The sequence below is a fragment of the Notolepis coatsorum genome (assembly GCF_963971535.1).
Source record: "Notolepis coatsorum genome assembly, chromosome: 7".
NCBI lineage: Eukaryota > Metazoa > Chordata > Actinopteri > Aulopiformes > Paralepididae > Notolepis > Notolepis coatsorum.
The window spans coordinates 167,928,302-168,000,390 of NC_140171.1; positions in this window are offsets into that span (position 1 = coordinate 167,928,302).

Consider the following 72,089-nt stretch of genomic DNA (forward strand, 5'->3'; position numbering starts at 1 on the left):
TCTGTACAAAACGCTAAAACAAAAGGCCGGCTGTCACAAAATAGTCACATCTAGGGACCTCAAAACCTACTCTAGAGAGGCCTTTAACCTAGAACTGGAGAGCCTGGACTGGTCAGAAGAGCTCAGTGGTACATAAGTTGAAGAAACATGGCTTGGATTCAAAACCAAATTCACAACAATACTTAACAACATGGCCCCCCTAAGAACCACCAGGGTTAAAAACCGTGCTGAACCATAATGGATGCACTCTGAAATACTGACCGCTATGAAAACCAGAGACAAAAAATGCTCTGAACTTCATAAGTTATACTCCAGAACCCCTCCAGCTATGTTTGCCCACCATCGTAGCATCTTAACACGACAGAGATGCATTCACCGCGGATCTGTACGAAATCTTGAACACACACAGTACAGTAACAAAAGAATCCGTTCCTTCTGGTCCACTGAATCATGTCCCCCACGCAATACCCGTGCTGTCAATCACAGTGTATTATCCCCTCTGCTTAAAGCAGCCACATACACACCACTCAACTGTCTGAAACTATGTCTCTTCAACGTGAGATCACTCACTAATAAGGCCTTGCTGGTCTCTGATTTTATTGCTGACAGAAAGCTAGATTTTGTATGTCTCACTGAGACCTGGCAACTGCCTAATGATTTCTCCCAGCTCAATGCAGCCGTCCCTCCAGGCTATGCCTATATTAGTCAACCCCGTGGCACTGGAAGGGGGGGGGGGGCTTGCTGTGCTGTACTGTGAGAACATTAAAGTCACTGCTGTCACTCACTGTCCCCCACCACTCCTCTTTTGAATGTTTACCTGTAAAACTCACAGGCCGCAAACCCACTATCATTGTTACCATCTACAGACCACCAAAGCCCTCTGCTGTTTTTCTCACAAAACCACAGGACGTCGACAGGAGCGGCTGTGCAAAAAAAACTGTCTCTCAGTCCACACCCAAATGTATTCTGACCACCTCCACCATTACAAGAACGCTCTCTACACTGCCAAATCCTCCTACTACTCCAACCTCATCAGCACTGGTAAAGGGAACAACAGAGTCCTCTTCTCCACAGTCAGCCACCTACTCCACGCCCCTCAAACCCTCCCTCCAGAAATCTCCACTGAGCAGTGCACTGCATTACAGCAATTTTTTTATTCCAAAATCAATAACATTCACCTACAGCTGGCCTCATCATGCACCTCCCCATGTGACCTGGTGCTGACCCAGCCGACTTAAATAATTATAGGCCCATCTCCAACCTCCCCTTCATTTCAAAAACCCTTGAGAGGGTGGTTGCCGCACAGCTGCAATCCCACCTCGACACAAACAATCTCCACGAACCCCGATACCGATATATGCAGGGTTTCCCCCCCCAAAAAATGGAATAATTTCAGGTAATTAACATTACATATCTCTTGTTGTGGAATTAACACAACATTATGCATACTTTTGACAATAAATAAAATCAGAATTTGTTCTTACTTGCTTGCCTGGGTAAATAAAGGTTATAGAAATGTATTAAAAAGTAAAAAAATAAATAAAAAATTGGAAAACCGATACCGATATTTTCCGATATCACATTTCAATGCCGATATCGGCCGATAATATCGGTAGGCTGATAATATCGGACATCCCTAATAATTATAGATTAGTATTATTCCATTAGCCATAGATAATTATAGATTAGTATTATATTCCATTAGCCAGACAATGAAGTGAAGCACAAACAGCGCAGCATTGACGTAATTTCCACTGGGTCGGGACTGCGGTAAACAGGCTTCAAGGAAAGAAGAGCAACTCTTGAATTTGCCAACAGAGGGACTCGAAGCGCAGTAAGTGTAAAATAATGAGTTACGGTCAATGGGATGTTTTTAAGGTAAGCTATTTAGAAATCCCCTTATGGAAATCAAATGCAGGGGTCATAGCAGATAAAGATAGTGGTCTGATCTGCCGGACATGGGAGACATACAGTCAGGACCATAAATATTTGGACATCAACGTCATTTTCATTATTTTGGCTCTACACACCACCAGAATGGATTCTAAATGAAACAATATGTGTTTTAAGTGCAGAGAAGAACGCTCTCTACACTGCCAAATCCTCCTACTACTCCAACCTCATCAGCACTGGTAAAGGGAACAACAGAGTCCTCTTCTCCACAGTCAGCCACCTACTCCACGCCCCTCAAACCCTCCCTCCAGAAATCTCCACTGAGCAGTGCACTGCATTACAGCAATTTTTTTATTCCAAAATCAATAACATTCACCTACAGCTGGCCTCATCATGCACCTCCCCATGTGACCTGGTGCTGACCCAGCCGACTTAAATAATTATAGGCCCATCTCCAACCTCCCCTTCATTTCAAAAACCCTTGAGAGGGTGGTTGCCGCACAGCTGCAATCCCACCTCGACACAAACAATCTCCACGAACCCCGATACCGATATATGCAGGGTTTCCCCCCCCAAAAAATGGAATAATTTCAGGTAATTAACATTACATATCTCTTGTTGTGGAATTAACACAACATTATGCATACTTTTGACAATAAATAAAATCAGAATTTGTTCTTACTTGCTTGCCTGGGTAAATAAAGGTTATAGAAATGTATTAAAAAGTAAAAAAATAAATAAAAAATTGGAAAACCGATACCGATATTTTCCGATATCACATTTCAATGCCGATATCGGCCGATAATATCGGTAGGCTGATAATATCGGACATCCCTAATAATTATAGATTAGTATTATTCCATTAGCCATAGATAATTATAGATTAGTATTATATTCCATTAGCCAGACAATGAAGTGAAGCACAAACAGCGCAGCATTGACGTAATTTCCACTGGGTCGGGACTGCGGTAAACAGGCTTCAAGGAAAGAAGAGCAACTCTTGAATTTGCCAACAGAGGGACTCGAAGCGCAGTAAGTGTAAAATAATGAGTTACGGTCAATGGGATGTTTTTAAGGTAAGCTATTTAGAAATCCCCTTATGGAAATCAAATGCAGGGGTCATAGCAGATAAAGATAGTGGTCTGATCTGCCGGACATGGGAGACATACAGTCAGGACCATAAATATTTGGACATCAACGTCATTTTCATTATTTTGGCTCTACACACCACCAGAATGGATTCTAAATGAAACAATATGTGTTTTAAGTGCAGAGAGAGAAGAGACAGAGAGAGGGATATAATAATACAAACGGGGAGAGAGAAGACACATACAGACAGAAGACACATACACTTGTGTGGGGTGTGCAGAAGGTGTTAAGCTCCTCTGGGAGGGAAGCAGACACCTCTACAGAACTGTTAATTTTCCCTTTGTAGTCCGTGATTGTTTTAGTCTAGACCACATGTGTGCAGAACATTCAATGTAATTTTGTAATTTCTATATGCAAACCTTAGACATTCGATTGAATGGCCAGATGTGGAGGCCTTTGGACAATCTGAAAGCACACGCCCAAATGTTTTCCAGCAACAAGCACAGTCACATTATGAGGGGTCTATTTGTTTCCTAACAAAAGGGTGGAGTGGCCATACAAGTGACAAACATATAACACAGAACAGTGGTTCTCTTGACAATTTGTTGCCAGGGGACATTTTGTCTTAGCTGATACAGGTTTTGACATACAGGAAAGTCGTCTGCAGAGTTTTAATTTCCAGCCTTTACAAAAGGCAACAGTCAGTTAGCTGCAAAATATATAGAGATGGGTGTACCTGACGAGGTATGTGTTTTTCTGAGTGATCTGTGATGTTTTCTTTTCTAAGCCTGCTAGAGACTACCCCTACATAATATGAAACGCTAGAGCTTGACATATAAAAAATCAACAGTAAAACCAGTTACAATTGAAACAGGTAAAGATTACAATATAAAACACATTCTCTCAAAGATTAGGTTAAAACATTTAGGCCTACCTTTATTGGCTGTAAGTACAATAATTAAATAATATATACCTTCATCGAAGATTATGAACCTACACAATACGGTTTGGCTGTAATACTTGTTTTGATCTTCAATGGGGCAACATCGGTGGTGGAACCTCCCTCCTCAGGTCTAATGAACCAAATGATTTTCATTATGATTTCATTTTAAATCTTTAAGGCCTTAGCTATTGACCACTTGCACAATGTGGGGGCATCATATCCGTCTCTAGCCCCGCAGAATTATTCCGGTCCCATCACGATACATTGAGTTTAGCAACTTTTCACCCATCAATTAAACAACTTTATCATAACTTTTTTCTTTTTTAATGACTTTTAAAAATTATTTTTTGTTTGAGTTAATCAGTTCACCATTCGTTTTTATCGTTAGTATTGTCAATGTGTTGTTTTACAAAAGGAAATGTTTGTGGACTGTGTAGTTGTGGACATGCTTAATTAATTAAATAAAAATTAAACAATGAAAACATATTTGTTAATACGTGGAGTTCTATTTATCCAACTATCCATGATAGTTTTGGTGTGATTTGCCTAGATTTGGAGATATCTGCTGAGTTGAATGGCACTCGGTTTGTGGCTCAAAGCAAAATAAAAAATGTTTAAAGTAACATTGAAAAACTTCACATTTGTTTTTTTGTGAAGAGTTTAATTTAGGAACTATTTTCCACCAAAGTACTGTACACCCACCAGATTATTATGGGCGGTGTACTGTACTTCTTCCACCAGTGATTAATAAAATAAACCTTAGAAAATAAGTCAAATCCACTCAAATCTGAGGTATCCACACATAATCATTGGAAAAAAGCATTAAAATCGACTAATTGACAGTTTTGGTCGATTAATACAAAACCAACCGAATAATGAACTGAGGGGACAGGCCTAATGAATGAATGATCTTTATTGTCATTGTCACAGGTACAACGAAATCTAAAAATGTGGCCCTAGGTGCTAACAGTAAACACAGTCCTAAATAATAACACGGTTCTAAAAATAATAGTCCTAAAATAATAAAACAAGAGTGAGACATAAATAGACATAAATAGGGGGGATATAAAAAAAAATTGCACTATTCCCTTGGTGGTGTGTGTGTGTTGCCCCGTAGTTTATTGTATTGTACAGGGGGGGGGTTGCAGAGGAGATTGTTTTGCTTTAAATCTTAGCCGAGTTTAGTGCACTTATGGCCCTGGGGTAGAAACTGAACTTGAGTGTGTTAGTCCGGGTGGGCATGACACTGAAACGCCTGCCCGAGTGTAGCCGTATGAGGTGTTTGTTGCCAGGGTGGTGTGGGTCCTTGAGTATTTTGACTGCCTTCTTAAGACAGTGGGAGTTGTAAAGTTCTTCCAGGGAGGGGAGAGGGCAGGGCATCCGATGATTTTCTGGGCTGAGTTGACGACCCTCTGGAGCTGAGGAACCACACGTTGATACAGTACGTGAGGATGCTTTCCACGGAGCAGCGGTAAAAGGATACAAGCAGGTCTTGTCTGAGGTGGTAGTTTCTGAGTATTCTCAGGAAGTAGAGTCTCTGTTGTGGCTTCTTCACGATCACCATGGTGTTGGTTCTTCCAGGTCAGGTCATCCTCCAGGTGGACGCCCAGGAATCTGGTGACAGACTCTCTCCACGCACCCCCCTTGATGTACAGGGGCTGTATGTCGGTCTTCTTCCTCCTGTGATCATCTCCTGGGTTTTTAGCTTGTTCAGCTGCAGGTTGTTGATTTTGCACAGGGCTGACATCTTCTCCACCTCATGGCGGTACGTGGTCTCATCACCTTTTGAGATACAGCCCACAATGGCTCATAATGAAAGAGTCAAGAAAAGCATATAATCAAAGATAATTGATTGATTACATCCAAAAAAGAAACTTAGTATTTTATATGAACGAATATAACGGGAAATCAGTCACAAGACATAAATAAGTCTCAATAATATCAACTGTTCACTATTGGCAAGATGCTATTGCTGAGACATCGGGTAGATATCATTATGTAGATATTAATGAACAAGGATCCAGAATTATACAGTATGTGTCCAAGATGACACAGGGGTTTTCAATGATCCTTCGTGCATGACAGAGCCGTTGAAACTCTGATCAATAACAAGGTGGTAGATATGAAACACAAGTTACCCATTTAGCTTCCATACAGCATATCGGCTTTCTTCCTTCTGCTGCTTTAAAAGCATAATACATATAATAACAGCAGAAAACTACACAAGCTATACATGAGTTATGATGCTGTGAACAGTTTGTTTACATAATGTACTAGATGGTGGACCTCTCCGCCTAAACGGAGCATTTGCAAAATGTAAAGAGCAAACCTCTCCATTCTCCTTCCTCTGATTTAGAGGATGAAAGAAAAACTCATTTGCCTTAATCTTCCTTTATTTGTAGGTAGGGCTGGGCGATATGGCCTAAATATTTTCTGACCTTTCGGCGATACACGATACACATCACGATGTTTTTCTTTTTTTCCCCAAACAATTCATTATGAGGCTTACCAAGACAGTATTTGAGTTTGCAAGCTAACATTAAAGACAAAATAAAATACCCATGCATTTAGCATTTTTATATTATATATTAGATTTAGATTATTGGATTATTAGATTATATATTGCATATATTTAGCAATGAGATATTATATTATTTGGATATGAAATATGATGAATTGAAAATAGGGGACACTGATGTAAACAAGACGAAAGTCTTTCTCTGGTCTGCATCCCCTTAACAATTGTATGTACTGAGCTGTACTGTACTCATTCTGCAATATGTTAATAAAGTTTTTAAATCATTTAATCATTTTTATGAAACTACTGTATATTTGTATGTCTCTAAATGTTTTTGATGAATTGAAGATGGAGGACCCTTATGTAAAAAAGCCGAAAGTCTTTTTCTGGTCTTCATCCTCCAGTCCACTGTTGTTGTATTGAGCTGTACTGTATTGTACCCATTCTGCAATCTGTTAATAAAGTTTTCATTCATTCTGACGGCAACAGAATAATTTTGATTGGCAGTCGAGTCTGCCAATTACGTCACACCGCTTGCACCCGCCCTGCTGTTCTTAGCACCAATCGGCAAGCGCATATTTGTTTTTTACTTCCAGAACCTCCATTGATTTTGACGAGTGCTCACAACAAAGCTACTAACGTTAGCTCCCCGCGGCCGACGAGTAGATTACCAGCGCTCCGCAGGATGACTAAACGAGGCATAATGATTTTACTGCAACGAATGTTATAATAAAAGCCTTTCCATACATCTGTCTGATTGAAAACTTTATTAACAGACCGCAGAATGGGCACAACTCAGCACAGGCTGAGATATGAACGAGTAATGCTTGCTATCTATCTAGGTCGTCCTCGGACGTTGCTATGTTCGGGTAAATACGCTGATGTTATTGAACGTGTAACTATATAACGTTAATGCCACAAAACAAATGCCTTTGTTAATCATAAGTAGTAACTTTGATGCAGTAGTGTGTGTGTGGGGGCGGCGTTGTTCAAAAGTTTGAACGTGTGGACCAGATTGACGCGACACAATCCTCTTGGGCAAAACATCACGATATCCACGATACGTTTAAAAAGTGTATCGTTAATGAACTGTACCCGATATTTATATAATATCGTCATATCGCCCAGCCCTATTTGTAGGGATGCCCCGATCGATCGGCCAGCGATCGGTATCGGCCGATATTCAGTATAAATATGAGATTGGTGAATTCCGATAATGCTTTATTTTTGCCGATCGTGAAAACCGATCGATGACGCGCGGAAAACATGATCCAATTCTCAGCGGAGTTCTCACTCGCTCTTCTCTCACAGCCACACAGCTGCACGTCTTGCCCCTCCCCCTCCTCACAGACCCGTCATGTCAACAAACCCTTACGGCAAGAGTCGAGTGCATGAGCAGCTCAGAGTAGGGCTGGGCGATATGGCCAAAAACGTTATTGCGATAAAATTATTAAATTATTTTCATATAACTCAATATCGATAATTATCGTCGATATAATTTCTGTCAAGTTTAATTAACTTCTTATGCCCGGCGCCGATAGACGGGCTATTAATAGACTTGTTTTGCTGCTGCGAATGTCTCGAGTTGATGTCGTCATCAGTCCGCGCACGTTCTTCTACCCCAGTGCACACTGCATAGATTATTATATTCCACCAGGGGGCAACCTACCGCCACTGGATCATATGCATTATAAGAATGGAACACAGTTAGCCAGAGCAAACAGTGTATCCCACGACAATGTACTAAAATCACCCTAAAATACTCTGTTCCGCCCCAATACATTGCAACGACGTCCACCGCATACCCCACACTACTCTAACCGTGGCCTCAGAATTCACGCCACACACCCACTCGGCACGTAAACTATAAAATAGCGGCGTGCAAGCTAATTATCCTAGCCAGCCTTGTTTCCAATGTACTAACTATCACCCTAAAATACTCCATTCCGCCCCAATACATTGCAACGACGTCCACCGCATACCCCACACTACTCTAACCGTGGCCTCAGAATTCACGCGACACACCCACTCGGCACGTAAACTATAAAATAGCGGCGTGCAAGCTAATGATCCTAGCCAGCCTTGTTTACTACCCAGAGGTGCACCGCGGGTCTCCTTCACTGTCGCCATCTCCTTCACTGATTGGTTGTTAGTGCGTGTGCTCATATCCAAGCTTGGAAAATCGATATATCGAAACTTTGCGACCACGTTTCATGTTTATTTCGAGGAAATAATTTATCGCGATAGTTATCGTTTTATCGCCCAGCCCTAGCTCAGAGCTCCTCTTTCAACATAACAAGCATTAAACAAAATGGCCCAGTCATCTATTCACTTTAGTTTAATACATGAGGGGTTGTCTAATGTTATCTAGCTACTGATAGCACCTGATATCAACGTCTGATATCATCAGTTTGGCATTCATTTTCGCAGGTGCTGGCTAGCGTTGGCTAACTAGCTATCGCTCCGTGAGCTAACGTTAGTTACCTAGATAACGTTACTGTTTAAACAAAATGACCCAGTCAACTATTCACTTTTAGTTTAATACATGAGGCATTGTCTAACGTTATCTAGCTGGCTAGCTACTGATAGCTCCTGATATCAACAAATGCTCCGGCAATAGTCGAGTGCATGAGACCTCCGCTAGCTAGGTAGCTAACGTTAGCTCACTGTTTAAACGAAATGACCCAGTAAACTAAATAGGTCACTTTAGTTTAATACATGTTGAACTATCGCTCTGACTGGGGATGCTGAGGGCATGTTTGCAGATAGCGAGCATTTTGACTTGTTGCGTGGTGGCGATGTCTCGCAGATAATACAACTACAAGTATAATTATATATATTTTATAAAACAAAAAATATTATATATAATTTTTTTTTTTTTATCAAATATTTTATTTTATTTTCTTTTTTCCAACATGAAACAAAACATATCACAATACAACAACAATACATAAAGAGACTTCCCAAGACAATAACTAAACACCACATGACAAGACAACAACTGATACAACTGTACAGTGATCATCCTACATGGACACTCGCTCGTTCTCTCCCCCCCCCCCCTCTCCCCAGGACCTCAACATGAGTCACACTCACAATACATCACAATACATCACTCAGCAAAAAACAAGAATCAAAACAAACATTTCCAAACTTATATGCGTTCCCTCAACTTTGCCACTGTAGCCAACCAAATTGCGATATCAGATTCCCTAACCCCTATAACACGTGCCGTGGATATCTCCAAATAGATCACGTCAAGGTAGGTGAGAAACCATACCTTTGGACAGAGTCTGTCTGGGTGAAGCCAACGTGAGGCAATAAATTTTTTTGCGGCTGTGAGGCCGGCCAAAATGAGTTTTTTCACCTGTATAGAGGTCGGTAATTTAGAGAGATCATTCAATAATAATACAGAAGGAGATACAGGTATGGTTAGAGAGAAAATGTCTGAGAGCTGATATGTAACATTTTCCCAAAAAATCACAACAGGAGGGCATTCCCAGTACATATGCATAAATGTACCTGTGGCGCCATTTGGACACAAGGTACATAGAGAGTCAGGTCTGAGACCCATTGAATTCAATCGTCTAGGGGTTAAATAAGTCCTGTGAATACAATTTTGATGAATCTGTTGGTGATCTGGGTTGTGTGAGGATAACCGAACATTTTCCCAGACTGCATCCCAATCAAAATCTACATCCAACTCCGGAACATCCTTTCTCCAAATCGTATCCAGGGGGAGCTCTTTATACGAGGTCATGAGTAAATGGCGATAAAAGTCAGAAACGAAGGCTATCGATGTCTCTTTGTCATAAAAGAATTTGTGAAAGCGGTGATGCACTAGTGGAGCATCCCATGGCACGCCATGAGCCTTCAGAGCTGCTCTTATTTGTAAAAAAAGAAAAAGGAGGTTCCGGGGAGATCATATCCGTTGGATATATCCTGGAAAGAGCGGAGACCAGAGTTATCGAAGATATCCCCCAATGTGTGGATGCCTTTCTTTTCCCATCTAGGGTACCTAATAGGTTGTTGTCCAATAAGGAGAAGATTGTTATTAAATAGAGGGGAATGCGTGTGCCATTGATGGCGGTTTGTACCCACTTTCTGAGTGTCACGCCAAGTTTGGATCACATGTGTGATTAAAGGGCCAAATCGTAATTTACATTGTTTAATTGATATGTTGGTATACACAATATCCTGAAGTCTATATGGGGACACCAACTTCTCCTCCAATGGTCGCCAAGATACAGCTGCTTGAGCGTCAAACCAAGTGATCAAAGGTCTCAGAGAGAAAGCTTGAAAATAATATTTAAAGTCTGGAAATGCTAAGCCCCCATCGAGTTTACTCCTTTGGGCAGTTGATCTCTTCAAGCGCGGGCGTTTATTGTTCCAAACGAATTTATACGAGGCAGCGTGCAATTTCTGCCAGTAACCAACAGGAGGAGGTAACGGGAGCATGGAGCTGATAGTTAATTCTGGGTAAAATATTCATTTTAATTATTGACGCATGGGCCTGTAATGAATTTTTTAATTTGGACCATCTGTTAAAGTCATTCGTAATCCTGTCACCCAAGCTGGAGTAATTATACCTTACCGTCTGGCTAATAGTGGGGAGTATTTCAATCCCGAGACATTTAAAGTGCTCCACCATAAGTATGTTTGCCGGTAGGATGGTAGCCTTCGCAGGCTCATTAAGTGGAAGAAAAGCAGATGTTGGCCAGTTGATCTTAAAGCCGGACAGGCTGCCGAATTCATCTATCACGCCGAGCAGATGAGGTAGAGAGACGGAAGGATTTTGCATAAACAGGAGTACATCATCTGCGTATAAGCTAATATGGTGATGTGTGCCCTGAATTGAAATAGGAGACATAATTTGGGATTGTCTTATGTATTGAGCTAGGGGTTCGAGGGATAAAGCGAAGAGTCCGGGACTAAGAGGACAACCCTGTCTAGAAGAGCACGAGACAGAGAAGAGTGGCAAACAGAACTTTAAGATCATGGCCGAAGGCTCAGTGTATAGAACTTTGATCATATGAATGAAACCCTCACCCAACCCCATCCTTCTGAGAACTGCCCATAAGTAAGACCACTCCAATCTGTCAAATGCCTTCATTGCGTCCAAGGACATGACCGCTGTAGGGGCTGCAATATCCTTGCTGGCATTAATCACGTGCAGTAACCGTCTGATGTTGTCAGTAACCAGGCGGCCTCTTATGAAGCCGGTCTGATCAGGGTGAACTAGAGATGTCATGTGCTTTTGAAGTCTGGTGGCTAGAACCTTGGCATATAGCTTAAGATCGGCTCCGAGATCATTGAGAGTAATAAGGGGCCGAGTACATCCCAGAATGCAAGATAGAGTTCCGGTGGAATGCCGTCCCATATCCGCAATCGCCTCTCTAAGTTCAACCAGCGTGATAGGTGCAGCTAACAACCTAGCACTATCTTCTGAGATCTGTGGTAGGTTGATTTGATCAAGAAAATACCAAATCAAAGACCACCTCTGACTTGTACAGGTTGGAATAAAAACAGCGAAATGTATCATTAATCTTTTTTGGGTTGGTGGTTACCTCCCCCTGTTGGTTCTTAATGGAAGGGATATCCGCAAATTGCTCACTGGCACGTATCTTCATAGCTAGTAGGTGACTAGGCCTGGAGGCGTGAAAGTAGTAGTGCTGTCTTGTTCTGTGCATCTGAAATTCAGATTGTTGTCTTAAAAATGGAGTTAATCTCTTTTTTCACTACCTTAATTTGAAGCTCCAGTCGACTAGAGTAGTTGTGCTGCAAGGAAGAGATCAACATGGCTTGAGGCTTTTCCAGTTCCTCTAGCTTGGAGAGACGTCCCTTGCGGAGATTAGATGCAAAGAGTGTAGTGTTACTTCTGATAAATCCCTTAACCGAATTCCATAGAATTCTGGGGTCCTGTACAGAGCCAACATTAAACTGTAGGAATTCAGTGAGCTTCTCTTTAAATTGCAAGTTAAACTCTCCATTTTTCAGAAGTGTTGAGTTAAAACGCCATCTAGGGGCACAGGATGTTATTTTACTGAGTGAACCTTTGAGGAGGATACCTTTGTGGTCTGAGTGCTATGGGCAATAAGTCAACATCAAAGCTATCAAAGAGATGTGGGGAAGAAAAAACATAATCAATTCTGGAAGAGGTCTTATGTCTCGACGAGAAGAAGGAGTAATCCCTCGCGGATGGGTTGAGCGAATGCCACATATCAATTACCCCTGTGTCCTTAGACCAGGCCTGTAGGGCTGTGGTAGCTTGCTTCTGATCAGAGTTTTCCGCGTGATTGGATCTATCGATCAATGGATCCCAAACTGCATTAAAATCAGCTCCTACTATTAAAGAGTAATCAGGTAGTTTCAACATAGCTGAAGTTAGTACAGCATAAAAGTTAGCGTCATACAAATTAGGGGCGTATGCAGAAATCAGCGCAATTTTCCGGTTAGAGCATTCTATTTTAGCAATAGTGATTCGACCATTTGCATCAGACCACACATCTAACAGTTTAATATTCAAATTTTTCTTCGCTATTATGGCTACCCCTCGGGCCTTGGTGCTAAAAGAAGAAGAACTTATGTTATGATAAAATGTATTTGCCAATCTTGCGTTATCCGCCAATAAAAGATGAGTTTCACTTAGTAAAGCCAGATCCACTTGCTTCCTTTTTAGCCACGTTAGTACACTTGTGCGTTTATGTGGTATATTGAGACCCCCTGTATTCCAGATCAGAATATTCAAATTAGCCAGTCTAAAAAGGATGCAGCCTGATTGAATGTAATTCGTTTGGAGTAGAAAACTATAATAGATACATATTCACTTGTTAAAGTGGAAATGAAGCAGTGCGATAAATACATATTCATAGCATCACATTAGTATTTAGATAAGCCACAGAAGAAATCACGTTATAAAAATAAGCAGTTTCTAAGAAAAAACGATTTGTTGTGTGCATTTCTGAAGCATTTAGCATTATGGGCGCGGCCATTTTGTTGCTGACGTCATGCCACTGGTTGGGTGTATACACCGCTGGTTAGCTGCCTATAGTGAATGGGTCAGTCATAGGGCTGGGCGATATGACGATATTATATAAATATCGGGTACAGTTCATTAACGATACACTTTTTAAACGTATCGTGGATATCGTGATGTTTTGCCCAAGAGGCTTGTGTTGCGTCAATCTGGTCCACACGTTGACACTTTTGAACAGCGCCGCCCCACACACACACTACTGCATCAAAAGTTACTACTTATGATAACAAAGGCATTCGTTTTGTGGCATTGACGTTATATAGTTACACTTTCAATAACATCAGCGTATTTACATAGCAACGACCGAGGTCGACCTAGATATAGCAAGCATTAGCCGTTCATATCTCAGCCCGTGCTGACTCCGTTGTGCCCATTCTGCGGTCTGTTAATAACGTTTTCAATCAGACAGATGTATGGAAATGCTTTTATTATAACATCCGTTGCAGTAAAATCATTATGCCTCCAGTCGTTTAGTCATTCTGCAGAGCTAAAAGGTAAAAGTCGGCCGCGGCGAGCTACCGCTGCCATTGTTGTTTTCATTGAGCTCTCCAATAGCGGAAGTAAAAAATTAATACGCGCTTGCCGATTGGTGCTAAGAACAGCAGGGCGGGTGCAAGCGATGTGACGTAATTGGCAGACGCGACTGTCAATCAAAATGATTCTGTTTGCCGACTGAATGAATATAAACGTTATTAACAGATTGCAGCATATAGACTAGGCAGAATTTCAGAAAATGTGCTTGTATAAAGTGCTGAAGGCATTTCGTGTTTATTTTTGGTACACAACATTTCTAGGGGTATTAAGGGGTGCTGAATCTAAATATGCTGTATACCAAGCTCAAAAATGTCAAATAAGGCCTCAAAATTGAGAAATCCAACATGGCCGCCAGCACCAGGCCCTCTCTTCACAAAAACAGGTGCTAAACCCACAGTTTTTATTCTACTGACATGAAACTTTGCACAGAACATCTGCACCTATGGAGGAAGAAAGTAGGAATATAGCTGGGGTGCAACCATGAGTAACAGGGTGTTTTTGACTGTCTAACTGTAATCTTTGTATAGGCGAGGATAAAAAAAATGACATTTCTTCAGTGTTTGCAGGAATACTACAGCAATTTGTTAATAACTGTACAGTGTTGGACACGAACATTAGAATCCCCCAAGTCTTAGCTTTCTTCAGGTACCAAGTTTATGCAAGTAGCTCTTATAAATCTGGATATATAAGCATTTTAATGTAAGCATGCTGTTTTAGGCGAATTTTCTAAAAATAAATGGTGGGGCTTAATGAGTTAAGTGTGACTACACAAGGTACAAACCTGAATTAAATGTGCTTTTGTAAGTTTTCTTACATACATCAACAAGGACGTAGTCACACCGGAGATTCAAGAATCCATACTTGGCACAGAACACCTTGGACAGGCACAACTGAACATGTTTGTGGACAAACGTTTGTGTGAACCTCCAGATAGTGACCAGCACCTGAACCTGAAATCACCCATTCGAAAGAACAAAGCCAAGACATTTGCCTCTTTGTATGAAGTTGTGCAACTTTCCAAGAACAAGCAAAACACCATCAAAGTGGACAGGCAGATTCTACAAAGGCTCATAACAGCTTACAGAGCAGGTCATAAGGTAGACCTTGACAATATCCTCCAGCATGAGCTCATGCCCATCCCGCCATCTCTGGCCACAACTAGCGGGAGTCTACATTCCACCAACAAGTCTGTGTTAGCAAATATACTGACGAAACAAGTTAAAACCCCTGCAGATCTTACCCTTCAGGGACCCAGCTGCCTGGTCATTGATGGCCAAGCTCTGGTAATGGCACTCGGAAAGCCACCTGACACTACAACATTTGGTGACTATGCCAACAAGTTCACTGACACCGTGTTGAAGATGGGAGCAAAATACCAGAGGGTAGATGTCGTCTTTGACAGATACCATGACCAATCCATCAAAACAGGCACAAGGGTGAAACGCAAACAGCGCCACAGACCAGTACGTCGTGAAATCGTGTTAAACTTCAATATGAACAGGCTGACTCTAGAGCTATGTGGCAGGGCCTCAGAACGATGACAGATTACAAAGGCACCTCCCTCAAACTGAACAGTGACATCCAACTGGCAAATGATCTCAATACCTTCTATGCGAGGTTTGAGGCTGGGAATAACAGCACCAGCCTACAAACCACTGCAATGGAGGGGGGGGGGGCACTGCTGATGGAGACTCAGTGTTCAGCATAACAAAACATGAGGTGAGGAGGACGTTTAAGAAAGTGAATATCAGGAAGGCAGCAGGACCGGATGGTATCCCCGGCCGCGTCCTAAAAGTCTGTGCCGACCAACTGTCCCCGGTATTCACTGACATATTTAACCTGTCCTTAGAACAGGCTGTCTTCCCCACCTGTCTGAAGAAGTCCACCATTATCCCTGTACCCAAAAAATCCAAGCCTTCTTGCCTCAACGACTACCGCCCTGTAGCTCTCACCTCCATAGCCATGAAGTGCTTTGAGAAGCTAGTGAAGGGCTACATCTGTTCCTCCCTCCCAATCAACCTGGACCCCCTGCAATTTGCATACCGCCCCAACAGGTCCACGGAGGACGCCATAGCCCATGTGCTGCACACAGCAGCATCACACCTGGACAAGAGGCAGGGGAACTATGTGAGAATGCTATTCATCGACTACAGCTCAGCATTCAATACCATAGTCTCCTCCAAACTCATAGCCAAGCTCAGGGACCTACCTGGGCTTGAACTATGACCTCTGCCAGTGGGTCTTGGACTTCCTGACAGGCAGACCCCAGGTGGTGAGAGCAGGCAACTGCACCTCCTCATCCATCACTCTCAACATAGGGGCCCCCCAGGGCTGTGTCCTGAGTCCCCTCCTTCACTCCCTGTACACACATGACTGTGTGGCACAGCGGAACAACAACACAATCATCAAATTTGCTGACGACACAGTAGTGGTGGGCCTGATCTCTGCAAACGACGAGAGGGCCTACCTGGAAGAGGTTAAGGTTCTAGCGGGATGGTGTCAAGAGAACAGCCTCTCCCTGAACGTCAGCAAAACAAAGGAGATGATTTTGGACTTTAGGAGGTCGGGGTCAGGGACTACAGCCCCCTCAGCATCGACGGGGCACCGGTTGAGAGAGTGAACAGTTTTAAGTACCTCGGAGTCCACATATCCGAGGACTTGACATGGACCACACACATTGACAGTGTTATCAAGAAGGCACGACAACGCCTCTACTTCCTTAGGCGCTTAAGGAAGTTCAACGTGAGTCAGAAGATCCTCAAGAACTTCTACTCATGCACAATAGAGAGCATCCTGACTGGCAATATCACCTCCTGGTTTGGGAATAGCACTGCACAAGACCGCAGCAGACTACAGAGAGTGGCCCGTTCAGCCGAACGCACAAGACATTTACAACAAGCAGTGCATGGGCAAGAGAATAATCAAAGACTCCAGCCACTCAAACAACTGCCTTTTTGAACTGCTGTGGTCAGGCAAGCGATATCGGAGTCTCATGGCAAGCACAGAGAGACTCAGAAGGAGCTTCTATCCCCAGGCCATCAGGATGCTCAATGAATGAACAATGAACAATAAGCAAACCATCAACACACCCACAGCGCACATACACTCACTTAAATAAACAACACACTGTAGCACCCACTTTACCACTTTAGACACACTTTACACTTTATATTTATATTATTGGTAAGGAAATTGCACATCATTCTCATTCCTTATTGCACCTCACCACTACAAGGTGGCACCACAAGCTAAGCTATACCTCACCATTTTTGTACCAGCTGTACATACTGTATATATAGATCCACTGAACAATTTGGTTGTTTACACTTGTTTACGTACTTGACTTCTTGACTCTCTATCTTATACTTATTTTATACTATCTTGTTAATTATTATCTAGCACACTCTCAGGAGCAACACAGAAAGAAACATTTCATGCAAAGTATTCTGTATGACAACTAATAAAGAAACTTGAACATTCACTTATATTGATATGGTAAAATAATCTTTTTATTTTATTATATTATATTATAATCTATTCTATTCTATTCAGCATTGGATGAATCATGCAACTGCAAGACACCTGCGACACCTGCCTGAATACGATTGATGACTGACAATAAATGACTGTACCTAAGCTACTGTAAGCATATTAAGGACTATCTAATTTGCATAAATGGCATGTTGATTAAAAAAATTCAAGAGAAAAGAGTTTGATGAATAAATCCATGGCCTGGGATCATCCTGCTTTTCTTTCTTATTTGGTTGATGAGTTATGCACAATAACGACCACCGTTTCTGCTATAAATATGAGTTTCAAGCAACATTTTCTCAACTGATCTAAAATCAGGATATGATTTTAAATTCCTCATGTATGCAAACATATAAAAACACATTTCATTCATGTTTCTACCTTGTTTAGTCAAAAAGATATGCACTTAAATAGATTTCAGCCTGGCGCTGACGGCCATGTTGGATTTCTCAATTTTGAGTTTTTTTTTTGACATTTTTGAGCTTGGTATACAGCAGATTTGGATTCAGCACCCCTTAATACCCCTAGAAATGTTGTGTACCAAAAATAAACACGAAATGCCTTCAGGGTTATGATTTTCTGAAAATTGACCCTGTCTAATAGGTACAATACAGTACAGCTCAATACAACAACAGTCAACAGTGGACTGGAGGATGCAGACCAGAGAAAGACTTTCGTCTTGTTTACATCAGGGTCCCCCATTTTCAATTCATCATATTTCGTATCTAAATCATATAATATCTCATTGCTAAATATATGCAATATATAATCTAATAATCCAATAATCTAAATCTAATATATAATATAAAAATGCTAAATGCATGGGTATTTTATTTTGTCTTTAATGTTAGCTTGCAAACTCAAATACTGTCTTGGTAAGCCTCATAATGAATTGTTTGGGGGAAAAAAAGAAAAACATCGTGATGCGTATCGTGTATCGCCGAAAGGTCAGAAAATATCGTGATATCATATTTAGGCCATATCGCCCAGCCCTAGTCAGTCAGTAAATAAAATGTTGCCTACAAAACAACGGGACCGCGGTGGTTCTGTTTGTATTGCTCCTGGCTGTTCAAACTAATTTTACCATGTGAGAGAGAGGAAAGTTGGTTAATTTCCACAAACTACCAGTGAAAAAAACAGTGTTGTTGGCACGTTGGCTCAGGCTGGCTGCACTCAGGCGGCGCGACCAGCCTGTTGGACAGGGAAGGAGGATCTGCAGCGAACACTTCATTGCCTCGGATTATGTTGTTGGGGGTGGAAGGTTTGTCCAGAAGACCACTAATCGGCTGAAGCCTGATGCGGTTCCCTCGGTCTTCGACAGACAGACCGGCGTTAGCTCTCGGGAGCGATCGCTAGCTAGTTGGCACCAGCCGGGGACCGGAGTTAGCTCTCGGGAGCGATCGCTAGCTAGTTAGCACCAGCCGGGGACCGGCGTTAGCAACCGGGAGCGTCGCGGAGCATTCAGCCTGCTGGCTACCTAGATCCACTTCAACCAGCGTCGCGGAGCATTCAGCCTGCTGGCTACACAGCTTGTCGGTGTGCTGGAACCTCGGCAAGCTAACGGTAGCTGGCTACATAGCTTGTCGGTGTGCTGGAACCTCGGCAAGCTAACGGTAGCTGGCTACACAGCTTGTCGGTGTGCTGGAGCCTCTGCAAGCTAACGGTAGCTGGCTACACAGCTTGTCGGTGTGCTAATAGCCTCGGCAAGCTAACGGTAGCTGGCTCCAGGCTATTAGCACATCAACAAGCTGCTGGAGCTCCCGACGCTCGGCTGGTTGAAGTGGATCTAGGTAGCCAGCAGGCTGAATGCTCCGCGACGCTCCCGAGAGCTAACTCCGGTCCCCGGCTGGTGCCAACTAGCTAGCGATCGCTCCCGAGAGCTAACGCCGGTCTGTCTGTCGAAGACCGAGGGAACCGCATCAGGCTTCAGCTGATTAGTGGTCTTCTGGACAAACCTTCCACCCCCAACAACATAATCCGAGGCAATGAAGTGTTCGCTGCAGATCCTCCTTCCCTGTCCAACAGGCTGGTCGCGCCGCCTGAGTGCAGCCAGCCTGAGCCAACGTGCCAACAACACTGTTTTTTTCACTGGTAGTTTGTGGAAATTAACCAACTTTCCTCTCTCTCACATGGTAAAATTAGTTTGAACAGCCAGGAGCAATACAAACAGAACCACCGCGGTCCCGTTGTTTTGTAGGCAACATTTTATTTACTGACTGACCCATTCACTATAGGCAGCTAACCAGCCGTGTATACACCCAACCAGTGGCATGACGTCAGCCATGACGTCAGCAACAAAATGGCGGCGCCCATGTTGAAAACAGGGATATTATATTTGATTTTTCAGACAAATAAGATAGATTTCACATTTGATTATAGAACCCTGTCTTACACAAGGTACACAACAAACAAACTAGGATCACATTGCTCACTGCTTCATTTCCACTTTAAGGTTCCATTGAGTACCGAGCGTGAGCGTGAAAACAAAAATAAAACAGAGCGAGTCGACTGAAAAGAAAAACAAAAAACAACACAATCCCCCATTCCCTCCCCCCCACTACTATAACTTCTCCTATCCGGAGATTAAGCTGCATCCCACCTGGTCGTCTGCAAACTAAAACGCAAACAGCCAGGTAAAAAGCAGACTTCCTTCTCAGTGGCTACACGCCACGCTCCCACAACAGTAACAAAAAATTTATAATTAAATGCCTCTAAAGGTAGAGAAAAAAAAAATAATAATATCAATAATAATAATTATTATCATTATTGTTAAACCGTAGTGGTTTAATTAAGTTTAAACAAAGAGTCCTAGAACAGGATCAATAGTAATGTTAATGTTAAGATAGAGATATATAAACATATATGCACATACACACACACCTACAACTGCATGATAGCAGAATGATAACAAATGGGCAGCACATCCTGCAAACTAGGGAGGGCGCAACATTGACTATTAATCTGTTGTTTCTTAAAGTTCGCTCTTAAAACTCAGAGCAGAGGGTACCTGCCAATGTACAGTTTCCTCCCCCTCAAATGTATGTATTCTCCTGTAGGTCATAAATGTATGGTTGCCGCAGCACTATATATCTGCATGTAACAAACGTTATGAATTAAGATTGAAAATTAAAATGAAGCTAAATAAATTAAATGCATTCCTACATGCTGCACATACATACGCTGTAAATGGGCTTTTGGGTGAAGTAATAATAAGTGCATGCTTACACCTGCAGCCCAAGCATATACGCAAAATTATATATTATATATATTTTATAACACAAAAAAAATTATATATAAAAAAAAAATTTATAAAACCAAAAACGATCGGTATCGGCAGTGTATCGGCCGATATGGCTCATAGACGATCGGTATCGGTGGCAAAAAACTTGATCGGGGCATCCCTATTTATTTGCATTGCTTAATACACAAAAGCAACTTCCAGATTATTTTGTTTTGATAGTCCAGATACTAGCAAAAATGCTCTGGCCCCACAGTGGCATAGAGCGACATAAACCATAGCACATGAGAGTTCCTCTGGAGTATACCGCTAAAGTAGAACATAGGGTTTGTTTGTTTGTTTGTTTGTTTATTAACACCGTTAAACAGAAGTAAAAACAATACATAATAAATTATAACGATCTTCCTTCCTCCAGAACCCATTCCCACAAACGGAACAACTAAATGGTTTGTCCACAGTATGAGTTAGTGTGTATCTTCAGATTTCTTTTACAACTAAACCCTTTCCCACAAATTGAACAAATGAATGGTTTCTCTCCTGTATGAGTTCTCATGTGTGGCTTCAGCTGTACCTTCATACTGAACCCGTTCCCACAAAGTGAACAACACTAAATGGTTTCTCTCCAGTATGAGTTATCATGTGTGTCTTCAGATCTCTCTTCCAACTGAACACTTTCTTACAAAATGGCTTTTCTCCAGTATGAGTTATCATGTGTTTGTTCAGATCTCCCTTCCAACTGAACCCTTTCCCACAAATTGAACAACTAAGTGGTCTCTCTCTAGTATGAGTTGCAGTGTGTCTCTTCAGATAATCCTTCCTACTGAACCCATTCCCACAAACTGCACAACTAAATGGTTTCTCTCCTGTATAAGTTATCATGTGTACCTTCAGACTTCGCTTCTGACTAAACCTAATCCCACAAACTGAACAACTAAATGGTTTCTCTACAGTATGAGTTCTCATGTGTTTCTTCAAATCTTCCTTCCTAGAGAACCCATTCCAACAAACTGAACTAAATGGTTTCTCTCTAGTATGAGTTCTCATGTGTGTCTTCAGATCTCTCTTCCAACTAAATAATTTCTCACAAACTGAACTACTAAGTGGTTTCTCCAGTATGAGTTGCAGTGTGTCTCTTCAGGCAATCCTTCCTACTGAACCCATTCCCACAAACTGAACAAGTAAATGGTTTCTCTCCTGTATGACTTCTCATGTGTGTGTTCAGATCTCCATTCCAACTGAACACTTTCTGACAAACTGAACAACTAAATGGTTTCTTTCCGGTATGAATTCTCATGTGTGTCTTCAGATCTCCCTTCCAACTGAACCCTTTCCCACAAATTGAACAACTAAGTGGTTTCTCTCCAGTATGAGTTGCAATGTGTCTCTTCAGATAATGCTTCCTACTGAACCCATTCCCACAAACTGAACAAGTAAATGGTTTCTCTCCAGTATGAGTTCTCATGTGTGTGTTCAGATAATCCTTCCTACTGAACACTTTCTCACAAACTGAACAACTAAATGGTTTCTCTCCGGTATGAATTCTCATGTGTGTCTGCAGATCTCCCTTCCAACTGAACACTTTCTCACAAACTGAACAACTAAATGGCTTTTCTCTAAATGGCTTTTCTCCAGTATGAGTTGTAGTGTGTTTCTTAAGATTTGATTTCCAAGTGAACCCTTTCCCACAAACTGCACAACTAAATGTTTTCTCTCCGGTATGAGTTATCATGTGTTTGTTCAGATCTCCCTTCCTACTGAACCCATTCCCACAAACTGAACAAGTAAATGGTTTCTCTCCAGTATGAATTCGTATGTGTATGTTCAGATCTCCATTCCATCTGAACCCTTTCCCACAAAATGAACAACTAAATGGTTTGTCTCCAGTATCATTATTTTTGCATCTCTTCAGATCTCTGTTCTTGCTGAACCCAGGTCTGCTCTTAGATACACTTTTTATTTTCTGTATCTTCTTTGGTTTCAAAGTCAATGAACCTGACTGAGGTCCTTCACTCTCCTTCCAATCATCACTGTCATCAGTCTCGGTTCCAGAACAGTGTGAAGAGAGAAGCTGATTATTTATAGTTGGTTCCAATCCACTAGGTGGATTTAAGTTACTGGCTGGTTCTGATATTCCACAGTCCTCTCCATCAGGTTCTGTTTTCATACGTTTAATTGGGGTGCTGGGTAAAGAGTGAGCTTCTCTGTTTTTCTCCCTCTTGGTTTGAAGAAGCTGGAAGGGCTGAGTGTTATCTTGACCATCTTCACATTTAACTGGGTGTTCTGTGATCTCAGAGTGATCAGCTTCTTCCAGCCCTTGGTACAGTTCACCTTTAATCTGTAGGGACTCTGGGTCCTGGGTTTGGTTAAACCATGAGGACTGAGGTTTATCTTCATCATGTTCATTCTTTATAGAGACAAGAGTCAACTTTATGACATCAGCCTCCTCCAGACCTTGAAGCTGCTCTCCCTGCTGACTGGTCCAGAGTTCCTCCTGTTCCACTTTAATCTGTAGGAGCTCTGGCTCCTCCTGGCCGACACTGTGGCTCCTCTCCTGCTGCTCAGGGGGAACCCTCTCTTCACAGATAAACTGCTGTGAAGCAAGGGAGTCTAGAAAGAAGGGCATAAAATAATTTTATTAAAATAAATCATTCAAAACCATTGCTTTAAAAAATAACAAAGGGACAGGTCACTATTTCACACTACACTTTTACCAGAAATATAACACGTTGAACCAATATATAGGGATGCACAGATGGGGATGCCCATTATCGCCATCACTATTTGATGGATCGGTATCGACTACAGGTGGTCAGATCCATTACCAAGTTGTCATAAAGCATCATCCTCCAATAACATCAGAGCAGTGCATGGTCGAGAAGGGAAATGTTCCCAGCTTTCCCCCCAGAATGGATCTGATTCCGCTTGAGGAGATATTGGCCAAAGTTTTGGAATCTGTATTACATAAGGCTGTATATAGAAGACGCATCAGCACTGTTTCATCCTTTTAGAGAAAGTCCCCACTTTTGATTTTCTTACAATGTGCACCTAAGCCTTGAGCACACTTTGGATAGAATAGAGTAACTGCAATATTATTATTGAAATAATAATATTTATATCAGCAAGGCATGGTGTTGCAGTGGTTAGCACTGTTGCCTCACAGCAAACAGGTCCTGGGTTCAAACCCCAGCAGGGGCCTTTCTGTGTGGAGTTTGCATGTTCTCCCCGTGTTTGTGTGGGTTTCCTCCAGGTACTCCGGTTTCCTCCCACACCATACAGACATACATGCTAGGTAAACAGTATACTCCTGCCATTGCCCTTGACCAAGGTACTGGCTTTACAACCGGAGTTGGTCCCCAGGCGCCACACTGTATGGCTGCCTACTGCTCCTAAATAGTTAGGATGGGTCAAAAAGCAGAGAATGGATTTCCCCAAGAGGATTATTAGAGGCTTAAATTGAGGTGGTAATGCATTATACTACTCTGTACTGGGAACGGTAATATTATTGTAGCATGTTACTGGCCAACATTGACAATTAAGGACATATCCGGTCTGGTTGTTGTTTGTGTCCTTGTGCTTGGTGTCTGGTATTTTATATTATTTATTCTACTATATTTTTACTTTGGTTTTGAGTATTTGGATATCGGATTGGTTGCTTGGTATTGTCGATTGTATTGGTTTGACCCCCGTCCAGACTGCTCTTTGTACTCTGGCTAGGGTAGCTAACTATCCTAGCCTGTGTTAGCTTCGTGGCTAAATGTCTCGTGGCTAGGTTCGCCTAGTCCGAGTCGCAAGGCAAGAGGAGGTTCAATCTGGAGAATTAACAACGTCAACCAACGTGAAGACAACTGCAGTGGGCTAATTCCCCCGGTATCCAACCAGCCCAACTGCTCTGGCCGTCTACACCTGAGCCAGAGGATTGCAGAGCTGCAGGGAAGAATCTCAACTCTCTACCAGATCAAAGAGGATAAAGAGGGACAATCTGGTCAGCTCAATTAATCAGCCTGCACCATCCATCATCGCCACCTCCCATGACTCTACTGATGAGGATAAAGATAATCTACCATGGGCTGGCAGCACTGGACTCTGCAGATAGAGGGCTGGTCTGCTGTAAGAAGGTAGAGGGGTTCCTGCCGTGCCCCACCACCCTTGAAGAAGGTCCTACAGCTCTCCAACATGTTTAGCACCTTGGTGCTGGAGCCGGTTAGTGAACACCCCTCTTCCCAGATCTCTGTCTTGTCTGCTCCCCCTGCAGGTTCCCTGCCTACTGCTTCCTCAACTGCCCCACCTGCTGCTTCTACGGCTGCCCCGCCTGCTACTCCTGTGACTGCCCCACCTGATGCTTCTCAGGGAGAGGCCTCAACACCAGACCTTGTGTGCCAACCCTCCCCATCTGTGCTTGTGGTAGGGTCCGCTATGGTCAGGTATGTCACTGTCCCTAATGCCGAGACCAGCCGCTACCCTGGTACAAAGGTAATGAACATAAACAATGTTATCCCTCCACTGCTCTGTGAATTCAACCTCATCCTCACCTCATCCTTTACTCTGTCATCTTTCTCTCCTATTACAGATGCCAAGGCCTTGACACTGGTAACGTCGAACTCTCCGACTACATGGGCCAGCTGGACCTGTTACCCTCTCCTCCAGACCATAGCACCAGACATCCTCCCATTCCTAACTGCAACCATCAACTCCTCCCTCAACTCGGGGGTGGTCCCCACCTCCCTAAAACCAATCAGAGTCACACCACAAAAAACAACAACCTTGAACCTCACCGTCATAGACAACTATCGTCCTGTCTCTCTTCTCTCCTTCCTTTCTAAATCACTTGAACATGCTATATCAAACCAACTTACTGATTATCTCATACAGAATGACCTCCTAGACCTAGACCCTAATCAGTCAGGCTTCAGGACTGGTCACTTATAGCCGTCACAGAAGCTCTTCACTTAGCAAAAGCAAAGGGCCTCTCCTCTGTCCTGATTCAACCAACCACCTCAAACTGAACCTAAGCAAAACAGAATTGATTCACCTACCGGCCAAATCCTCACAGCTGATCGACCATTCCATCACAGCAGATAATGTAGCTGTGGCCGCGTCCCCAACCGCCAAAAACCTGGGTGTTGTCCTTGACGACCGGCTGAACATCTCCGCTCACATCGCCGCAACAACCAGAATCTGCAGATTTCTCCTGAGCAACGTCAGAAGGATCCGCCCCTTCCTGACAAAAGAAGCCACCCAACTCCTCGTTCAATCAACAGTCATCTCTCGCCTTTACTACTGCAATGCACTGCTTGCTGCTCCACAATGGTGGAACAAACTTCCGACCAATTAGGACAGCCAAAACCCGACCAATCTTTCGCCGTCGACTAAAGACACACTTCAAAATTCATTATAATGAACAACAGAATTATAATAACCTTCTTACTGTCCTCTACTGTCATGCACTCATCACCGCAATCCCGTGGTGTGTCAAGGCACCCGCGGATGGAGAACAGACCAACCGCGCCAACCGTGGTAAAAAAAAGGGGGCGTCATCATTTTTAACTCAGTTCATTTAATGACGAGATTGCCTCGTGCGTCCGTTTTCCAGTAGCATGAGCTAACTTCATGTTTCCATACAGTTTACAACTCACAGATGAAATCAGGATTTATTTTCATATCCCGGACTCGAGCCCTCAATGTATACCTTTTCCTGTATTAATCTGAACCGTAGTGGAGTAGGCTACAGGCGAGCATTCTCCCAACACTCCTGGGCCGAGTGTATGTAACTTGCTTGTTATAACTAGCTGGACTTCGGGGTAATTCCCTCTGTAAGGTGGTGACAGTAGACCAGACAACCGTTCTCTCAAGGACTGGGCATTAATTTCCGTTTGCAGCTCTCTATTCTTAATGTTATTGACTAACGTTACACGCAAATTAGTGCTGCCTCTCTCTACCGTCCCCGCTACACTCTGACTACATCAACGTTTCCCTAATCCCTACCCTCACTTCGTTAACGTTATTAGATATTATGATCTGTAATGTCAACTGGATAACGTTAGCTTTGTTTGCAAACGTTGGTTAACGTTCGCTATCTATAACGTTAGCTAACTTATAGGCTAGCTATCTATAACGTTAATGTAATCACGAGTGTAGAGTGTAAAGATTAATCCAATTCCTGATCGCCATTCCAAATATTGATCGCATTTATTGATCCAACGTTATAGTCCGAAACTAGGGGTGCACCGATGTATCGGTCGGGTATCGGTATCGGCCGATAAGTGCCTTGTTGACTGCAATCGGCCTATCGGCCGATAAGCTCGAATGTGCCGATGGCAGATAAATATCCATCGATTTGTGTAGCGTCAAAAGACAAAAAAAAGTTCATTTGCGACCTCCACAACGGTCCCCAGTCCCCCCCACACACACACACACAAGCTACTGCATCAAAGTTACTACTTATTATTAACAAGGCATTCATTTTGTGGCATTAACGTTATATAGTTAGTGTTACACGTTCAATAACATCAGCATATTATTTACCCGAACGTAGAAAGCCCGCGTTCATACTAGCTCAGTTCCTTCCGTTGTTCATAGAGCCCTGAGTTTTACCCATTCTGCAATCTGTTAATAAAGTTTTCAATCAGACACATGTATAGAAAGGCTTTGTTTTATTATAACAATCGTTGCAGTAAAATCATTATGCCTCATTTAAGTCATCCTGCGGAGCTAAAAGCTAAACGTCGGCCGCGCCGCGCACCGTTGTTGTTCTAGAAAACCTCTCTCGTCAAAATCAATGGCAGACAAAAGCAGAAGTAAAAAATGTATACGCGCTTGCCGATTGGTGGTAACAGCAGAGGCGGGTGCAAGCGGTGTGTGACGTAATTGGCAGAATCGACTGTCAATCAAAATTTCATTGGTTGAGAGTCGACTCTGTTTGAGACAATTATCCAGCTGCAGCCCAGCCGGTAGACCATACTGGGAGACCTAGTATCTAGCTGCAGCCCTGCAGAACATACTGGGAGAGAGATAGTGCTATTTCTTGATGTTTCCTTTTTTTTAAGTAAGTAAAGAGGCCTATGTTCATATCGGTGAGCACAATTTGTAACACAAATATAAAGTAGTTTCATAAAAATAAATAAAAAATATTACAAAAAAAAAAGAATTACAAAAAAGAATTACAAAAAAGATGTAAAAAAAAATTTTTTGCCACAAATATCGGTATTGGTATCGGCCGATTGTGTTAGTTGAACAATCGGTATCGGTGGAAAATTTTCATATCGGTGCATCCCTATCCGAAACACATAATCAACGCTGCTCTGAGGGTCCTCAGTCAATCTGGTAACATGATACTGCATGCCAGAGATGGGAAAACCCTGGACCGGACTTTTTTTCTGATGCACATGGCCACCCAATCCAATCCAATGATGTGCATTACCATCCGGGAGACGATAGGCGGCGGCATTTGCCCTTTTCGAGCTCAGACCCATTCACAATGAAAACGTCAGGCTGGATGGATGAAAAATGTATGGATATCGCTAATAAAAGAAATAACGCTTAAATAACAAGAGAACTCGTCATTGGCACTCAACGCATGGCGTGTTAGGATGACCAATCTCGTCGTTGGCACTCAAAGTGTTAAAATAGTGTCATAATAACGTAAAATGTTCGCTCAAATAACTCACTCTTAACACATTCCCTGCCACGCAATTTGAGCATCTTATACCACTCTCTGCCAACACTCTAAGTCTATGGAGATGTTCACCTTCTTTGCAGGGCTATAACTTTTTAAATTGTATTGCTAAATTGACATTACTATGGCCCATTCAACATCGATTATCTATCGTTCAGGATGTGGGAACGTTATACTTTTTCATTCATACATTCATACGAAAATACCGTCTAGAATATAAATATGTTTTTATCGTTTTCTGCAGTAATTCCTAGAACGTGAGATATAGGCATAAACGCATATATAGATTATCAACTGCCGTTTGTTGCCGATCCACGCTATATTAAAAATTTCAACTGTACATGATCCTAAACGTTATGACTTATCATGCACGGATGAACGGGGGGGGGGGTCGTTTATAATTCCGTGATCGCCAGTAAATGCTTTATGTAGTATGGGTGATATATTGATCCGAGCGGTTTGCATTGATAATAATAAACAAACTGGGGCTGGGCGATATGGCCTCTAAATCAGTGATTCCCAACCTGGGGTCCGCGGGCCAGGGGGCGCAGGGGGTCCGCCAGACCACAGATGATTTGAGTTTTTTTTTTTTTTTTTTTTTTTTTTTTTTTTTTCAGATAAATATTTAATTAGCATATTTTTATCATCAGAAGCATGAATAGTCTCTCCACTACAATAAAAAATAAAGATAAATAAATAAACATCTAGACATGATTTTTGAACGTTAACAGTAGGCTACCGGGTAGCCGCTAAAACGCGAATCAGTTGACTATCACTTTCTGTAGCTAGCCTAGCACGCTAGTTAACTTTCTCGGCTCGTCTGCAGTCAGCCGCCAGAGGCGAAAATGTGTGACAAACGAAAAGGAGATGACGGCAGCTCATCTGCAAAAAAAGTTAGGACCTACAGCAATCGCGAAAATTACATCACCATGGGCTTCACTGAGGGACCAGACAAACGACCTGAGTGTGTGATTTGTGGAGAAAAGTTGGCAAACTCGAGCCTGAAGCCCAGCAAGCTGAAGAGACATCAGGCGTCTAAGCACCCAGAAACCGTTGAGAAGGATCCGGACTTTTTTCGGAGGAAAGAACAGTCTCTCAAGGCGAACAAGCCTGTTGATGTTAGAGTAGCGTGGAGCAGGGGTGGCAGTGATTTACAGAAGGCTACCGAAGCCTCCTTTGAGTGTTCGCTTTTAATTGCAACAAAGCTCTCAGAATGGTAGCAGTCTGCTCTAGTCTAGATCGGACCTCCATGAGCTACCGTTACTGTTTAAACAATGACCCAGTCAACTATTCACTTTTAGTTTAACTCTTTCAGTGCCACGCCTGGTTTTCCGTTTTACCGCTTGAATGCCACCATCGGCGCCAATGTTAACGTTAGGGATGCCCCGATCACGTTTTTTGCCACCGATACCGATCACCGATCGTCGTGATCCATATCGGCCGATACCGATCCGATACCGATTGTTTTTGATTAAAAAGAAATTAAAAATTATTTTATATAAATTTTTTTTTTTTTTTTTTATAAAATATATATATTATATAATTAGACTTGTACTTGTATTATCTGCGACTGCGAGACATCGCCACCACGCAACAAGTCAAAATGCTCACTATCTGCAAACAGCTCCACTGTCTGTGTGTACTCTAGTAGCCCAGCTCAAAAGGATTCTCCGGCGCTGCAGCGGGACCCCATTGGTAACGTTAAGTGCTTTGGTCGTTTCACATTCAGCAAGCCCTCAGCTCGAATACGCATTAAATCAATGTTATAAGACATTGATATCAAGAGCTATCTGTAGCTACTGCTAGCCGGCTAGATGACGTTAAGACAGAACTTTAGTTCAATGGGACATTTCGTTTTGAACAGTAAACGAACGTCAGCTAACGCAAGCTAACTGAGGTATGAACATGAACTACTAGACTTTCTGGATCATTTGTTGATATCAGGAGCTATCGGTAGCTAGCCGGCTAAATACCGTTAGACAATGCCTACTAAACGTGAATAGTTGACTGGGTAATTTTGTTTAAACAGTAACGATAGCTAGGTAGCTAACGTTAGCGCAGGTCAAATGCAGTGCACTACAGACTCGAGCAGAGGAGCCGCACCTCTTTGTTTACAAACTCTACACGGGGGCGGGCGGGGCTAGGGAGGAGGAGCAGCGGCAGTTTGCAGGTCGTGTGTGTCTGAGACAGACAGCGAGTGAGAGCTTCGCTTGATCGGTTTCCGCTATCGGCGAATATGACTAATTATCGGAATTCACAGATTGCATATTTATACTGAGTATCGGCCGATAACGATCGGTGGCCGATCGATCGGGGCATCCCTAGTTAACGTTAATATCGCCTAATCTATGTTTTAAATTATGGCTATGTGTCTAATCTGCCCATCGCATTATCAAAGACTATTTTCCAGTCAGTGCTGTGAAGGCAGATTGTTTTTTTATCGCATCGTTTCCGTTTCAGAGCAGTTAGAAAAGCCCCCGTTTTGATATAAAAAACAGCTCATTCTGGAGCATTCTATGAAAATCGTCTTTTAGTGGAATATTCCACAACGTTGATATTCGTCGGCCTTTTTATGAATCGTTTTCAAATAAACGCTAGATGATCAATATTATACGTGCACGCAAGCACATTACGGCCGCGCACTGATAATCGCTCCGTTGATTTCCTCACAGACTTTTACAGTGAAACCGAAAGAAGACATTTCACAAAACAGCTTATAACTTCATCAAACTTACTCCGATTATCCTACCACTGATAACATAGAGTCCTTACCTGACATCAGATGGTATCCAACTGGTATATTCCAATTCCTGATCACCATTCGAAAAAATCGATACGTGTATGGATCCAACGCGACACTGTAGATCTCCATGATCCGCGGGGATCTGAGGCTCCAGAATGAACTGTGGTAACCCCGGCTGGATCAGTGAACTGGAAAATGTGGAGTACCGGATTTTTTTCCCCATTCATTTTCATTGAGTCCATTCCAAAATCACTTATGTCATCTGGGAGACGACAGGGGGCGCTTTTTTCCACAGTGATCACCGGCGCAGCTCGGCTATACTCGGGTAGGCTCGGGTGATGCAATAATTTTTCAGATCGCAAAAAATAAAAAATAATAATAATTCCGAGAAATCTCGTGAGTGGCACGCAACCACCTATAAAAAAACCAGAGAAATCTTGTGAGTGGCACTGAAAGAGTTAATACATGACGAGGCATTGTCTAACAGTATCTAGCTGGCTAGCTGCTGATATCAACATGCTCCAGCAATAGTCGACTCGAGTGCATAATACCTCCGTTCCCTCGTTAGCTAGCTGTTAGCTAGCTCACGTTAGATCTATATTATGTCCCAGTAAACTAAATTGTCTTAACGTTATCTAGCGGGCTAGCAGTAGCTACAGATAGCTCCTGATATCAATGTCTTATAACATTGATTCAATGCGTATTCTAGCTGAGGGCTTGATGAATGTGATTAGACCAAAGAACCGCAATATTATACCAATAGGGTCCAGCTGCAGCGCCGGAGAATCCTTGCATGCTGAATGTAGAGTATTAGTATAGGGTCTAGCTGCATCGCCGGAGAATCCTTGCTGGAGCTGGAGGCTACTCAAGTATAATCACAGACAGTGGAGCTGTTTGCAGATAGCGAGCATTTTGACTTATTGCGTGGTGGCGATGTCTCGCAGATAATACAACTACAAGTATGATTATATAATATATATTTTATTTTAAAAAAAAATTATATAAAATATATATATATATTTTTAATCAAAAAAATTTGGCAGGTAAGAAATATGCTTGGCGGGTAGATTCTTCCCATCTACCCGCCACTGGCCGGTGAGTCAAAAAGTTAATTTCGCTCCCTGTGTGCACTGACTTGGTACCGCCTCTCTGTGTGTGTGTGTGATGTAGAGTGGGCGCGCCGCGGGTGTGTGAGAGAGAGGAAAGCAGGAGTCTACACTCTGCAGCGCTTCTCGAGGAAAGCACTGCGAGTGTCTCTCGGCCGCGGGCGGCGCCATATAAACTGATGCGACAACATATACTCGACGTTCGCGATATAGTACAGTACTACATCTCATGCAGAACAATCCGCAATACATCGAGTATACTCGATATATCGCCCACCCCTAGCTGAGTCGTCCGCGAACAGGAACAAGTTGCAGTCACAAGCTGACGACATGTCATTTGCATAAATTAGGAACAGTAGCGGTCCTATTATGCTTCCTTGTGGAACACCACAGCTCACTGGGAGGGGTAAGGAAGCACCCGTCTTCAAGGCCTTCAGTAGGTTTTGTGATCTGCACGGTTTCAGCTAATCACCCAACCCACAATAATTAGAGATGTTCCGATACCATTTTTTCCTTTCCGATCCGATTCCAATACCTAAGCTTTGGGTATCGGCCGATACCGATACTGATCCGATACCAGTGCATACATAAAAAAAAAAAAAAATTAAAAAAAATTATATAAATTATAATTATTTAATTTTTTATACAGCTACTGTTTTATATATACAGTTTTTTAGTAATAACTATAAAGTAATGGTATTTATTCAACAACAGGTGATTGTATAGATTAGTATTAGTATCAGTATCTCAATGAGTTCACCCACGGAAAGGTTGTTGGCACATTAGTTCCACACGGACATTATTCGTTGCTGCACTTGCTTCCACAAGGCTCCGTTGAAGTAGCAGCAGCGTTTCCGTTAGCCGGTAATTACCGGTATTTGACCGGCAAAATATGTTGAAGTACGAATATTTAAATCTCTCCGGTCATAATGTCCGGTGAAAATAATTCCTCTAAGCACAATTTTATTATTTGAATTGTATTAAAATAGGCTAAAATTAAATAGCCTATGCGATGAACGAAACAATCATTACATTTGTTTCATTGTTGCTTCACTCTGATAAAGCGCGGATGGCGCCACTCGGATGTGAATCTTTTTTTCTTTCTTTTTTTGAGCCTGCCTGGCCACCATAACGACAAACAGGTATACGAGCGAGAGAGAGAGATGGCCAAACAAGCTAAGCTTAACAAATATTTCATGAAACCAAGCACAAGCAGGTCTAATAATAATGACAACGAAGATGAGTCTTCTGAACTTGAAGTCACAGAGACCGCTGATGCCGTGGTGTCTCCCGCGGAAAAGAAACAGAAATGTCGAGCGTTCAGGCCCGAGTGGAAAGTTTAATTCTCCTGGCTGAGGTGCGACATTATAGTCTAGTAGTCTAGCCTCTATGATGTACGAGAGATAAGATTGATTGAACGTACACAAAGTACACTTTATTGATTGAACCACAAAGAGCATCCCCAGTCTGCTGCTATACCGTTGCGAGCCTCGCAGACGTCCACCTGTTCCAATGGGGATCTATCAAAGTCGAACCAACCAGACGACCCGCTGTTCTCGCAGGTACAAAACGGATAGGCACAACGAGAGACGGGGTGAGTGAGTGTTGACATTTTTTAATCATATGCAGGGGAGGAAATTAGGCCACTTTACTCGCCAAATGCGAGTATTTTTTACGTTTGGCGAGTAATTCATGAAGAGCACTCGCCAGTCTGGCGAGTACTAGTAATTACAAAACAAAACAAAAAAATCATTCTGCAATCTGCTGATTCGCTCACTGGCACAAGCCGAACTCTGACTCCCCCCTTGATTCCTCCCATTTGCGCCTCATAATAATCCAACCATAACCAATGAACATCATCGTTGTACAGATGCGCTCTAAGCTCCTCCAATGAACACTCATTTTCTAGAAGATGCCGCCCATCTAGGGGAAGTGGACAGATCACTGCGCGCGGACCTACAGACTCCTGCCACCGGCTTGACAACGTAGACAAATTTAGACAAAAACACATCAGTGGATGAAAATAATTGCATGTAGAGTCGTCGCTTTCGGATATCAGTGCGGTCTGACATGGGGGCGAACAACAGCATGCGACGCGTCTTGTTCGAGTTGGATGAGAATGACAAGTCAACCAGCATTAGCCGGCTAGCTACCTAGCATGTAACAAGCTACCATAATGCGCGTTCAACATAGTGGACTATACTGAGTGGCTTTGCTTAAATGCAGCCGAGTGACATTTTATTATTACCGGGTTTCCCCCCATATCACCACTCGCCCCCATATGCCCTTCACAACGGTGATGTTGTCATACTTGGCATTCAGAATACACCTGCTGAACCCCTAGCGTTGTCGATTCGGTTCCAATGTATTGTCATCTTACAGCACAAGTACAGTACAACCAGAATACATTTGGCATACAACCAGAGTGCAAATGTAACAAGTCAAGTTGTTTTATTTAGCTATTACATTACAGTGAAATGCTTGGTTCTTTCACTGCCCAACTCAGTCCAACCTAGACCAGCCCAACCCAGTCCAACCTAGTCCAGCCCAGCATCTTTCACTGCCTAGTTCAGCCCAACCCAGTCCAGAATAGTTCCCTCTTTCATGTTAATATGTGATATCCTAATATTTTGAAGAGTAGAGACAGTGTGATTAATACATGTTGTATGCTAATATTGTGAAGAGTAGAGACTGTTATTAATGTTTTATGCTAATAAATATTTTAAAGAGTAGAGACACGGTGTGATTTTTACTATGATTGAAAACAGGGTATCTGCAGGTTTAGCCCAGTCAGATTTAAGGCTTTTTAAGACTTTTTAATGCCACTCAGAATTAAATTTAATACCAATTTCACGATAACAAAATGGCAAAAATCATGGGTACTCTCAGTACTCATTCAAGGGTACTACGACTATGCCTGCACCTCATGGTACCAAAGCACCTCAAAGGCACTAAAAACAAGATTACAAACATCACAAAACAAACTGGTCAGACTACTGCTTAACCTCACTCCTAAAACCCATTTTTACCCCTGCCCACATTCAAAACCGCTCTTAAAGAGCACCTACGGGAGACTGCAATTCGAAACTGGCCACCGTAAATGTCCAACCCCCCCCCCCCCCTCCTAATGTACAGTCTCATCCCCATCATATATATATAATATTTTCTGTTAGGATCTCTGGGTAACAGTACTGTATATTATTTGCATATCGTATATGTCACAAATGTAACAGTACTACAGTATATACCTGTATGTCATGTATGTCCCTATGCCATAAATGTCATGATGTCATGTATGTTTTTACTGTATTTATTTCTGTATATTTTATTTCATTTTTATTCTATTTTACTCTACTCTTATCCTAGGCAACTTGATTGATTTGTGTTATTATTCTAATTCGTGACCTGTCCTGTCTAAATGTTTAAATGTTGAGCGATTTGCAGTGTCAAATTTCCCACGGGATAATAAAAGTATTTCTATTCTATCTATTCTATGTTGTGTATGTCAATATGAATTCAAAATGGGGGACCCTGATGTAAACAAGACAAACGTCTTTCTCTGGTCTGCATCCCCTTATTATTGTGTGTATTGAGCTGTACTGTATTGTACACATTCTGCAATCTGTTAAATAAAGTTTTCATTCATCCAGTTGTTTTGTTTTTGTGGTTTGGTTGAATGAATACTTTATTTAACAGATTTCAGAATGGGTACAATACAGTACAGCTCAATACACACAATAATAAGGGGATGCAGACCAGAGAAAGACGTTTGTCTTGTTTACATCAGGGTCCCTCATTTTCAATTCATAGTGACATTTATGACATGCACAACATACATGACATCATGACATTTATGGCATAGGGACATACATGTATATATTACTGTTACATTTGTGACATATATGATATGCAAATATACAGTACTGTTACCCATAGATCCTAACATATATATATATATATATATATACATATGATGGGGAGGAGACTGTACATTAGGAGGGGGTAGGTGTGTGGTAGAAAATAAATACATAGGGTGGGGTGAAGCTCTCACTCTCATCAACACAAACGTGTCCTTGCCCTTGTTTACATCCGTGAAGAGATTTTTTGGATGCAAGAAGCCAATCCAAACCTGGCTATGTAGGACGTTTTATCTTTTCCACACGTGAATGTTTTAGCGACTTCAGAGTCAGGGAACATCGCTTGAAACACCTCTCCTAGTCCCTCATTTCCATTGTAGGACTGATGCTTTGCGACCGTATTTAGAACCCACAGTACCTCAGCTTCCAGGGTTGGCGTGGAGCCGAACGTTACCCGGACAGGTGCAGATGTAATTGGTGGTAGACCTACCTGTCCCTCAGCAGTTGATGTGGACAGCGTCGCCGTCGAAAATAAATTTGATATTGAAGTTGTCTGCAGGCGGGTTTTTGCAGAGGTAAACATGCTTAGCGCTGTGCATGTGTGACTCGACTGCTTTTATTCCCATCGTTCCCAGTTTAAAATCCTTTTTGCAGAGTTTGCAGCGGGCCTCGTAATTATCTTTCACTGGGACCAACCACGGTGCAAACAGAGGGTTTAATCAATTAAACTAAACTAAACGTCAGCGTTATCGCTACGGCTTGAATAACGTGTTACCTATGCTCCGGTGTTCTGAAATAGCTCCCGACGGCGACACACATTAAGGACCACATTAAGGTTCCGCCCCACTGCGTACCGTTTGCGTGAAAGAAAAAAAAAAAGCCTGATTTATCTCCCGTTAATAGTTTCCCCCCAGATTTCACAATGAAACATAAGATGACATGGCATGTTTTTAAGACCTCCGAAAGTCGGATTTAAGACATTTTAAGACAAATTAAGGCCTTAATAGTTGATAGTTGAATTTAAGACTTTTTAAGACTTTTTAAGGTCCCGCGGACACCCTGTGAAAATCAATTTAGACGAAGACATACAAAGAAGTAATTATCACAATTAGCGATTTTTTTTGGCTGGTAAAAAATCTGTTTGTCTGGTAAAAAAAATCAGATACTCGCCAGTTGGCTGGTAAGCCAAAAAGTTAGTTTCCTCCCCTGATCATATGCAACTGTTGGTTGACTGCCGTGTCACATAGTAATGCATATTATTGATTATAACTAAATGTAGGCTATAATGAAATCAACAAATGTGTTACGAGCATGTGGCTCGTCCTCCCTGCATGTGGCGACGAGCTAGCAAACGAGGCAATGTGATGATCAACTACAGTTTGCTGTGTGTGTGACATTATGATATGTGTGACGTGTCTGATACAACGAGGTGAAGCGATGTCGACTCGAGATTAATTTGGGGGTGCGTGTGACAGCTGCTGCAGCGCAAGCCTGCGGGGCGGGAGCTTGATGCTGGATTAGCGTATCGCACTAACTTGGGAGGCGAGAGATAGTCATTTGATTCTGCAAATCAATTTCTCATTCTTCGCTTGATGTAATTAATACAAATGTCCAATATAACGGAATTCGTTAGCTCATAAAAATGTGATTATAACAGACTGCTGTTTAAAACTCTGACCGGAATTTCTCGAATATGTCCGGGATGCTTATTGCTTAATAACAGCGGAGCAGTGCTGCCGTTGCTTCCGCGTTTTCCCTGATTGGCTGCGACACGCCCCGCAGCAGGCGCGGCAACCGCGGAGCGGAGCGGCAGAGCTTGCGGCATTATGTAACCGCCCTAATCCGCCATGATTTTCATTCGGCGCTCAGCTCACCTGGCAACGCAGCGGTCCTGCGGTCCTGCCGTCCGTTGTTGACAAGTTCGAATCCCATAAATTTTTTTTTTAACGTGTATTCTTTCGCCGGTTAAGGTTAGGCATGGTTAAGGACAAGGTTAAGGTTAAGGTTAGGCATTGTTTCGGAGTTGGTTAAGGTTAGAGCGGTTAAGTTTAGGCGCTGTTAAGGAGCTGGTTAAGGTTAGAGTTTGTCTTAGAGAATGGCAATATTCTTTCTATGGTTAAGGTTAAGGTTAGGCATGGTTAAGGTTAAGGTTAGGCATTGTTTCGGAGTTGGTTAAGGTTAGAACGGTTAAGTTTAGGCGCTGTTAAGGAGCTGGTTAAGGTTAGAGTTTGTCTTAGAGAATGGCAATATTCTTTCTATGGTTAAGGTTAAGGTTAGGCATGGTTAAGGTTAAGGTTAAGGTTAGGCATTGTTTCGGAGTTGGTTAAGGTTAGAACGGTTAAGTTTAGGCGCTGTTAAGGAGCTTAGAGAATGGCAATAGACAGCCTATTTCCGCACTGCTGCTCTCCTGCGTTGCCGCGGTCACATGGTCAAATTGTCACATTCTTGCACTGCTCCGCTGTTAAAAAGTAACACGCGTCCGGGATAGAAATCTTGCAGGACACCCAGACCGGCACGAATATGTTCTAACGGAAACGCTGAGTAGCAGAGGATCTGTTGTGATTTTTGCACAATAAATATTCAACATTCTCTTTTGAGACTCCGCCTCAGACTCTTATCATTTGGCACTAAAAGCTAAACATTGTCACCGATATGGCTGTCCGCAACGTCATTAATTGTGTACTTCCACTGACGACGTTAACGTGAGCTAGGTTAGCTAGCATGAGCTACCAGTAGATGGAAAGACTAACTTTACTGGTGAAAATGTGATTTACGTTGGAATACTCCTTTGTCAACTTGCTGTACTTTGCTTGCAGGTCTGCAGCCATTATTGCTGGATTATGAATAGCCCCAACTTTAGCCAAGGTAACGTTATGGCTAAACCTTTAACGTTAGTTAACGCTAGCTTTCGGTTAGCTGTTCAATGCTAATAACACAACCAAGCGAACCCATCAGAGCTCCCCGTCAACACCGCTCTGTCGGGAGGATGGCATTTAAGAAAGTATCTGCTGTTAAAATGACAAACAGCATTGACACCTTTAATTCACGGTCGGTTAAACACACGTTTGTTTTATAATGCTCACAGCAGACCGCAGTGTTGTTGATAAATTACGTCATATGGTATCGGAGCGCAGAATTAGAGGGAAATGGCTGATACCGATACCAGCATTTTAGGCAGTATCGGCGGCATTTCCGATACTGGTATCGGTATCGGAACAACTCTACCCACAATAGTATGTGATTCAACACAAACTACCATTGATCTCATTCTGACCTCTGACAAGTCCATGATCTCCAACAAAGGGGTGATAGCATGCGGGTTAAGTGATCATTATATGATATTCTGTCTGCAAAAAGCTAAAACAAAAGGCTGGCTGTCACAAAACAGTCACATGGAAGATGGCGCCGCTACGACCGGCTGCCTGTCTGTGCGCTCCGTCGAGACTGTGCTTACTTTTGTTAATATTAATAGTTTTAAGAGTTTTGTCTGTACCAACAGTAGGTGCATTTAATGTGTATGACCGTCAGTCACTTGGATTACGGGAAATTTACCCACTGGATTACTCTCTGGATCAGCTCTCTGAACCGCAACAATGGCCTGTTGAGATCTTGAGGACAATGGGACCAGATCTCGCCCCCAAGAACAAAGGAATCAGGCGGCGAGGAAAGAGAGCTGGAGTCCGTAATAGACTGAGAACCAGGCGGCACAGGACGCCACTACCCAGTATATTGCTAGCCAATGTACAATCAATAGACAATAAACCAGGGCTGTACAGTGCGACGAGATGGTCGCGAATTGCCCCTTTAATTGGCCGTTGCGATTGGTAAATATTATCTGGGGGCGGGCTTGCGAGTAGTGCTTTCAAGCCTTGCATTCGCATTTCACTCCTAAATTATCCAAGGCGTGTGATGACGCGATGCCGTCACTCACGCGAGCTGAGCAGTGAGCACTCAGCAGGTATGATCAGCGGGAACAATCGACTGAGCACTCACTCTGATAGACTGGCTGACTGTCTGATTTAGCTATGAAGAAAAGTAAAGTTAGTATTGCTTCATATTTTCGACGCGTTTGACCTCCTATAGTGAGCCGAACTGAACTGAACTCAAGACACACGGAGAGAGCTGCGGCGTCTGCTGCGCCTCCTCCTCCAGCGCACCCGTGGCTGTTGTAAACACTAGTCTCTAGTGGGACACTGGGACGTCACCTCGGTGAGCCTGCCAGCCGCTAGCTACTGATATCAACAAATGCTCCAGCAAGTCTATAGTAGTGCATGATAGCTCGCGTTAGCTTACTGTTCAAAACGAAACGTCCCATTAAACTAAATAGTTCAGATAGCTCCTGATATCAATGTCTTATAACACTGACTCGATGCGTATTCGAGCTGAGGGCACGCTGAATATAGTCAATAGGGTCCAGCTGCAGCGCCGGAGAATCCTGGCCGTAGCTGGAGGCTACAGTATAGGGTCCAGCTGCACCTCCGGAGAATCCTGGCCGTAGCTGGAGGCTACTCGAGTACACACAGACAGTGGAGCTGGTTGCATATAGCGAGCATTTTGACTTTTTGCGTGGTGGCGATGTCTCGCAGATAATACAACTACAAGTATGATTATATAATATATATATTTTATTAAAAAAAATTATATAAAATAATTGTTTTCTCTTTTTTTTTAATCAAAAACAATCGATATAAATAATGGTAAAATTGTTATTTAAAAATGTGCCCCTAAAAAATATTTTTTGCCCCTAAATTTCTCATTTAGGGGCAAGTGTGCCCCTAGTGAAGAAGCTTAGCGTACAGCTAGGCCTGCCACGATAACACATTTTGCTGGGCGATTAATTGCCCCCGAAAATATCGCGATAAGCGATATTATTGCGACCGGTTAGAGAATTTTTTTTGAGAAATTTATTTCCCAAAACTTTTATTTTGAAGCCCACCGCTCCGTCTTTTCCGGTGTTTGACTTTTATTTTGAAGCCCACCGACCGGACCGGAAGTATTGTTGTTATTATCCTAAGCAGAAACTATGAGCCGACAACATGTCTCGTCGGGTTCTGTTTTTGAGCTAATGATAAAACAAATTGTTGGTGAACAACTACCTTTCGGTTAGTTTTAACGTTAGCTACTAACGTTAGATGCAGCTACTACAGGCAATCAACGATGAGGAGGAAGCGTCAAAGCAGTAATAGAATAGCTGTGGTGCGTAAGCACTGCAGCACGACTCGAAACTACCGGAGTGTTATAATAAATTAATTCATGTTTAACTTGTCCCCGTGTCCAGTCCTTTGACTAGCCCCACCCGTTCATTGTAAACAATGATGCATGTAATTGTATTAACGTTATTCTGTGTTGTACTTGTAGCTATGCTATACGTTGTATTTCGTTTGTTAGATATTTAGCTAATGTTGTTAGCATGGAATGAGAATCAAAGCTCTATCTTTCATCTTTATTTAGCAGTCCAGTTTCTCCGGGCAGTAGCGAGTAACTACTTGGGTCTAAAAATAGCTAACGTTACACTACAAACAATGCTACTTGGTTAAAAGGAGCAACACTATTGAGAAATGTCTATGTGGCGTTGCCCCACGGAGCTCCCGTGCTGTACTCTAGTAACGTCAGCGGCCCGCCTCCCAACACGGACAGTGACTGAAGGGGCACTGGTTCCGCCTCATTAAAACAAACGCGCAAATAGCAATTAATCGCGCCCGTCAAAATCATTGCATTCATTTTAATTATCGCAGCAATTAATCGATTTATTGCTTATCGCGGCAGGCCTACGTACAGCCAGGGAACAAACTTAACTTTTTGACTTACCAGCCATTTGGCTGGTAGATTTTAAAAACTACCAGCCAGGCAGATTTTTTACCAGCCAAAAATTAAAAATAGCTTTTTAGTATATCGCCATGTGTTATTATTACTATATAATACTCTCATATGCTATTTTCAATTAATATCATAAACAACATAAGGAATATTAGCATAATTTTGAGTGGACTGAAGGAATGAGTCAGCGTTAATAGTTTTAAATGCAAATAATTTATTGAAACATAGAAGTGGGGTCGGGGACACACACACTGTTTCAACTCACCACCCCCGCATCATATTGTAGTCTAGTCTGTCTTCAAACTTCCACTCCTCTCGAAACCTTTTTATATTTGAATATCAACATTATCTGTGCATCCTCAGTAATCCTGAGTTTACTACAATATACCGGTACTCCTCTCCTGAGTCTTGACTAGTGACTTCATCGTCTTTCCAAACGCACGCACACACACAGAGAAAGGGAGAGTGCCCCCCCCCCCCCCATTTCCCTTTCCCCAGTCCACACTGTCTGCTGTTCTCTATGGCTCTGCCGCTGATCAGGATTAGCTTGTTAGCTTACGCTAACATAACGTTCATTTCGGGCGATGTGGGCATAAAGGAATGGCGACGATGCAATGCATGTTAGATGCATTTGACCCGTTGTGAGAAGAAGAAAAAACCACAGACTTATTTCGGCTCGCAAAATAGGCGCACTGCTGTGTAGCTCTGCTCTCGGGGAACAAACATAACTTTTTGACTTACCAGCCATTTGGCTGGTAGATTTTAAAAACTACCAGCCAGGCAGATTTTTTACCAGCCATTGGCTGTTGGCTGGTACTTATTTTGTTCCCTGCGTACAGCCCTGTAAACTAGACGACATCCGAGCAAGGATTCAATTCCAGAGAGACGTTAGAGACTGCAATGTTCTCTGCTTCATCGAGACGTGGCTAACGCCGGATGTCCCAGACCACGCCATCCAACCGGCCGAACACTTCTTCATTCACCGCAAGGATAGAACAGTAGAATCCGGCAAACAGCGTGGAGGTGGAATAGCCTTCATGTTAAACAACAATTGGAGCGATCCAGCCAACGTGAAGGAACTATCGAGCCACTGCTCCCCCAACCTGTAATATATATCCATCAAGTGTCGACCTTTCTTCCTCCCGAGGGAGCTAACGTCGATCATCCTGGTCGGGGTGTATATTCCACCGCAAGTAAACACTGGTGACGCGCTCTCCAGGCTCCACGACGAGGTAAACAAACTCCAGTCAGCGAACCTTGACGCTGCTATTGTGGTTGTGGGTGATTTCAATAGCGGCAATCTGAGAAAGGTATTGCCGGACTTCTATCAGCATGTGACTTGTAACACCAGAGGCGGTAACATTTTAGACCATTATTACACGCAATTCAAGGGTGGATACAAGGCTCATTCTGCTAGCGGCTTCGGAAAATCTGATCATGCGGCCATTTGTCTTTCACCAAAATATAAACAAAGGATCAAGAGCACTCCGGTAGTCTCGCGAGAGGTGCGGAAATGGGATGTGGAGTCGGAGGAGACGCTCCAAGCTGCGCTTGAGTGCACAGACTGGAGCGTGTTCCGTGACACAGATAACATCAATGACTACACGGAGACAGTGCTGGACTTTGTTCGTACTTTGGTGGAAGAAACAATCCCCACTACCATAATTAAAGTTTACCCAAATCAAAAGCCCTGGGTAGACAAATCCGTCCGTGAAGCTCTGAAAGCGCGCACCAAAGCATACAACGCCGGCCTGGTGGCAGGCAACATGAATGACCACAAGGCGCGATACAAGGCGCGATACAACGTAAGGAGGACAGTAATAGAGGCAAAACGGCACTACAGGGATCAAATTGAACTTCAGTTTGAACAGGCTGACTCCAGAGCTATGTGGCAGGGCCTCAAAACGATGACAGACTACAAAGGCACCTCCCTCAAACTGAACAGTGACATCGCCTTAGCAAATGATCTCAATACCTTCTATGCAAGGTTTGAGGCTGGTAATAACAACACCAGCCTACAAGCCACGGCAATGGGGGGGGGGGGGTCTGCTGATGGAGACTCAGTGTTCAGGGTAACAGAGCATGAGGTGAGGCGGACCTTTAAAAAAGTGAATATCAGGAAGGCAGCAGGACCGGACGGCATCCCCGGCCGCATCCTAAAAGTCTGTGCCGACCAACTGGCCCCGGTATTCACTGACATATTTAACCTGTCCTTAGAACAGGCTGTCATCCCCACCTGCCTGAAGAAGTCCACTATCATCCCTGTACCTAAAAAATCCAAGCCTGCTTGCCTCAACGACTACCGCCCTGTAGCTCTCACCTCCATAGCCATGAAGTGCTTTGAGAAGCTAGTAAAGGGCTACATCTGCTCCTCCCTCCCCATCAACCTGGACCCCCTGCAATTTGCATACCGCCCCAACAGGTCCACGGAGGACGCCATAGCCCATGTGCTGCACACAGCAGCATCACACCTGGACAAGAGGAAGGGGAACTATGTGAGAATGCTATTCATCGACTACAGCTCGGCATTCAATACCATAGTCCCCTCCAAACTCATAGCCAAGCTCAGGGACCTGGGCTTGAACTATGACCTCTGCCAGTGGGTCTTGGACTTCCTGACGGGCAGACCCCAGGTGGTGAGAGCAGGCAACTGCACCTCCTCATCCATCACCCTCAACATAGGGGCCCCCCAGGGCAGGGCTGTACACTGCGAGCATCTCGTCGCAAATTGCCCCCTAATCTGGCCAGTGCGAGTGGAAAATATCATCTGGGGGCAAGCTTGCGAGTAGTGATTGCAACCCTTCATTCGCATTTCACTCCTAAATTAATCCATACAAATTGGATAAAACATTAGCCTACAACCAGGGCATAATGTTGCGGTTGTAATTTCATTAGACAGACCAGCGCGGACCTTTAATAACATGCAATTTGATTGACACGAGCAATGGGCTAACGTTAGCTGCTATCCACGGTACCATTAGGATTATGCTAGTGAAAAAGCTTAGCGTACAGCCCTGCCCCAGGGCTGTGTTCTGAGTCCCCTCCTCTACTCCTTGTACACACACGACTGTGTGGCTCAGCCGAGTAACAACACAATCATCAAATTTGCTGACGACACAGTAGTGGTGGGCCTGATCTCTGCAAATGACGAGAGGGCCTACCTGCAGGGAGCGAAATTAACTTTTTGACTCACCGGCCAGTGGCGGGTAGATGGGAAGAATCTACCCGCCAAGCATATTTCTTACCTGCCAAATTTTTTTGATTAAAAAAAAATATATATATATTTTATATAAAAATATTTTTTTTTTAAATAAAATATATATTATATAATCATACTTGTAGTTGTATTATCTGCGAGACATCGCCACCACGCAATAAGTCAAAATGCTCGCTATCTGCAAACAGCTCCACTGTCTGTGTGTATACTTGAGTAGCCTCCAGCTCCAGCAAGGATTCTCCGGCGATGCAGCTAGACCCTATACTAATACTCTACATTCAGCATGCAAGGATTCTCCGGCGCTGCAGCTGGACCCTATTGGTATAATATTGCGGTTCTTTGGTCTAATCACATTCATCAAGCCCTCAGCTAGAATACGCATTGAATCAATGTTATAAGACAGGGCTATTCAACTAAATTGTTCAGGGGGCCACATTGTCAGAAACCCAAGGGGCCAGGGGCCGGACTGCCACGGCGCCTCCCCGTGCTATGAATATATGTACACTTGACACAACACGCAACCACATTTTCACAACTTTTATTTAAAGGGGAACTATTTTACTATTTCTTTCACTATTTGGGCACTTTTACACAATTCCTGTGGGTTTATGGAACACCTCTGTAATTTTTTTTTTTTAATTCATTGTTTTGTATTTCTAATCAAGTACTCAAAAACAGCATTTTTCTACCTCAAGATCTTAAGCCGTTTTGAGCCTGGGCTCCAACCACAGTGGGAACTGTGTGGAAACTCAGCTGATTATCATGCAGCGGTGTCTCTCTGACATCACAAATCAGCACATTTTCAGATGACTCAGTTCAGTGAGGGTGAATATTGTGAGAGGAGAATTGGAAGAATGCGCCAATATGAGAATTAGAGACATAGATCATATTAATATAAGTCCACATAGCTAGGAAACAATGCTAAACACTGAAAAAGGCCATTTATAAGATAGTTCCCCTTTAACTACATTGCAAAAGTAGTATACTTTTCAAAAAAAGTGCTTCATTTATGTGCCACATCTGCAACATCTCCTGCAAAAAGTGCTTCATTTATGACTGTGCAACAACTGCAACATCTCCTCTTCAACATTTCAATATAAAAATAAAATAAAAAACAAACAAGTGCATGATGTGCATCTGAACATTCTAACATCAACACTTGAACAAAAAAACACATTTATAGTGCAGCTGAGCTTATGAAAAAGTGCTTCATGTCTGTGCAATAACAGCAAATCACAGCATCTTATTAGCACTTATTGTCGACTCTTAACTCTCAAACATCAGGGGGGTGGGGGGCAGACAGGCCTAGCCTACATACACACATCTAATGAGAGCGATTGCACTTCTTTGACTGGGCAACATTTGGCAGAGAAAGAGGGTTCATAGGAAGTGAGGGCTACCCGCAAACAGTGATGCAAATGCTCATTTGTCAAGGAGGCATGGTTGCTTGTTTTAATGGCATTCATGTGAGAGAAACTGGATTCACAGGTGTATGTTGAGCCAAACATTGTTAACACAGATATTGCCAGCGTTTTTATTTTGGGGAATGATGATGCTTGCATGTAAATTATTTCAAGTTGCAGGAGACCTTCATCAATGTGAAGTGATGCAAGGAACTCTTGTCCTTTTGTGGAAATAGCAGCTACATTGGCAAATGGGTTGCTCACAAAATGCATCAATTCTCTGGACATGTCAAATTCATCAAATCGACTTGCAAAGTTTTCCCTCAATTTATCAATGAAATCTGTCATTAATTAAGTGACTTTTGGCTCAATTGTGCGTGTTAACGTTGACATGAAAAGAAAAAAGTAAAAAAAAAAAAAAGAAAAAAAAAAAATTATTATCATGTAATCTTTGGCGGGCCAGTCAGAATCATCCCGCGGGCCGGATCTGGCCCGCGGGCCGCCAGTTGAATAGCCCTGTTATAAGACATTGATATCAGGAGCTATCTGTTAGCTACTGCTAGCCCGCAAGATAACATTAAGACAATTTAGTTTACTGGGACATAATATAGATCTAACGTGAGCTAGCTAACAGCTAGCTAACGAGGGAACGGAGGTATTATGCACTCGAGTCGACTATTGCTGAAGCATGTTGATATCAGCAGCTAGCCAGCTAGATACCGTTAGACAATGCCTCGTCATGTATTAAACTAAAAGTGAATAGTTGACTGGGTCATTGTTTAAACAGTAACGGTAGCTCATGGAGGTCCGATCTAGACTAGAGCAGACTGCTACCATTCTGAGAGCTTAACGTTAGCACTAGATGCTGCGGGCAAGCTGCTATCATTCTGAGAGCTTAACGTTAGCACTAGATGCTGCGGGCGAGCTGCTATCATTCTGAGAGCTTAACGTTAGCACTAGATGCTGCGGGCGAGCTGCTATCATTCTGAGAGCTTAACGTTAGCACTAGATGCTGCGGGCGAGCTGCTATCATTCTGAGAGCTTAACGTTAGCACTAGATGCTGCGGGCGAGCTGCTATCATTCTGAGAGCTTAACGTTAGCACTAGATGCTGCGGGCGAGCTGCTACCGTTCTGAGAGCTTAACGTTAGCACTAGAGCTGCGGGCGAGCTGCTACCATTCTGAGAGCTTAACGTTAGCACTAGAGCTGCGGGCGAGCTGCTAACATTCTGAGAGCTTAACGTTAGCACTAGATGCTGCGGGCGAGCTGCTATCATTCTGAGAGCTTAACGTTAGCACTAGATGCTGCGGGCGAGCTGCTATCATTCTGAGAGCTTAACGTTAGCACTAGATGCTGCGGGCGAGCTGCTATCATTCTGAGAGCTTAACGTTAGCACTAGATGCTGCGGGCGAGCTGCTATCATTCTGAGAGCTTAACGTTAGCAGTGGCACTAGAGCTGCGGGCCGCTCTGTGTTGATACGAGCAGAAGCCATAGTATCCCGCTGCAGGGCTGGCCCGGCTGGGCGGATATGACTCGTTGCCACGTTTTTTTTCAAAATAAGAATATCATACGAACCGAATGCTGCTAACTGCCGGAGCCATCGATATTATGACTTTAGCTGCGCTTGGGCCGGAAATGAGACCCGCACAGATTTTCAAAATAAGAGTATCGTTATGAACTACACGTCTACACGCCACACGGCGGGCAGGGCTCTCAGTGGCAAGCGCCAAAGGTAAAAACTGAGCGCCCCTGGCGGGCGGCAGGCTTTAATTTCGCCCCCTGAGTGCACATGTTGTTTGGAGGAGACGGGGAAAGAGGAAAGTCGAGAGCGTGAAAGAAGAGTTTAGCGATATTATTAGTATATTGATGTGCTAGTTAGTTAGTATATTGATGCACGGCGGTAGCGAGTTAGTTGATAGTTAGTAGTATATTGATGTAGGTAGGTAGCTGATGTGACAGACTTGTGGAACTGAGAGAAGTTCTGAAAGCTAGGCGCGATTGTTAGGAGTAACGCGATTGGGCGCTGAGAGAAGCGTCAGTGCTCAGTGGCCAATCAGGCCACGCAAACCGAACACGGAAGTGTAACCCCCTTAGGGAAAGTATTCACGCCTGCGGGCCTCAATAAGTGGAAAAGACTGCAATGTTTTGGCCATCGGCTGCACCTCGCGATTGGTGAGTTCTCCTTTTTAAAATGATTATTATCAGCAACGTTATAACGACCTAGTAAATATCTAAGAGAATACTTCATAATGTTTCATGCAATTAAAAAGTTAAAAAAATATATTAATTGAATACACATGATGCGCACACACTTTTACAGTGTTATGTTTACCAGTAGGATGTTATAACAAATTATTATTATTTTCTCATAGTAGTGTGTATATGTGTGTCTGTGTATTTTTGGCTAAAGTGGATTTAAAATCGGACAGATTTGAGACTGATTTGTAGAAAACACAGTACTGTACAAGTCTTACACCCAAGAGTTTTTATATAAATTGTCTTAGATGTTAATTCATCTTTTTCTGTATGTCAGTGAGTAGACTACTCTTAAGTACATCTTTTTGATTTTTAATTAATTTAATATTCTTTGAAAGCATCTTCATTCACTTAACTTTTTTTTATTTATTTTCTTTTACAATTACTGACTTTTGCACAATGCTGCTGTATTTAAAAAAAATTGCCAAAAAGATTTTTGGTGTTAAGCTGAATTATTGGATTTCTTCGTGTTTGTTTTTATATTCTCAGAGAGAAGCATGAGAGACCCCCGCATTGATCGTGCTGTTGCTGTTTGTAAGAAGGTTGTGAGAAGCTTCTCATTCCGTTGGAAGAGGAGGAGAGACCTGGCCACAGCACAGCAAGAGCTGAACATACCTGCACACCAGCTGATCAGTGAGTCTCCTACCAGGTGGGGTTCCCGAGCCAAAATGATTGAGCGGGTGCTGGAGCAGCAGCAAGCTATTTCGCAAGTCTTGGCCTCAGACAAGAAAACAAGGCATCTTGTTCTGACCTGGCAAGACCTGGAAGTCCTCGAGTCAGTGCACAAGGCCAGGCCTGTACACTGCGATGATATGATCGCAAATTGCCCCCTAATTTGGTCCGTGCAAGTTTAAAATAATATCTGGGGGCAAGCTTGCGAGTGGTGATTTCAACCCTTCATTCGCATTTCACTCCTAAATTAATCCATACAAATTGTAGTAAAACATTAGCCTACAACCAGGGCTGTACAGTGCAATATAATGTTGCGGTTGTAATTTCATTAGACAGACCAGCGCGGACCTTTAATAACATGCAATTTAATTGACACGAGCAATGAGCTAACGGTAGCTTCTAACCAAGGTTACCATTAGGATTATGCTAAGCTAACTAGCGATCTCTGCTAACCCTGGAAAACGGTCAAAGCGGACTCCACAAGACTAGTTCCATTCGTGAGGAAAGGGGTGGGTTATATTGACAACGCTTGACAACAGAAGTTTAAACATAACTTCATATTTATTGGTTATTCATTTCTGTATATCATTGCATTTCCATCTCCGTGTGTCTCCATCTCTTCCTGTTTACATTCGAGTGTGACGTCATCACCTACGGCAGCTTAGACTATCAAAACGCGAAGGGGGGGGCTGGCTCTCTTGTTCGTTCTCGCCCCCTCTCTCTCTCTCGCTCTCTCGCTCTCTCTCGCTCTCTCTCTACATTCAATGATTTAAAGTAGCCAAATGTTACACACAGTATAAATACTAACTGGATAGTTGATGATATAAACATTTAATTTCATTATCTGAAATATTCTAAAATCATTAAGTCTGTGTGATTATTATTTTCTCACAGTAGTGTGTGTGTATATATATATATATATATGTGTGTGTGTGTGTGTGTGTTTGGCTAAAGTGGATAGAAAACACAGTACTGTGTAAAAGGCACCCAAGAGTTTTTATATAAATTGTCTTAGATGTAAATCATTTTTTTTATTAGTGTGTCAGTAGACTACTCTTAGTACATTTTCATAAAATTATTTTTTAAAGCATCTTCATGGTTTAATAATGCAAACATATGTTGCAGGGACTTATTATAAGCATCATATTGGCGTGACTGTATGCATCAAAGGGTTAAATCAAGCATTTTTAAGTGCTTTAGAGGAAATGTCAAAATATCGCGATATCATTTAGAGGCCATATCGCCCAGCCCTACTATAATGGTAAAATAGTTATTAAAAAATTTGCCCCTAAAAAATATTGTTTGCCCCTAAATTTCTCATTTAGGGGCAAGTGTGCCCCTAGTGAAAAAGCTTAGCGTACAGCCCTGCACAAGGCCCTAAACCCCCTCCTGGAATTCACCTATGCTTTATCGGGTGAGGACTACGTCACACGTCACATTGTCCTATGTGAAGCCGGTCCTTCATCTCTTCCACTCCAGCATCTTGGCAATTGAGGAGGATGACACTGCACTGACCCAGTCCATCAAAGTCTCCATCCTGGATTACCTGAGGGAGAAATATAATGACCCTGCCACCAACGACCTGCTGGACATGGCTGGCTTGGATCCCAGGTTCAAAATGTGGTACGTAGCAGAAGCCAAGGTCGAGGAAATCAAGTGCAGAGCCATATCAGAGATGGAGGCGATGCTGTCTGACCAGGCCACATCCGAGCCGTCTGCTTCACAGCCTCATCAAGCACCAACAGTATCAGAGCCACCAAAGAAGAAAACCCTCGGAAGCTTCTTCAAAAGGGCAACGGCGCCCTCTGCTGCCACATCACAGAGAGAGCGGGTTGAAACAGAGTTGTCTGCCTACTTGCAGTCTGTCGATGCTGACAGTGAATCAGATCCCCTACAGTGGTGGAAGACCCATGAGGAAATGTTTCCATCACTGAAGAATGTGGCAGAAAAATATCTGTGTATGCCCGCCACCAGTTCCCCATCGAAGCGATTATTTAGTACCTGTGGGAACATAGTTACATGCCACCGGGCAGCCCACAAGCCAGATGCCGATAGGCTTGTGTTTTTGGCACAAAACCTCTAGATACCTGTTGGTACTGACAAATGCACAAAATGCAGCAATTTTTTGTTTACCGTTTTTGACCAGACCTGTTGTTTGACATTATGCACAAAGAGTGCACTTTAATTTATGTTATTTTAAAATGTAATGGGGTTTCTGCACTTTTTCATTGAGCTCTGTTTTTGTTACGGCTCATTGAGCTTGAACTCTACAGAAATAAGCTACAGTATGTAGGCCTACATCATGTGGCATTATTTATTTTCATTTATCAGCTGCTAAAAGCTTATGTACATTTTGCAATTGCCTTGAATAAAAACTGTTTTGTTAAATTTAACTTTGTTGTTTGTTGTGATTTACCCCTTTTGCAAAATAAAATGTTCTAATAGAAACCACTAATGACTACAGTACAGTATAAATAAAGAATGGTTTAATGCAGACAGATGTTGCAGGGACTACTAGAATCATCATGTTGGCGTGACTATGCATCAAAGGGTTAAATCAAGCATTTTTAAGTGCTTTAGAGGAAATGTAAAAATATCGCGATATATATATCGTGTATCACAATATAGACAAAATATATCACGATATCATTTAGAGGCCATATCAAAGTTACAGGTTGAAAAAACCCTCAGCTCGGAACTAGGCAAAATCTGCACCTGGCTCGCTGACAACAAACTATCATTACACCTGGGTAAAACAGAGTCCATTCCCTTCCGTTCAAATAACAAACTCAGCAAGGCCGACGGCTTCTCAGTTACAGTGGGTGACAATATTGTCACAAGGAAATATGAAATTACATACCTAGGTCTAGGTTCCATCCTAGAGGCAAATCTTTCCTGTGACAAAATGGCATCCAATGTGATAAAAAAAAGTCAACCAACGAACTAGATTCTTGTACCGGATCTCCTCTCTGGTAAACAAGAATACCCTGAAGACTCTGGCAGGAGCACTCATTCAAGGGTACTACGACTATGCTTGCACCTCATGGTACCAAAGCACCTCAAAGGCGCTAAAAACAAAATTACAAACATCACAAAACAAACTGGTCAGACTACTGCTCGACCTTACTCCTAGAACCCACCTCACCCCTGCCCACTTTGACAACCTAGGATGGCTTAGAGTAGACGACAGAGTACAGCAACTTGCAATGGGCCTGGTCTACAAGATACACTACACGACTAAGGTACCCATGTACATGTCAAAATACTTCCCAAAGGTCAGCGAATACCACGACCACAACACCAGAGGGAGCTCCACAAATCATGTTAAACCCAGATTCGGCTCAAACAAGGGACTAAACATGTTTCGCAATTATGCCACATCAATGTGGAACGCCCTACCCACAGCTGTAAAGGAATGTGAAACACTACCCACTTTTAAAACCACTCTCAAGGAGCACCTACGGGAAACTGCAATTCGAAACTGGCCCCTGTAAATGTCCTAACCCAACCCCCTCCGGGATCATCCCTATGTTCCCCGAGTCCTATGTTCCCCGCTTTGATTGATTAATAGATTGAACATTTTATAAATTTTTATTATTTTATTAATTATTAATGTCCGCCTTGTTTCGAACGGTTAAGCTTAGGCCCTCTTTCGAACTGGTTAAGGTTAGAGTTTGGAATCAGGGCTGGTGGTCTAAAATGTTCAATCAATCAATCAATCAAAGCGGGGAACATAGAACCCGGGGAACATAGGACATAGTCATGATCCCCCCTCCAATGTACAGTAAATGTCCTAACCCAGTAATACACAGGACCCTCTTCTTGGACCAAGTAAGGTTTTGTTACCCCCACCCCGCCCCACCCACCTCCAATGTACAGTTCCCCCACCCCACCTACCCCCCCCCCCCCACGTCGTCGAAAGTACAGTTTCTTCGTCAAATGTATCTATTTTTTTTTACTCTTTTTGTATCACAAACAGTACTGTATTTGTAAATCTGGTATGTCATACAAATTATGTAGCAGTACTGTCTATCTATATGTGATATATGTTATGATGAATTGAAAATGGGGGACCCTGATGTAAACAAGACGAAAGTCTTTCTCTGGTCTGCATCCCCTTAACAATTGTGTGTATTGAGCTGTACTGTATTGTACCCATTCTGCAATCTGTTAATACAATTTTCAATCAATCAATCAAAGGCTAGTCATAGCTTATCAGCACACAGAGAAGCTAACGTTGCTAGTGTTAGCTCAGCGGCTAACCGGGACATTGCACACAGAGCTAACAGCAGCACTGAGAGCTCAAAGCTAACTGCTAGCTAACCCAAACAACACTGATAAAGCAGGCGGCCTAATATCCTACTGATCAGTGCTTTAAGACTCATGTCTAAAGGAGCCTTTAAGTTTCATTTAACAAACCTGCTTTGTGTTTCTTCATCTCACTTTTAGGCATCTGGACATTCAGTATTTACGGTGGTGACCAATCTGTTCCTAGTTCAGACTCCTCCTTAGTCCATCCAATACTTCAAATATCTCTTCTGCAGCTGCAGTTAGTGCGTTCTTTACACGATCTACATTCTAGATACGTTCTGAGAATTATAGATTAGTATTATTCCATTCATTATAGATTAGTATTATTCCATTAGCAAATGGAGAATGAAGTGAAGCACAAACAGCGCAGCATTGACGTAATTTCCACTGGGGCGAGTAGGGTAAATCTGCAGTGCCCCAGCCCGGGGCCTGTACTGTGCGGTGCACTACTGCGCATGCGAGAAACAAAGTTTGATTGATTGAAAATTGTATTAACAGATTGCAGAATGGGCACAATACAGCAGGGGTTCCCAAAGTGGGGGTCGCCAGGGGAGTCGCGAGATGATAAAAAAAATTAAAAAAAAAAATTATGCAGTCAGGCCACTGAACTTAGAAGCAGGCCAGGCCAGTGTTTCTAGTTGCAGCAGCGCAATAGTTAGATAACCTAGATGGGGAACAACCTAGTTGGGTCAAGAACCAACATTCTGTGACCATTCTCTGGCTAAGATGTTTTGATGATTGATATGACTTCTATGGACCTTTTATAAAATATTTAGCCCCCGTGTCCCTCCGAAAAATCCCGGCATTTTTTGTTAGATGGCCAAATCCAAAATACCTGCTGACGCCATCTTGAAAAATTAACTTTTGATCCAGAGCACCTAGAATCATGTATGAATACACTTTTTTGTGTAAGTCAACCATGACGATTCCAATTCTGACATCAGTTTGACTCTATGACATCAATTTGACCCAGAAATCCAAGATGGCCACCATATAGTAGAGCGAAAATGTAACTTTTAATGTCAAAACCAATTTTACCATGGTACTGCTGTACTTTAAACAAACTACCTTCATAAGGATCTCAGCAAAATAATTGATGAATGTACAGTATGATAAGATAACTAATTATACTTCAAAATACGCTCTCTTAAATAGCTGTAACTTGAACAGATTAACAATGAAACCACTTTTTTTCTTTTTTTTTTACTTAATTTTTTTTTAACTTTATAGCATTTTCAGCTTTTTCTGGCCACGCAGGACCGATAGAGGGAGAGAGGGAGAACGGGAGGAGAGGTAGGGAAGACATGCAGCAAATGGTCGCCGGGACTGGGAAACGAACCCGGGACGACCGTTTCGTGACTCAGCACGCTATGTGGTGTGCTACTGGAGCGCCCCAACAATGAAACCACTTTAAACATGTCATGATCAGTCCGAATCAGAGCATTCTGCCTCACTAGATTCTGAATCATCAGATTCAAATGAATCACCCCTCCTCCTCCATACATCATCATCTCCCTTCTCATCATCATCCTCCTCACTCTCCTCTTCCTCACTTTCTTCAGCTGGCCCTGGTGCAGGTAGATGTGTTGGGAGAGCAGGTCGTGTGTGGCGGACAGGGCGACAGCGACCACCCACCAGCTCCCAGCCATGTCCGAGTGGCGAAGGGTGTCGCTTCAGGGAGGGGTGGCACACTAGATATGCCAAGTAGTTGGCACGGAGGCAGTGTTGGCGTAGGCTATCTGCATCTGGAGGGAGATGGATGAATGATTTGTTCTTCATTCTCTTCCACTTTGTGGCACGGGCCTCAGCCATGGTGCTACTCTTCTTGTCGCCATAAATAACATGTCGTGTGAACTCGAACAGCTCCTCTAGCACCTCCTCCTCAAGGTCAAGGCTATCTCCACACCGCGAGAGCAGCCGTCGTGCCATAGGGCTCTTTGCCACCTTTTCATACACAGACGACTTACCCTTGTCATAGAAGCCTGAATTGGCATCACAGCCTGTAATGCAGTTTAGCTGCACAATACAATCTGCCATCTCCTCAGTAACCAGGCCACGGCAGAAGACCGTGTTCTGCTTTCTCTTGATGCAGAGCATACCGGGCAGCTGTTGAGAGATGACCCCTGCCATGACATAGGCATCGGTGTCGGCTGCATCAATGACCACAGGGCCACTGTAGCCTGACTCACGTAGAACTGTGTAAGCAGAGAAGAGGATGGTGTCAGCCTCAGACTGGTCAAAGCTGTAGTTCTGCATTGGTTGCTGGGTTGACAAGTTGGTGCAGTGGGAGCCAACAGAGTAGACGATCTCTGTATCTACACCCTGTGCAACAAGGTCAGTCAGATAGCTGCATATTACTTTTTGTAGCCGCTCCTTGTTGCTGACGCTACACAGCAGTGTTTTGAACTCTCTGGCAGAGGGGAAGGGGTCGCCCAGCTTCATGTAGGTGTTGGCGACATGTACCTTACCTTGTACCCGCAGATCTCGCTCATCATCTTTAGTTGAGAATGCTGCGTCGTACGGGACATTTACACAGAAAATACGGTCAGCATCACCATGGCGGGCAAGGATGATGGATGATACCTTGTGGACATAGTCCAACCACTTGTATGGGGTGCCATCTTGTGTCTGCCGATCTTCTGCTGATGGGGTTGCCATCCTCCAGATCATGCCCATGTCGACAAGAGCAGTGTAGGGTTCTTGCAGATCTACAGATTGGAGAGAGAGCTTCTGAATGAGCTTGCTCTTCTGTGTCTTCCTATATGTGCCATTGGAGTTGAATAAGGCCACACATTCCTCGACAACACGATGTTCCAGCAACTCTGAGAGATTCACAAGTTGACTGACCTCAACCAGGTCGATCACTGCCTTGAGAGCACTCCGCTCCATCTCAGCAGCTCTTGCTTTGAGTTCCTCCCCGGGCTTCTCCATGCAGGGCTGCTTGGCAAATGTCAAGCGTTTGCTCAGAGGGACAGGTGCATGGAGGGAGGTTTTCTTACTGAACACTCGGTCTTGCAAGAAGCTGGTCAACTTCTCCTCTCCCACAGCATAGGCTGAGTTGAAGTCCGCGATGAGTTCATCAGAGGCAGGCATGGCTGACTGTAGGGTGCGGAGGGTGGGTGAGGCTGGATCAAATGGGAAGGAATCAAACTCATGCATGCATGCGACCAGGTCCTGCACGCTCTGCTCATCTTCTCTCATCCTTTTCGGACCACATTCTATGTGCTTCCTCTTGGCTTTTTTGTGTGTGGCCAGGGTATTGTGAGCCACCCGGATCTTGGCCAAATTGTTCACATTTCTGGAGTGCACCAGCAGCTGCTTCTCATTCTGGAGGATGGAGAGCCAGCCAGACTTCATTTTGCTGCCCTTGTTTATTGTACACTCGATCCACATGGCCCAGGCCATGTTGGAGTAGGGGTTGCCTGTGATGGACTGAGTGAAGTCAGTATGAAGGAAGGCGACCTGATCAGCAGGGAGAGCTGTCAGCATTGCCCAGAAGTCAGGCAGCCACCTTCCATACCTATTGTTGTCGTACACTACCATCCATGGCAGCATGGCACGCAGAGAGCTGACATACTCATCCAAGTTGCAGATATGTACTGCATGCACATTCTGCATGAGTGCATCCGTCATAGACAGGAAGTCCCTCCAGTAGTCCGCCATGTCACTGGCCTCCACCTGGGTGAATAAATTGGTGATGAGGCTCTCGAGGTCAGTATCATCCTCCAGTGCCGCATGTGCAGCTGCACGGGGTTCTTGGGAGAGACTCATATCTCTCAGAATCTCAAGGTTCTCCCTTGTCTCATCAGCCAGGTTGGGCATGAGCCTCCCCTTTACCAGCTGACTCATGAGTGCCTCATAGATGAGCCTCAAGCAACGCAGCTCCCTCTTGTAATGCTTGCCTTTCAGTGCACGGTCGACGGAGCCCTCTGCAATAACTCCTCCTGCCACAAGTACATCTCCTAGCTCACTCCCCTTGTAGCGCTTGTAGATAGCGCTCATCATCACACACTGTGTATGGAAGGGACCAAGAAAGGGTACAATGTCATGGTACTTGTTTGGGTTCTCGGCCTTGAGCAGAGTGATGAGGACGTACACAGGATGATCTCCCACTAAAAAGGCGAAGGGCATGTGCTTAGTTGCGATGATGGTAGACAGCTTCTCCATGATGTCATTCACAACTGACTTGTTGGGCGGTTTATTGTAAGATGTATGAAAATAAGCCTTGCTCTTCCTCTGCTCCATATTCAAGCCAGCGTGAAACCCATTGTATGAAGGGATAGTGCACGCATGCACGCACGTACGCACACACACATGTGCACACGCACGTATGCGCACACACACACACACACACACACACACACACACACACTCGCAGTCTATTGAAGAAGAAGGCCTGGATGAGCGAGGTCAACAGGAGTTCTTCATGTCAAGGAATGTCGAGATGGCGTGGTCCAAGATACCTTTTGAAACAGAAGGCTGAGCACAAGCTCAGAACATCATCAAAATAACTCCTGAAAGAAACAGCTTTCGAACACAACACAAGGGTTAACAAACCCCAAACACAGGGCTACAATGACTATATTAGCTAACTAGTTGTTGTTGCTAGCTAGCTAGCTATTGGGAAAGTTGTTAGTCTGAAGCCCTGCCCAAACACCAAATCTTACTTTCCCATTCAAAAGTTACATTTTCGCTCTGCTGTCTCTTTCTACATTTTTGCTCTACTGGATGGTGGCCATCTTGGATTTCTGGGTTAACCCTTTTAGGTCGCGGGGCTTGTTTGGACCCGTGGGCGGAGAACAAAGGGATTTAGAATGACTCATAAATGCTCTGGAAGTCGCGCTTTTCAGAAATCTGTAAAAATAGAAAAATGACAATTTCGAGTGCTTTGAGATTTACTATATATGTCTCCTTACTTGCTAAACATAATACGATTTGTAAATACGTTTAATTCTTGCTAGATGTTATGCTTGTAATTATCTGCGTTTGCCAGAGAACTACAGCACGTCACGAAACGCACGTCACCCACGCGCGCACACACACAAGAGAAGCAAAACAAAACAGGCAGATACAACCATGAGGAGACACCTATTTTTTTTTTTATACATGTGCATAATTTTATTTTTTTTGAGATTTTGCCTAAATTCATTGTGGTCGCGCTCTCTGCCAAATATCATATGAGGCACCTTGTATTACTATTGTAATCCAAAAGTGATATATAGGGTTGTTCATTGTACAATACAATTGATACAGTTGATGTTTCTTGTTGATTATTATTCTCTATGTGTTTTTAATAAAATTGTGTGATATTCTATTCCAGTTGTCTTTGGTCTTGTTTTCTCTGGTTATGATCATGTTATTAGTGTGTGTGTGTAAAAAAACTAATAATATAATTATTATAAATGTCGCTCTCTCTCTCTCTCTCTCTCTCTCTCTCTCTCTCTCTCTTGAAATCTACAGTTACACATTGCTGTATTTAGTGAGGTAAATGAGTACAAGACATGTTTCACAGACACACACACACACATACACACACACACATACACAGACAGACAGACACACACACACATTTACATTTACACATTTACACATTACATTTACATCTAGTCTAGTTTGCTTATTTTTTTTTGATATGGTACAGTACTGTAGATACAGACACAGACACACACACACACACAGAAACACACACACAGGCTAGGCCTCCTGCTGGGTCCATTCACTGGAATAACAAAGGAATGACTGGGCCTTTGCTCAGGTGTGAAATGGTGCTAGTGACAATGATCACATTGAATTCTGGGAGTGTAGTTCTCTCATCAGATAGCTGAATGAACTTGGATCTAGTTCAAAGTCCTATACTGAAAAGGTGTTAGGATTTTACCAGAATGTTTGATAGGACATTGATTGAAAACTATCGTCTCAAATTTGACAATTGATGGCTTATTTTGAAGGTATGAATCTGTAATTTTATATTATGTAACAAAAAAAAAGGGGGAAATTCTCAGGAGGAGGAGCTATTTAGGTTAGACTTCTAAGGGTTAAATTGATGTCATAGAGTCAAACTAATGTCAGAATTGGAATCGTCATGGTTGACTTACACAAAAAAGTGTATTCATACATGATTCTAGGTGCTCTGGATCAAAAGTTAATTTTTCAAGATGGCGTCAGCAGATATTTTCGATTTGGCCATCTGACAAAAAATGCCGGGATTTTTCGGAGGGACACGGGGGCTAAATATTTTATAAAAGGTCCATAGAAGTCAAATCAATCATCAAAACATCTTAGCCAGAGAATGGTCACAGAATGTTGGTTCTTGACCCAACTAACCAGGAGATCACTGCAACTGTGAGGTTTTGCCCGCTGCTCACTACCTTTTCTCTGTTTCTTTAAGCCTATACTGTTTATTTCCCTTCTATACTGTTTATTTTCCCTTCTCACTCACTCTCTCTAGCCCCCACCCTCTCGTTCCTTACCCTTAGTGGCCACACCTGTTCGATATTCTATTATCTCTCGCACCTGTGGTGGCAGGCTAATTAGTCCCCCTGTGGGCTTTAAATACCAGGGCGCTTCCCCTCGTTTTGGCGTGGGGTCGTGTTGTATACTTGCCGAGTCATATTCTCTAAACATCTAGACTCTTTCGGGAGATCCTCTGTCTGCCTATGCTGTTCGATTCTCCGGCGTCGAGATGTTTGCTCCAGCCTTCGCCAGCTGTCGCCGTTGCCTGTGGGGGAGACTGGTCTGCGCTCCCTGTACTTCCACGGGAGGCACCCCAGCGTTCCACTGCAGACCCCCGCGCAGCTGTTCGTCCTGACGCACATCCAGACCAGCGCAGACGCTCTCCAGTCCTCAGCGCGCAACGCGCATCTTCCAAGGACGCTCGAGCTTGGCTCGCTCTCCAGACCAGCGCGCAACGCGCATCTTCCAAGGACGCTCGAGCTTGGCACGCTCTCCAGACCAGCGCGCAACGCGCATCTTCCAAGAACCCTCGAGCTTGGCACGCTCTCCAGACCAGCGCGCAACGCGCATCTTCCAAGGACGCTCAAGCTTGGCACGCTCTCCAGACCAGCGCGCTACGCGCATCTTCCAAGAACCCTCGTGCTTGGCACACTCCTCCTCGCAGACGCACCCCGACGCGTCTCTCGGTTCCGGTGCGCACTCAAGCAGTGGCGCACCACTCTGTTCCCCGGCTCCGACAGTCGGCTACCCGGTGACGACACCTTCGCCACCGCCACCTGTTCCAGCACCACTCTGTCCTCGGCTCGGACTGCCGGCTCCCCGGTGGCGATACCCTCGCCACCGCCATCGCCACCGCCGCCTGTTCCTGCACCACTCTGTCCTAGGCTCGGACAGCCGGCACCCCGCAGCTGCTGTCCCTGTACCTTTACGCATACGCCTGGGTGAGTTTTGATTGTGATGTCACTCACTCAGCGTAATGCCCCTTGCCCTCGTCCCGCTGCTGTTTCCCAGCGTATTGCCTCTGTTTTTGGTTCTCACTTAGAATAGTATTTTTGGACTTTACATCTCCCCCTGTGTGTTTGTCACACGAAGATATTATTACTTTGTTCACTTTGTTATTTGGACTGTTCTGCACCTGCTCTGTTTTTTCCCTTTTGTGCATTAACTATCTCCTCTGTCCTGCAGAGCGGCCCAGATGATTTCCACCAGTCCTCCCAGTTCCTCCCAGTTCCTCCCTGTTCCCCAGCCCGCCTCCGCGGGCCTCAGTCCTCTCCTAGTCCCTAGTCCTCTATCCCTAGTTCTCCTAGTCCCTAGTCCTCTATCCCTAGCTCTCCTAGTCCCTAGTCCTCTATCCCTAGTTCTCCTAGTCCCTAGTCCTCTATCCCTAGCTCTCCTAGTCCCTAGTCCTCTCTCCCTAGTTCTCCTTGTCCCTGGTTTACCTAGTCTCTAGTTCCTCTGTCCCAAGGCGTTCCCTTAACCTTCCCTTAGGCGTTCCCTTCCTTCCCATAGTGTTATATTCCTGTATTTGTGATTCTCCCTTAAAGGGACAGTGCCCTTTTCCCTGTTTTTCCCTGTTGTTCAATAAATATCTGTTTCTTGGCAAACCATCATACCTGTCTTGTGTTGTGCGATTGGGGTCGGTTACAAACCATAACAGTACGACCCCACCAAGTCTACGACCCCAGCCAGCACAGACTGTGTATGTTGAGTTTGCCTTTTTTTTTCTTGTCCCCTCTAGCTCCCCTGTTAGCCCTGTTAGCTTCCCTGTTAGCCCAGTTTAGCTTCCTTGTTAGTCCTGTTTAGCTCCCTTGTTAGCCTGTTACTCCCCTGTTTAGCCCAGTTTAGCTTCCCTGTTTAGCTTGTTAGTCTCCCCGGTTAGCTCCCCTGTTAGCTTCCCGTTTTGCCCTGTTTGACCCCCCTGTAGCTAGCCATGCCCTGGCGGCTAACCCAGTCCCTCAGCAGAGCCCCTGTCTGCTAGTCTTGCCCCGGCTGCTAGCACAGCCTCTATGTTTATGCAGCCCTTGCTGCTGGCATGGGCCCTGTAGCTAGCCATGCCCTGGCAGCTAACCCAGTTTCCCTCTGCATGACCCCGGTCTGCTAGCTTGGCCCCGGCTGTTAGCACAGCCTCTATGTTAATGCAGCCTTGCAGCTGGCATAGGCCCTGTAGCTAGCCAGGCCCAAGCAGCTAACCCGGTCCCTCTGCATGGCCTCCACTTTTTTGTGTAGTTCTCCCACTGCTAGGACTGCCCTTCAGCTAGCAAGGTCAGTATTCCCACAGCTAGGACTGTCCTTCCAGCTAGCTTGTTCTCTCATGCTGGTCCAGCCCTGTCTGCCAGCCTAGCTCCGGCAGCTAGCGCAGCCTCTATGTAGATGTAGCAGTACAGCTAGCATAGGCCCTGTAGCTATCAGTGCCCTGGCAGCTACCCTTTCCCTCTGCTAGCCTAGCTCGGCAGCTAGCGCAGCCTCTATGTTGATGTAGCAGTACAGCTAGCATAGGCCCTGTAGCTATCAGTGCCCTGGCAGCTACCCTTTCCCTCTGCTAGCCCTTTCCCGGTGCTACCATGGTTACCCCTTTGCTACCCTGCTTGCCCCTCAGTTCCTCTAGACCAGTTCCTCTGGACCGGTTCTCTAGACCAGTTCTCTAGACCAGTTCTCTAAACCAGTTCTCTAGACCAGTTCTCTAGCCCAGTTCTCTAGACCAGTTCTCTAGACTAGTTCTCTAGACCCAGTTCCTCTGGACCAGTTCCTCTAGACCAGTTCCCCCAGTTACCCCTCGGCGACCCTGTTTCTTTTGCTAGCCCCACTCTTGTGGTGGCTTCCCCTGCTGGCTTGGCCAGTACCTCTTGTTTTGCCCCCTGCCACTCTGTCTGTATTTGTTTTGGGTCGCCGGGTGGCTCCCGTTGGAGGGGGGGATACTGTGAGGTTTTGCCCGCTGCTCACTACCTTTTCTCTGTTTCTTTAAGCCTATACTGTTTATTTCCCTTCTATACTGTTTATTTTCCCTTCTCACTCACTCTCTCTAGCCCCCACCCTCTCGTTCCTTACCCTTAGTGGCCACACCTGTTCGATATTCTATTATCTCTCGCACCTGTGGTGGCAGGCTAATTAGTCCCCCTGTGGGCTTTAAATACCAGGGCGCTTCCCCTCGTTTTGGCGTGGGGTCGTGTTGTATACTTGCCGAGTCATATTCTCTAAACATCTAGACTCTTTCGGGAGATCCTCTGTCTGCCTATGCTGTTCGATTCTCCGGCGTCGAGATGTTTGCTCCAGCCTTCGCCAGCTGTCGCCGTTGCCTGTGGGGGAGACTGGTCTGCGCTCCCTGTACTTCCACGGGAGGCACCCCAGCGTTCCACTGCAGACCCCCGCGCAGCTGTTCGTCCTGACGCACATCCAGACCAGCGCAGACGCTCTCCAGTCCTCAGCGCGCAACGCGCATCTTCCAAGGACGCTCGAGCTTGGCTCGCTCTCCAGACCAGCGCGCAACGCGCATCTTCCAAGGACGCTCGAGCTTGGCACGCTCTCCAGACCAGCGCGCAACGCGCATCTTCCAAGAACCCTCGAGCTTGGCACGCTCTCCAGACCAGCGCGCAACGCGCATCTTCCAAGGACGCTCGAGCTTGGCACGCTCTCCAGACCAGCGCGCTACGCGCATCTTCCAAGAACCCTCGTGCTTGGCACACTCCTCCTCGCAGACGCACCCCGACGCGTCTCTCGGTTCCGGTGCGCACTCAAGCAGTGGCGCACCACTCTGTTCCCCGGCTCCGACAGTCGGCTACCCGGTGACGACACCTTCGCCACCGCCGCCTGTTCCAGCACCACTCTGTCCTCGGCTCGGACTGCCGGCTCCCCGGTGGCGATACCCTCGCCACCGCCATCGCCACCGCCGCCTGTTCCTGCACCACTCTGTCCTCGGCTCGGACAGCCGGCACCCCGCAGCTGCTGTCCCTGTACCTTTACGCATACGCCTGGGTGAGTTTTGATTGTGATGTCACTCACTCAGCGTAATGCCCCTTGCCCTCGTCCCGCTGCTGTTTCCCAGCGTATTGCCTCTGTTTTTGGTTCTCACTTAGAATAGTATTTTTGGACTTTACATCTCCCCCTGTGTGTTTGTCACACGAAGATATTATTACTTTGTTCACTTTGTTATTTGGACTGTTCTGCACCTGCTCTGTTTTTTCCCTTTTGTGCATTAACTATCTCCTCTGTCCTGCAGAGCGGCCCAGATGATTTCCACCAGTCCTCCCAGTTCCTCCCAGTTCCTCCCTGTTCCCCAGCCCGCCTCCGCGGGCCTCAGTCCTCTCCTAGTCCCTAGTCCTCTATCCCTAGTTCTCCTAGTCCCTAGTCCTCTATCCCTAGCTCTCCTAGTCCCTAGTCCTCTATCCCTAGTTCTCCTAGTCCCTAGTCCTCTATCCCTAGCTCTCCTAGTCCCTAGTCCTCTCTCCCTAGTTCTCCTTGTCCCTGGTTTACCTAGTCTCTAGTTCCTCTGTCCCAAGGCGTTCCCTTAACCTTCCCTTAGGCGTTCCCTTCCTTCCCATAGTGTTATATTCCTGTATTTGTGATTCTCCCTTAAAGGGACAGTGCCCTTTTCCCTGTTTTTCCCTGTTGTTCAATAAATATCTGTTTCTTGGCAAACCATCATACCTGTCTTGTGTTGTGCGATTGGGGTCGGTTACAAACCATAACAGCAACTCACACAAGTTGGAGAACTATCTCTCTCTCTCTCTCTTGCTCTCACACACACACAAAGGGAGCCGCATGTGATTGGTGGAGGCGAGGCCCTTACAAAAAACTGTTGTTGCTAATCATTGACACATGCTAGCCTGTAATAATCCCCCCCAGAAAAATCAACTTTTTATCATATATTGCAAATATATGCCATCACACACACTGGATTTTAAAGGGTTAGAATTATAAAATGAATATGTGGTGTTATGATCAGGGCTGAAGTTGAATAAAATATTGTATTTTTTTTTCAATCTGACATTACAAAAAAACTGAAAATCCATAAAAATCAGTGTTGTTGCTAATCATACATATGCTAGCCTGTTTTTTTAACAATAATTTGTGATGCCATCACAAACACTGGCATTTAAAGGGTACAAATAAAAAAATTCCTGCACCAGAATGCAGGAAATTAAGTCTTTGTAACAAAGAATGTCCTGGTGGGGGACCCCCAGACCCCCGGCTTATAAAGTGGCCTGACTGGGGCTATATTTTGCACTATATTTCCTGGCCTGAATGATTTCCCCAGTCCGGCCCTGGTTAAAAGCCTCCAATACTTATTTGTGTGTGTGCGTTTGAACGTTTCAACCATACTTTTCCATAAAAAAAAAAAAAAAAAAAAAAATATATATATATATATATTAAAAAATATTTTTTTAATTTTTTTACCTCCTATAATAGTGGGGGTCGCGGCTCTCTGACACCGTTATTTGGGGATCGCGGCCTGAAAAGTTTGGGAACCCCTGCAATACAGTACAGCTCAATACACACAATTGTTAAGGGGATGCAGACCAGAGAAAGACTTTCGTCTTGTTTACACCAGGGTCCCCCATTTTCAATTCATCATAACATATATGACACACATGACATACAGATAGACAATACTGCTACATACAGTATTCAAGATGGCGCCGCTACGTCCGGCCGCCTGTCTGTGCGCTCCGTCGAGACTGTGCTTACTTTTGCAAATATTTATAGTTTTAAGAGTTTTGTCTGTACCAACAGTAGGTGCATTTAATGTGTATGACCGTCAGTCACTTATAGACATCGGATTACGGGAAACTTACCGACTAGATTACTCCCTGGATCAGCTTTCTGAACCGCAGCAATGGCCTGTTGAGATCCTGAGAACACCAGGACCAGGTCTTGACCCCAGGAACAAAGGAACCATCAGACGGCGTGGGAAGAGAGCTGGGATCCGTAACAGACTGAGAACCACACGACACCGAACGCCACTACCCAGTATATTGCTAGCCAATGTACAATCGATTGACAATAAATTAGACGACATCCGAGCAAGGATTAAATTCCAGAGAGACGTTAGAGACTGTAATGTTCTCTGCTTCATTGAAACGTGGCTGTCTCCAGAAACCCCGGACCACGCCATCCAACCGGCCGATCACTTCTTCATCCACCGCAAGGATAGAACAGCTGAATCCGGCAAACAGCGCGGAGGTGGGATCGCCTTCATGGTGAACAACAATTGGAGCGATCCAGCCAACGTGAAGGAATTATCGAACCACTGCTGCCCCAACCTGGAATATATAACAATCAAGTGTCGTCCTTTCTTCCTTCCGAGAGAGTTAACGGCGATCATCCTTGTAGGAGTGTACATTCCACCGCAAGCCAGCGATAGTGTCGCGCTCTCCAGACTTCACGATGAGGTAAACAAACTCCAAGCCGCGAACGTTAACGCCGCCATTGTAGTAGTGGGTGATTTCAATAGCGCCAATCTAAGAAAGGTTTTGCCTGACTTCTATCAGCATGTGACTTGTAACACCAGAGGCGGTAACATTTTAGATCACTGTTACTCGCAATTCAAGGGTGGATACAAGGCTCATTCTGCTAGTGGCTTTGGGAAGTCTGATCATGCGGCCATCTTTCTTTATCCAAAGTACAAACAAAGAATCAAGAGCACACCTGTAGTCTCGCGAGAGGTGCAGAAATGGGATGTGACGTCAGAGGAGACGCTCCAAGCTGCGTTTGAGTGCACAGACTGGGGGGTGTTCCGCGACACAGATAACATTAATGTCTACACGGAGACAGTGCTGGACTTTGTTTGTACTTTGGTGGAAGAAACAATCCCCACTACCACAATTAAAGTTTACCCAAATCAAAAACCCTGACAAATCCGTCCGTGAAGCTCTGAAAGCGCGCACCAAAGCATACAACGACGGCCTGGTGGCAGGCAACATGAATGACCACAAGGTGGCGCGATACAACGTAAGGAGGACAGTAATAGAGGCAAAATGGCGCTACAGGGATAAAATTGAACTCCAGTTTGAACAGGCCGACTCCAGAGCTATGTGGCAGGGGCTCAAAACGATGACGGACTACAAAGGCACCTCCCTCAAACTGAACAGTGACATCTCCTTAGCAAATGACCTCAATACCTTCTATGCGAGGTTTGATGCTGGTAATAACAACACCAGCCCACAAGCCACGGAAATGGGGGGGGGGGGGTCTGCTGCTGATGGAGACTCAGTGTTCAGGGTAACAGAGCATGAGGTGAGGCGGACCTTTAAAAAAGTGAATATCAGGAAGGCAGCAGGACCGGACGGCATCCCCGGCCGCGTCCTAAAAAGTCTGTGCCGACCAACTGGCCCCGGTATTCACTGACATATTTAACCTGTCCTTAGAACAGGCTGTCATCCCCACCTGCCTGAAGAAGTCCACTATTATCCCTGTACCCAAGAAATCCAAGCCTGCTTGCCTCAACGACTACCGCCCTGTAGCTCTCACCTCCATAGCCATGAAGTGCTTTGAGAAGCTAGTGAAGTGCTACATCTGCTCCTCCCTCCCCATCAACATGGACCCCCTGCAATTTGCATACTGCCCATGTGCTGCACACAGCAGCATCACACCTGGACAAGAGGAAGGGGAACTATGTGAGAATGCTATTCATCGACTACAGCTCGGCATTCAATACCATAGTCCCCTCCAAACTCATAGCCAAGCTCAGGGACCTGGGCTTGAACTATGACCTCTGCCAGTGGGTCTTGGACTTCCTGACGGGCAGACCCCAGGTGGTGAGAGCAGGCAACTGCACCTCCTCATCCATCACCCTCAACATAGGGGCCCCCCAGGGCTGTGTTCTGAGTCCCCTCCTCTACTCCCTGTACACACACGACTGTGTGGCTCAGCGGAGTAGCAACACAATCATCAAATTTGCTGACGACACAGTGGTGGTGGGCCTGATCTCTGCCAACGACGAGAGGGCCTACCTGGAAGAGGTCAAGGTCCTGGCGGGATGGTGCCAGGAAAACAGCCTCTCCCTGAACGTCAGCAAAACAAAGGAGATGATTGTGGACTTCAGGAGGTCGGGGGTCAAGGACTACAGCCCCCTCAGCATCGACGGGGCACCGGTTGAGAGAGTCAACAGCTTTAAGTACCTCGGAGCCTACATATCCGAGGACTTGACATGGACCACACACATTGACAGTGTTGTGAAGAAGGCACGACAACGCCTCTACTTCCTCAGGCGCCTAAGGAAGTTCCAAGTCAGTCAGAAGATCCTTAAGAACTTCTACTCATGTACAATAGAGAGCATCCTGACTGGCAACATCACCTCCTGGTTTGGGAATAGCACTGCACAAGACCGAAGCAGACTACAAAGAGTGACACGTTCAGCCGAACGCACAATTGGAGGGGGGCTCCCCGCCCTCCAGAACATTTACAACAAGCGGTGCAGGGGCAAGGCTAAGAGAATCATTAAAGACTCCAGTCACCCGAACAACTGCCTCTTTGAACTGCTGCGGTCAGGCAAGCGATACCGGAGTCTCAAGGCGAGCACAGAAAGACTCAGAAGAAGCTCCTATCCCCAGGCCATCAGGCTGCTCAACGAACAATGAACACTACACAACAACAACCATCAAACGCACATAGCACACACATCCACACGCACACACTCACTTTAAACAAACACACTGTAGCACCCACTCCCCACACTTTATAGCACACACTCACTTTAAACAAACACACTGTAGCACCCACTCCCCACACTTTATATTTATTGATGAAGGATTGCACTACAACTCGTACACCTTACTGTAAATTGTACCTAAATTGTACCTCATCCCATTTCTGCTTTGCACTATATAGTATTGTACATTAGTACACTGCATAGTATTGTATATTATATGGTAACTCAGTTTTTTTATTTACGTCTATTCTGCATCGAACATTGTACATATGTCTATACTGAACACTGTGACCTCATTTTCTACTTCTAAATTACATGCTATACTATGTTATTTGATACTATCTTGTCTAGCACAGTCTCTGGAGCGTAACAGTAAGAAGCATTTTGTATGAAAGTATTCTGTACTTCTGTATGACAACTATTAAAGAAACTTGAAACTTGATCTATACATTTATGACATACCAGATTTACAAATAATAAATAAAGTAACATAATATAGGACACTAGAAACATAAAGTAACATACGGAAAATAGGACCTAATGGCCAAAATAGCGAAATAGGTACTTACATTTTCTAAAGTCCAAAATAGCGAAATAGGTACTTACATTTTCACTGAAAGACATCTTTGGTTATTTTTCAACGAAGAATAATGAATGCTTAAAGTAATACTATATAGGTTCATTAAACCAGAGCTAGAAAGAGCTAGAAAAAAACGGACTTGTATACTCTCACCTGCCTCCAATGTAGTCCCCCCCCCCCCACCCAACCACCTCCAATGTACAGTTTTCCCCACCTAGGTTTGACTGTGCGTGGGCGGGGCGTCGTGGCTTGTACCTTGTTTTGTTTCCTGTAAAACCCGGAAGTAGTCAGTTTGTGCTGTTTATTTTTAACCCTAACCCTAACCTGAACCCTAACCCTAACCTTAACCTTAACCTTAACCCTAACCTTAACCTTAACCTTAACCTAACCATAACCCTAACCTTAACCCTAACCTGCAACACGAAACACAGAAATGCAAATGCTGTCGAGTCTTCACTGTAAAAATAAACGGCACAAACTGACTACTGCACAGTCAAACCGAGTACAAGCCCGAATGCACAGTCAAACCGAGTACAAGCCACGAAGCCACGCCCACGTACAGTCAAACCTAGTCCAAGCCACGAAGCCCCGCCCAGACGTTGGGCTTGCGGCTCTGCAGATATCCCCTATTGAACAGAGGGCACTCTAAACGAGTAGGGGGTATTTGCAGAGCCGCAGAGCCAGGCTGGACGGGTTGGAGGCGGGGCTTCGTGGTCTGGACAAGTAAGGCTCTCTCGCTATGTGTTGGAGTGCGCAATGTGTATGCGCATGCGTGTGGACTGGAGCACGTCGTGAGAGTATAAAGAGTCCATTTTTTCCTAACTCTTTCTCACATCACAACAAGAAGAAGAAGAAGAAGAAGAAGAAGAAGAAGAAGAAGAAGAAGAAGAAGAAGAAGAAGAAGAAGAAGAAGAAGAAGAACTCTTTCACAGTGTGGTGTGCGCGCACTGCGCCGGCAGAACAAGATGTCTTTCAGTAAAAATGTAAGTACCTATTTAGCTATTTTGGACATTAGGTTTGCTTATCAAGGCCACCACAGACCACCTGTGCAATCGAATTTAATTAGCTAACTGGCTCTCTCTTTCTCTCTCTGCTCTCTCTGCTATCTTTACTAAATATAAACGTGCAAGTACATGGTGTAGTAGGACCAGGCATGCGTTGTTCATGGGACGGGGTAGCACGGTGTGCAACCTCACTCGCTATTTGCATATCAATAGCTCCGGTCGTCAGGTGTGTTAAATATGTTCTCAGACACATTCACACCTAACCTTGTTGTGAAGACGTGTTACATTCCATTCGTAGAGGCAATTAGGCACTGTCTTTAGTCTGTGCCCAAGCGAGGGGACATTAAATGCGCATTCGCGGGAGCGCGCGCACGCGCCGGGAGCGCGCGTGCACGTGGTGCGTGTCACCCCAGATGATTTCAATAACGCACCACTGAGTAGGACTGCTATCTTTACTAAATATAAACTTGCAAGTGCATGGTGTATAGGACTGCTATCTTTACTAAATATAAACTTGCAAGTGCATGGTGTATAGGACTGCTAGTGCTATCTTTACTAAATATGTAAAAATGTAAGTACCTATTTTGGACATTAGGTGTGTTGCTTATCAAGGCCACCACAGATCAGCTGTGTAATTGAATTTAATGAGCTAACTGGCTCTCTCTTTCTCTTTCTCTCTCTCTGCTATCTTTACTAAATATAAATGTGCAAGTACATGGTGTAGTAGGACTGCTATCTTTACTAAATATAAACTTGCAAGTACATGGTGTAGTAGTAAGCCATCTCCAAGTGGGCAAGTGATGTGGTGATTAGAGGCACAACCTTTTATTCATATTTTGAAAGTAATTATATTCTCTTTTTTCCAGGACCACATAACGATACGAAGAGGCCAGTCACTTCCACCAGTAGTGGAATGCAGATCCTGTTGCAGCAACTATCACTGCCCGTTTTGTGCGCCTTCCCTTTTCAAGCCTACCAGACTCGGCAAAGTGCAGAGCCATTTGCAAATCCATTTTTCAACAGTAGTTATCCATCAAGGTTTGATTGATTGATTGAAAAGTTTATTAACAGATTGCAGAATGGGTACAGTACAGTACATCTCAATACATACAATTGTTAAGGGGATGCAGACCAGAGAAAGACTTTCGTCTTGTTTCCACCAGGGTCCCCCATTTTCAATTCATCATAACATATATGACATACATGACATACAGATAGACAGTACTGCTACATCTATACATTTATGACATATCAGATTTGCAAATACAGTACTGTTTGTGATACAAAAGTGTCCAGAAAAGGAGTGTATATACATTTGGCGTAGAAACTGTACATTGGAGGAGGTTGGTGGGGTGGGGTTGGGTGGGTTGGGTGAGGGCTGTACATTGGAGGTGGGGGGGGGGGGGGGGGGGGGGGGTTGGGTAGGGGACACACACACATTTTACACTGTACATTGGAATGTTGACAAAGCCTTACTTGGTCATTTACTGTACAACTAGGTTAGGACATTTGTAGGGGCCAGTTTCGAATTGCAGTCTCACGTAGGTGTTTTTTGAGAGTGTTTTTGAAGG